A 72,089-nucleotide genomic window follows, 5' to 3' on the forward strand; every position below is an offset into this window, starting at 1 on the left:
ACACAGGGAAGGTGAGAGGGGCCATGGTAGCACAGAAGACCATGCATGGCAAGTGGGAGGGTTAGTGGCAGCACAATGGCTATGATGGGCAAGAAGGAGGTTGCAGGGGCATGCACAAAGGACCATGGAGGATAGATGGGAGGGTAAGGATCTGGGCACAGACAAGAGAGTTCAGGGGAAGGGGCCTCACAACAGATCGCGCGGGGCAGGCTGGAGGAGCAGTTGCAGCACAACAGATCAGGGAGGGCAGAAGGGTGTGGCAGTAAAATGGACCATGGAGGACAGGAGGAAGGGGATAGGGGCTTGGCATGTGGACAGGCAGGGTGGAGGTGGCAGGGACAGGTTACAGTCATCTGACAATGCTAGGCAGGTGGGAGGGGAGTGGCAGCTCAACAGAACACTCAGAGTAGATAGGAGTGGCAGGTCCATGAAACATAGTGGGCAAAAAGGATGGAGCAGGGGCATGCACAAAGACATCGGAGGGCAGGGGGAAGGAGAATAGGGGCAGCAAGCTAAGCACAGAGGCTAAGCAGGAGGTCAATGATGGGCCATAGAATTGGGCAATGGAGGGCAGGAGGAGTGGACTGGTACATCATGCTAAATGGAGGGCAGTGGCAGCACATCAGACCATGCATGGCAGGAGGGAGGAGGCTAGTCCAAGGATTCAGACAACAGAGGATAGGGAGGAGGTGGATGGGGCAGCAAGCTAACTGTTCAGAGAAGGTGGGTATTAGGAACTTTATTGTTTTTAAAATGTGTGTCTGTGCGAACTACTTAAAATATGAACAAGTATGCAGCATAATCTCACTTTTATTCAGGAAGAAGAGGACGTTTGTGACTGTGACTCCGGGCTCACTTGGCAGAAACACCCCCTGACCCTCCACCCCCATCGCAAAATGTAATGCACGTGAAAAGGGTAGGTGGACGCAGTGTTATATAGAACATAGTCCTGAGAGCACGATTGAAAATGAAAACTAGATGTAGTATATGGTATAAACTATGCACCAAAAAGTGTGATATAAGATGAACCGGGGCGTGAAATATAATATGCAATACATTGTGCGCAATTACAGATTCATTGGAGAGCGCGAGATAGCACAGGCACTAGCGCGTGCTATGCGATATGCGCCTTGGAGTGTAATATGCACAGGGCAGTGTTGTGTAACATAACTAGTCTCTAAAGTTGTAATATAAAATAAGTGCTGGGGAGTGTAACGTTGCATATGCACTGTGACAAAGATATAGATCCCAGATTGTAATATGTATGGCATAGCGCTGTGTGTTATAACATACACATTGAGGAAGGCACGTTAGATGGGGCAATATAACCCGTGCGAAGGCAAGTGTGGCATGACATATTCACGGGGTGGTGTTACAGTGCACATGGGCTAGATAGTGTCATAGCATACGCACTAGCTGGTGGAATACAACACAGAGGTGTGAGGCAATCGGCGGGCACTGGTGGGTGTAACACAGCATTGGGCTCAGCCAGGAGCACGCTGTGACTCTCAAGTGAGGTTCGTCTCCTTTCCAGAGAGTAAAATATAAAGTATTACACATCCGGCGGTGGATGTGTTTTTTATTAACCGTGAGGGGGGTTCTTGCATAGTTTGGTCGAATTTTTGTTGAATCCCCTTTGAATGGCTTGGTGTGCGTGTATATTAAATGTGCCCGTCAATAGCTACCCATGTTTGTATAAATAAACAACAAGGGTGTCTACTTGGAGAGTACCCACCGGCGGGGGTGCCGGGATTAGGCACGGTAGGGCGTCAGACACGTCAGAGCTTCACAAGCGGTGTAAATACATTCCATGTGGATTCATTCTATGCATAGTCGCCTTTTAATGAATATCACACAAATCGTCATGGTGATAGGTTTGTCCAGCATGTCCTAGGTGTTGCTATAAATATATATATTTTAAAAAAAATAAAAAACAAAGGCCGGCCCCGGGGGATGGGGTCCCCGGAGCCATAAGTGGCCTGAGGAGGGGGGCAACACAGCCCCGTCCTAAAGAATTTAAATTAAAAAAAAGGCCATGACCCCGGGGTTGGGGTCCCCAGGGCTGATTAAGGCCTTGGGAGGGCCAAATTTAGTTTTTTCAACAAAAACATTTAGGGTGCAGGCCCTGGGGGATTGGGTCCCCAGGGCCAGTAAATTAGAAAAAGAAGGGGGGCCACACAGCCCTCCTTCTTAAAAAAATAAAAAAAATAAAAGACCGGCATCGCGCTGGAGGCCATGCCCCCTCCTTGCAGCACTCTGCAAACGCGCCCCCTGGCCAGTTGTAAGTTGGGGAATTAATTCCCCTTCAATACTGAGGGTCCCTGAGGGCCAACTAGCCCAACAGGTATCTCAAGTGTGCGCCAGGGAGCTGCGTTGCAGACAGGTGTTCTGAGGCCACGCCCCTTTTTACACCTCTATGCAACGCTGCTCTGTGGCGCTTCCTGGAGGTACCTAGTGGGCTAGTTTGACCCTAGGGACCCTTAGGATTCAAGGGGACTTAATCTCTCAACTTAGAACGGCCACAGGGCGCGTTTACACAGTGGTGAAGGGAGGGGACGGGGCCTGAGGTGACGTGTGCAAACACGCCCTGTGGCGCGTTTTAAGTTGGTGAAATAATTCCCTTTCAATCCTGAGGGACCCTGGGGGCCAACTAGCCCACCAGGTGCTTCCAGTAAGTGCCACTGCTCTGCGTTGCAGAGAGATGGTGAAGGCCGTGCCCCTTTTTACACCTCTCTGCAATGGTGCTTACTGCACGTACATAGTGGGCTATTTTGTCCCTAGGGATCCTCAGGATTCAAGGGGACTTAATCTCTCAACTTAAACACCGGCCACAGGGCTTGTTTACACAGTGGGGAAGGAAGGGGACGGGGCCTGAGGTGACGTGTGCAAACACGCCATATGGCGCGTTTTAAGTTGGGGAAATAATTCCCTTCAATCCTGAGGGCCCCTGGGGGCTAACTAGCCCACCAGGTGCTTCCAGTAAGCGCCACTGAGCTGCGTTGCAGAGAGGTGGCTCAGGCCGTGCCACTTTTTACACCTCTCTGCAACGCAGCTCTGTGGCGCATACTGGAGGTACCTAGTGGGCTAGTTGGACCCTAGGGACCCTCAGGATTCAAATTAACTTAATCTCCCTACTAAAAACGGCCACAGGGCGTGTTTACACAGTGGTGAAGGGAGGGGACGGGGCCTGAGTTAACGTGTGCAAACAAGCCCTGTGGCGCGTTTTAAGTTGGGGAAATAATTCCCCTTCAATACTGAGGGCCCCTGGGGGCTAACTAGCCCACCAGGTGCTTCCAGTAAGCACCACTGAGCTGCGTTGCAGAGAGGTGGTCCAGGCCGTGCCACTTTTTACACCTCTCTGCAATGCAGCTCTGTGGCGCATACTGGAGGTACCTAGTGGTCTAGTTGGACCCTAGGGTCCCTCAGGATTCAAGGGGACTTAATCTCCCAACTTAAAACGGCCCCAGGGCGTGTTTACACAGTGGGGAAGTGAGGGGATGGGGCCTGAGGTGACGTGTGCAAACACGCCCTGTGGCGCGTTTTAAGAGGTAGTTTTAATCCCCTGCCCTATTATATAATAGCGGCTTACAGAGGAGGTCATGCTGATCACAGGGGGACCCCAACGCATAGTGTTTCCTAGTGTATGTAGGTGTTTTCACTGTATTCTGAGTGTCTTTTAACATAGCACTGGCTCTAGGACTGGTTAGTCAGACTCAGTTACCACCAGCATGCGTCTGAAAAAGTTGAGGGTACAGGATGATTTTGCAACAAGGCTTCTTTCTGCTCTTCTGTTTGTTCTTTCTGCACGTTATCCTTCTTCCTGCACTTTTCTTCGTCTTTGAGGACTTCTGTTGCTTCTTTCTGCATTTCTTTTTTTACTTTCTGTGCGTTTTTTCTTCTTTCTTCACATGTCCTATCTCTGTAGGCATAGTTAGAAATTAGCATTTAAAAAACCTTTGAAATTCACTGAAAAAACCATAGGTTTCAGGCACGTTATAGATAGGAATTAGCATTTAAAAAACCTTAGAAATTCACTGAAAAAACCATAGGTTTCAGGGGCGTTATAGTTAGCTGGACTTTTCACTCGTACACAACCATTGAAATTCCCCCATTATAGTTAGTTCAGCTAACTATAACTCGCGCGCCCGCAATGCACTGCTGATGACGTCATATATTAAATCACTCATGACATGGTCAGTGACATCACTCATGACATCACTGATGACATCTCAAATGACATCAATAATGACATCACTGATGACATCATCCTTGTGATAGAGTGGCAGACCTCCTCTTCCCCTAATATAACCTTTGATAAACACATTCAAAAATAGAAACTACAATGTTCAAAACAATGGACATACCAATACCAGTTACAACAACCTATTCAGTAATTCTAAGATCCACATACACATCCACTCATTAACCAACAGTCCTATACAGTCACTCATACATGTACTTACTCATCATATGTACTCACACACCTATACATCCTGTTACACAACGCCACTCATCCATAGAGTTACTCACACACATAGTCACTCATGCTAATTAAGAATCAAACATCCATTTACTTGCATATACAGTTATACACACACCATCACACTTACTTCTACAGAAACTTACACATACTTAGTCTTTTAAACAATCACTTATAGAAACACATACTTATTCATACAGGAACTCTTTCAATCTCTCATTCTCACATATACTCACTTATATACACCAATAGTCACATATACTAGTTTAAAACATATGTAGTTACTCATAAAGACACTATTGAGACAGTCTATCACTCACTAACACACCCATGCACACACTCATCCACCCATACAGTCCTGCACACATGCTGTCTTCATCACATACAAACAGTGAGTCACTCATTCATGCACCTATGCACTATGTAATACCCCCACCGAACCATACAGACACTCAGACACTCATAATGATACTCAAAAAACCAACTAATAACCTATATAGACACTCATGTAGCTACTCACCAACCCATGCAGCCACTTATACACAAAGAGAGAGACTGATACAGATATTTACACATTTAAACATTACTCACTAAGCCATGTATTCACTAACATACACTTAATCAGTCAGTTATACAATCAATTTTTCAAAAACAAATCATCCATTTAGACACTTATATATCCATTTATTCTTCCATCAACCTTGAGATATACATATATAAAACATATGTAATTTTCAGATAAACACACATTCACTGGATGATGTCATCAGTGATGTCATTTGAGATGTCATCAGTGATGTCATGAGTGATGTCACTGACCATGTCATGAGTGATGTAATATGTGACGTCATCAGCAGTGCATTGCGGGCGCGTGAGTTATAGTTAGCTGAACTAACTATAACGGGGGAATTTCAATGGTTTTGTACGAGTGAAAAGTCCAGCTAACTATAACGCCCCTGAAACCTATGGTTTTTTCAGTGAATACATATATATATATATATATGTTCATATGTTCATAAGCATGTGCAATAAATGATTTTGAGACATATGATTTCCACTAACACATTGTGTTTTACCTGTGATACAAAGTTTATGATATCTAAAATGAGCCATTTGATGGACACTGTGGAGTGGTGTCAATTCAATGTAAAGATGGTATATTGTTCCAATGTTAATTATTGATATTTGTATTTTATTTTACAACAATTATTATGATCATTTATAGGATGTTTATTTTTGTTTTCTGTCCTTCTTTACATTTTTCAGAGCATGTCTGATGATTATCCACAAAAAACGTATTGGCTGCTATCAATCACTCTGTATGAAGTATCATGGTTGCCATAAATTATTTTATATAAAAAAGCAGGTCAAATTGGACTTCCATCTGTGACAATGCAAGAAAAATATACTCACAGGTCAAGATCCTGATATTGCCTCTCAGATAATCAGTTATGTTATTTTGTTGTTTATATGAAGCTTTGTCAGTAGAATAATAACAGTGATCTAAGAGTTTCTCTCTGGGTGAGATTTGTGTTGACTATTGAATGTAATTGTTTTCGTGAATTAATAGGCACAGCTGCTGTAACTTTGTGAGTCTATAGGAATTACAAATGTATATTTAGATTAAAATATATATCAAATATCTGGATAAAAGAGAGGCTGTAACCAGTAAAACCTTCTCTGGGAAGCCATTATGTGGTCCCAATACAAAGAATTCAAATCAACCTAAAATTTTCAAAGAACTTTTTTATCAAATTATAGTAAATTTAGAAAAAGGAATCTGCCAAATTGTAGGATTCTATACAATTGAGAAAATATTTAGGGGTAAACAGCATACTTAGAAGGCTTTGAATAAATATATTTCTTGTTCTAATGATGAAGATGTGTGATTATTATTCAAAAGTATGGACAAGACTTTATCAATATGAAGTGAGAACTGTATGATCCACATACGGTTGCATGCAACAGAGCGCTGTGGACAATCATTGGACTGTAGTGATCATGACTGTAGAAGGCAAGCTGCACCTGAGGTGCCTTCAGAAAGTGTCAGCTGGGGCTATGCTGGCTGGAAGATGGCCACCACGGAAAGACTTGTTGAAACCCTTGTGAGACCAATGGCCTACAAGCGTTATGTCATTGTGTTAGTCCTGTGCTGTTTTATAATAATTGGACATGAATTTGTAAAATGACGGTCATGATGTAACCAGTCATGTGATATGCATTTCATACTTCTCTAATAAAGATTTTCTTTTTTAAAGTATGCACTAGACTTTTATAATTAGTGGTACACTAGACTTTTATAATTAGTGGTACACTTTTTGATGAAGAGTTCAGGGTGGCTTGGGGTATGAGTATTTAAAACCATCTTAAAAATGAAGGCAAATATTGAAAAAGGGGGACCTCTTTGAGGGTTTTCTGGAGTGGCAGTTGTGCATGCCACGGGAACAACTTTGGGGTATATGAGAGTAACAATAAATTGTTTTGTGGATAAGGTAGGATTGACTGAGGGGTGGGGCACAACTAGATGGCTTAATTCTGATCCTTTAATTACTTCAACATCATACTGAGGAGCTTAAGATTACATTGGGGCATATGTATCAAGCGATTTTTTACTCGCAAGCGCTGCGATTCGCAAAAAACAGCGTTTGCGAATAAAAAATCGCTAATGAGCCATTTTTCAGCGCAAATTTAAGGAATCGCTAATATTGCGATTTCCGAACTTTTCGTAAGCATTTAAGAAATCGCAAATTGCGATTTCTTAAATGAAATGTAACAGGCAACAAAGTTTTGCGAAAAATCCGTAAGAAATCGCAAATTACCACCAACTTCTAGTTGGTGGTAATTTGCGAAATCTTTTAAAAATGCACTATTTTTAATTTTAATAAGTGCCACGTGGCGCACATACATGCCCTTAGGGCATGTATGTGCGCCATATGTCCACACATGCTGATTTCAGGGGTGCATCAGGGTGTCATCTTGACACCCTTGCACCTTTGAAATTATTCTCAAATTGCGATTAGCAAATTGCGAATCGCAATTTGAGAATTACTTCCCATTCATTCCTATGGGTCTCCTGGCCCATAGAAATGAATGGGCAGGTATTCCTTAATTGCGATTTCGCAATTTGCTAATCGCAATTAAGGAATTTTAAGAAATCGCTAAATATTAGCGATATTTTAAATACATCCCATTTTGCGATTCTCAAATAGCGATTCTCAAAAAATCGCTATTTGAGATTCGCAAATTCGGGTTTTGATACATATGCCCCATAGTGCTTTATTCCAATATTGATTTTGCTGTTTTCATGCAGATAGCTGTGTTGCTTCATCTAATTTGTTGTGTGTTTGTTTGTTTTACATTTTATTTATGGGAAGATTCCGTATAGTCACTCATTTTCTAGTTTGTTTCATTTCCCTTTCCTTTCTCTACATATGTCAATTTATGGTATTTATATCCCACACTCGTGCCTATTTTATCTGCATGTTTTCTTTGCTTGCCTATTGTTTCGCAATGATTTTGAGACAGTCCATTTTATAGGAAATTAAACATTGTTGTGCACAAATATTGTTGATGGAAAAATACAACTGACAAGAACATTGTTTTATTAGGTAAATAATAGCATTGTAAATTATATTTATGTTTTTTACATTATTTTCTATCAATATAGTGTTTAAAAATAATGTTTTTAATTATTTTAATGTTTTTCTAAATATACATTTTATGTGTTACTATTGTTTATATAAATATTAGTAATTGTTTTTAAAATATAGCTTGTGACTAAGGGACTGATTATGATGGCGAGCGGTCACACCGCCGACCAACAATGTATCAGGCAGGAGACTGTCTGAGAATGAGTCAGCGGTCCCACCTACCCAATTTAGATAAGACTGCCAGTGCAGGAGTTGGATAGTGTTTTTTACTACTGTGGCATGTGCTGTGGCACAGGAAAAGTATTTTGTGAGAACAGTGGTCCTTGGTAAGAAGCTAATGTAAATAAACAATCAATATAGACTAGAATAAGTGCTATATTACTACTGTCCAGCCGGACAGTCAATTTTAATGAATAGCGAAGTTGCAAATCTAACAACAAACAATAAAGTGGGACACAGTCCTGTGTCCTGCACATTCACAAAACATATACTTTGAACAAAACATTCAGGCAGGCAAGAAAAGCTTGTATGCCTTGCGAACGGTTAAACAAGCAAAATGAAAACGACAATCGTTACAATAAAATATCTTTTGGGTTTGTGTGCACGGTGTTCCAGCAAGTCGATGACGTTTCGATCCTTTAAAACAATACTAGGATCATCATCAGGACAATTTTATACAAGCCTGAAGTATATGGTGTCTTAATTGAGGGCAATGGAGAAAGCAATGATGGTCTGTAAGGACATTTGGCCTAAGTGATGCAAAGACAAGCATGATGCGCTGGTCCGGGGACAAAAGCCGCAATGGGCTGGTGGGATGTCTACAATAGAAGGTCTCAGAGCAGATGGAGAGGATGACCGGTCTTCGGTGGTTTGGCTGAACCAACCTAGGCAGTGGTGAATCTATCTGGAGCTCAATGGCTGCGATACTGGACCGCACAGGAAAAGGGCTGTAGCCCAAGCCAATATGGTAAAAAGCACTTTGAGCACAATCATGCATCATGTGGTGCCTGGTACACAGTGCATGGATGTGTGGTGAGGCATTGCATGTGCCCCAGAGGCCACCTACCACTGGCCACATGGGACGGTGACCCTGCTTGTGGCCCCCAAAGTTTGTTTCTGCATTCCTTTTTTTCATGGCTTTAGACCTCCATGTAAAGACAGTGAGAAAGTGACATCCTACTCTTTACGGCAGTGCCTGTTGAGGCACCGCCTCCATTGTATTGATAGGATTCTGACCGCTGCCCAACTGGATCTTGGATTCTGTCAGAGGTGGCAGTCTTTCCCCCAACCTCTGTGCTCTGAACACCGATATTGTAATCAGGCTGTCAAGTCGATGACCTGGATGTCAGATAGGCAGCCACCAGCCACCATCATAATGAGGCCATAAGTGTTTTTTGTATTAATTTGTAATAGTAATTTATAGTGTTGTAGTGGGTTGTTGAATTTGTAGAGGTATAGGGTAGGAAGTTAGGTAATAATTGATTAATAATTATTTAAAATATTTTATGTAATTATATGATTGAAATTTAAGGGGCCGATTATGATGGCAGGGAGATTGCTACCAACAGGCTGTCGGTGGCGGTCCCCCGTCATCGGAGACATGTTTCCCGCCCACCGTATTACAATGGCGGATGGGGTAGCGCCACGCATCTGGCGTGCTCCTTGAGACCAGCGGTGCGGTTTATGGGCTTGTAGTCCGTACCATGTTGGTGGTGCCTGCCTGGAACCACCGTAGGTATTACAATGTCCCTTTCCACCAGCTTTTTCATGGCAGTTAATCCACCATGAAAAGGCTGGCAGAAAGGGACTTTGGGGGCCTGTAGTGGCCCCTCCATTCCCCCCCTAGCCTCCTATACACGTAGTGCAAGGATTGAATACTGTCCCTTTTTGTATTGCACCAGGTGCTTCGGCCGGCAGCACACGCCACAATGCAATAAATAGGTATTGCGACTGCCGTGGTGGAAAGATAACTACTTAATAATTAATTGATTCTTTATAATTAATTGTTGTCATTCATTATTTAATTTATTTTAAATATGTAAGTTATGGAATAGGTATCTTTAGTTATATTTTAGGTGGGGTCTAGGTTTGTAAGGGTACAGGGAGGGAAGTTAATTAATTCATAATTTGATAACAATTTTTTATTAATTGATCATCAGTTTATTTAAAGAATAGTAATTATGAAAAATGATTAATTGTTTATCTCTCTCTCTCTCTCTCTCTCTCTCTCTCTCTCTCTCTCTCTCTCTCTCTATATATATATATATATATATATATATATATATATTACCTACTGGCAGTCGCCAGTAGGTAGTTATAGTTAGGACCCTGTTTCCATAGGAAAACCGCAACATTCTATTTGGAATAACTTTGGCGCCGGTCGACGAATCCTCGCGAAATTTTCAAAACTAATGGGGCGCTACGCTACGCTCCTACCCTGAAAGTCTCTGGGGGATTCGTCAAGCGGGGGCTGAGAAAAAAGGGGGATCCCAAAACGCGTTTTTCCCATGCATTTTTCCATAGGACCTTTAGACACAGCTACAGCCCGAACGGCTTAACAGAGTTACTTGAAATTTGGCAGAGAGGTAGTCTACAGGTCAAGGAAGTGCCTTTTGTAGGTCTGGTGTAAATCTGTTCAGTAGTTCCTGAGAAAATAGCATTTAAATCAATATGTATATCTGTGGCAGCTTACGGTGCGCTTACCGTGCGCTTACGGTAAGCTTACCGTACGCGTACGGTGCCGTGCGCGAGCGCGATTCTGATTGGCTGTTAGATCTTAGTAAACATTCGAATCGGTCGAAACCAGGAAGCGGCGGCCGCCATTTTCTCTCTCGCACTCTGAGGGGGGGAGGAAAAACAAAGGTTGAAAACATGTAAAGGGGCAGGTTAGACAGCTCTAACCACCTAGCCTTGATTACGGTGTCCCAAAAGAACCCCTAAGGCAAAAAATGCAATTTTATATTTTTTCGAAAAAACGGCGATTACGCTTACCGTACGCATACCGTAAAAATGAATCATAAAAAAAAATTATCCACATTTCCCCCCCCGTGTTCAAAAGGAACATTTAATAGTTTACCTTTCACAACGAAGCGCATATTATGTCCTCCGTGTGCGGACGGTGCGCGAAGCGCATCGTGCGTACATGGCCCATCGAGCGTAACGTGGGCACGCGGTGCGCGTAGCGCACCGCGTGCCCACCGTGCGCGTAGCGCACCGCGTGCCCACCGTGCGTGCACGGCACTAACTGCGTAAAGTGGGTGCGTGCGTGCACGGTGCGCGAAGCGCACCGTGCGCGCACGGAACGAACTGCGTTAAGTGGGCGCGCACGCCACGAACGGCGTAAAGTGACTTAGCATTTAAAAAAACGTACAAATTCACTGAAAAAACCATAGGTTTCACACACGTTATAGTTAGGAATTAGCATTTAAAAAACCTTGCAAATTCACTGAAAAAACCATAGGTTTCACACATGTTATAGTTAGCTGGACATTTTACTCATAAAAAACCAATGAAATTCCCCCGTTATAGTTAGTGCAGGCAACTATAACTCACGCGACCGCAATCCTCTGCTGATGACATATGTGTCTTTATGAAAAAAAAAATATTTGTAATAAATGTATAGCTAAAATTTAATGGAAGAAGACATGGGCAAATAAGTGTCAAAATACAGTATTAGCATCAGCAGAGGATTGCGGTCGCGTGAGTTATAGTTGCCTGCACTAACTATAACGGGGGAATTTCATTGGTTTTTTATGAGTAAAATGTCCAGCTAACTATAACATGTGTGAAACCTATGGTTTTTTCAGTGAATTTGCAAGGTTTTTTAAATGCTAATTCCTAACTATAACGTTTGTGAAACCTATGGTTTTTTCAGTGAATATATATATATATATAGTTTTATGGGGTTACTCATCTATATAATGTGTGTGAAGTGAAGTATTTTGTCTACTCCTGCTTAGCCTGCAGTAGAAATAGTCCACGATTGTCTCCTTACTCGGACCCAAGCATCCCATTGTAGCACTTGACTCTCTCAGGGTAGCGAAGCAGATGAGTCTGTGGCCTACTCAGGTGAGGTGGCATGGGATACTAACCTCTATTCGACACACAACACTCAATACCAAATTGTCCAGTCAGTGTTTTTTCTTTGCAAAAGGAAAGGTACATTTATTACACACAACAAAAAATATCCTTTAACTTACAAATATATTGCTAAGGTAAATGAAAATACCTTTGGTGATTTCCTGATATCACATTTGAGTCCGAGTGGGTCATGCCCCCCAAAATCCCAGTACCCCCCTACCCATACCAGATACAAGATCACAATATAGGAGGTTGTCATTTCAAAAAGCAGATGCCTATTGGCTTTGTCAAGGAATCACCACATCAATATATAAGGCAAGCCTATTGGCTTAGTCAATGGTCACCACATTAAGAACAATAACCTCATATTAAAAGTCATCATCATATCAAAGGAATGATTAACCATGCCTAAACGCAATGAATGTCAAAAATATACTCTAAATAGGTAAACTATTGTAGTTAGAGAGGCAGGTGCAAATCCTGGAGTGCCACTTGCCATGGCACCGGAGGAATCAATGCCTGACTCCTAGACATGGCTCGAATTGAGTACTGAAATACCATACAGGAGGCAGCCTGCCAACAATACCGGATGGTGCAATCCTGGATTTATGAAGTTGGGGATAAGGCTGACCACCTCCTGGCATGGTTAAGCGGCAGAGAGGAGGAGACCAGATGGGTGGAGGCTAACCCAAACAGATGAGTAAGTCCAAGTGTTTGCATAATAGTACCGGGCCTTCTATGCACCCCGGCAGCATCGGGTGGATGTAGAATTAGAGCACTTCCTGGGTGGGTTCACTGTCTATCTTGTTTGTCTGCTTTTGAATGAAAAGCTAATAAATATTTATTTTATTAAACCACCTGCTTTAAATAAACTATCAAAATAAAAATAATGTGTTTGAGTTTCTCTTTTTGCACAGTTCAGGCCACAGTTATTCAAACATAGGTCCAACCATAAATAGTCCCTATACTGTACAGCTGTAGAACAAAAGATCCAACCCAATGAGTAATTTAAAAATGCAGCAAAAGTCTCCCTATATCATATTTTTTTTTTCTATGTCCTCCTTGGGACTCCATAAGGAAGAAATCCATATACAAATTAAGCCCAGCAGGGCCCCTCAGGACGTTATGGGGCATTCCAACAATAGTAACTTAATATTTAATGAGCAGCGGAGGTGGCTAAGTCTGCAGCCTCCTGCCACAGTGTTCACGTTTCCCTTCTTTTTGGTTATGGAGTGAATACTTTCCTCAACTAGATCTTGAAATATGAATTCACCTTTCTTTGTACTCATGCAGTCAGTCCTGCCAAGTATCACGCATCAGGCGTGACTCTAACGCATTTCATTGTGGTGATCCGGATCACCGCACTGAAATGCATTGTCCCGCATTTGCATAGTTTCTGAGCGTCAGCAAAGCGCTGCCTAAAGAGGTAATATTATGAGTGTGGCAGCTAGCAGCTCAGCGCTGCTCCTGCTGGCTTGGTGCTGTAGCTGAGTCTAAGGCTGCTGCTGAATGTATCTTACATGTCCGCCCGGCGCTGCGCGGCTCTCAGCTCTCTTATGGTGGTGCGGCTGCGCAAAGGCTACATTACAGCCAGGGGAGCCCTAGACAGATAAAGCAATTCCTGACGCCGCCGCGTGATGTCACGTCCTGCTGCCAAAGGCAAGGAGTTTGTTTTCGAAGAAACTAAGCCAGCAGCGAGGTGCTGGTTACTAGTCATCAAGGGCTCCGCACTCATGGCGCTCACAGAACTGACTTGCCCTCGTCCCGGGCCATCAAAAATCACCCGCATGGCATTCAATCATTACCGGGCGGCATCAGTCCAGTCACGGAGCCAGTGACCGCATTTGCAGCAGTCACTGAGCTCAGGACAGACTTCTGTCATTGGACAGATAGGCATATGACTCCTGGCAGCCGGAGGCCTCCCACTCTCTGCTTCAAATAAACTTAGGCTAGATTATGTTCCGGGCGCCCACAAGCGATCTCTTGTTTTTCTGCTTCCCCTTCCCAGACGAGAGCGACTCCCGGCCGGGTCAGGAATCCGTGACCCTTGCACGGTTTTATTTCAGTGAGGCTCAGTAGTTGCAGAGACACCCCGCACCTGCTCCTACCTAAGAAAGGCCAAGATGAGATTGGAGATTATGACAGCCACGGGAAGCACTAAACAAAGGTGGCAGGCACCGCGGTGGCTCGTGACCTGAGCCTTCCTCCCAGAGTCCATGGCACTGCAGTTTCATGGTTGCCCCATGCCTCCAATATTCGAATCCCCTGCACCTCAGTGTCATTACCTGTCTGAAGCCTCATGCAGAGGTTTAAACTGCTAGCGCCAGTTTTCTCCACTGACTGCATTTCAAGGGCACCTCTGCAGGCACAGTGCCTTAGGCCACATCATGGTGAAGTTATAAGACTACGGAAAGACACACCAGAAGCAGATGTGGGAGAGCTCAAATGTCCAGCACAGAGGTATGTTTGTATGGCCCAAACCAAGGTGGCATCCTTTTCATTTAACCACTTCGCTGCAGCGCAAATTCCGCCCCGGCGCTGGGGGGGGTGCGGGGTGAGCGCGGCGCCGTCATGCTCGTGACGGAACCATGCCGTCATGAGTCACGGGCGTGCTGTGCTCATGACGGCGTGATTCCGTCACGACTCCGCCCACTCTTTATTTCGCCCGCACAGGCGGGGAATCAGCGACACGTGGGCGGAGCGGCCGCAGCATGACGGAACCACGCCGTCATGAGCACACGCCGCCCGTGGCTTATGACGGCGTGGTTCCATCATGCGCATGCAAGGGTTTAACACACAAAAGGCTTGGAAGTTCTGAGCAGCTGCAGTGCCTGCATGCCCTCTGTTACTAAGGACTGCAGTCACGCAGTCTGTCTCGTTTAATGTATTTCCATTTCTGGAGCTTTGCAGCAGTTTTAAGGAATTAGAGTTTCTTGTTGCTCAAATGAGTGGTATAACTTCTGATATTTATATGTTTCCCATGTCTTCATTGGTTGATTTTGCTTGGGAGAAAGTGTCACACATAGTAGTTGAAATGTCACTCAAAATTACTCTGAAATTACGAAAATAGCAATCTGAAACCTTGGCAGCTATGTGCAGTGCTCTTTGGAAGATAAGGGGATGTTTCATGTGCTATCTTCATTGGTTACAGTGTGATCCAGCATTAAGAGGTGCATTTTTTAATTAAGGTTAACACATTCCAATATGCAATAATATTTGGCAGTGTAAAACCCTGCATACATTGTTTCTGGTGACCTCTTTGGCACCTCTATCAACCTTTTTGCTGTGGGTCTTTGATAAGCAGAACATCGGAGTTAACCAGAGACCATTCATCTGAAGGAAAATAAATATTGAAAATCTTAAGTGAACCTGCCTTGCTTCTTAAAACAATGATTTGTATGTTTTTGTTTATTGCAGTGTAGGTTCAGCATCTGCTGCCAACGATGTTCTTACCCAAATGGTCAAACGCCCTGTGGGTCTGCCCTTTTGTTGCTTATTGGCAAGTGAATGGTAAGTTGAGTATCCATCAAGATCAATTATATCTTTGGTAGCAGGTAATAAAAAGCTTAGTTTGAAGGAACTATTTGTTGTAGAGTTCCTAGGATTGTAGAAGCTTGCTGGTTTCCCGATGTAATGTGTGTGATACAGAATTTCATTTCTGTCAAATTGGCTTGCCATGGAAGGGGTTGATAAGAGCTAGCTGAAACTTTCAATGTTGGATTTGTACTCCATCTAAATTTGTGCTGATTTTCTGGTACGTTTGGACTTGATTGCTTTAGAAAAATAAGTGGATACAATCACATTTTTGGTGACTCTTTCTAGTCTACAGAGTGTAGTGAAGGCAGCGATTTAGATACATACATTGCTATGTTAGCATAAGCGCGTTAGATGTTAGAAACACCATCTTGTCACTTTTTGCTGCTTTTGCACACGACACTACAGCGACATGTTATTATTTGAAAACTGCTTGCTTGCCTTTTCTTCACATGAGAACTGTCTGTTGTTCACATCCCTAGACGTGCACGACGACCTTGATCTGAACATTGTGTGCAGAAACACACTGAGCCGCCAAACAATGTATGTTTTTGAGTTCAGGTTGATCGCCCCACTCTCTAGCCATAATACGCACACAGCTGCAAATACCTGAAAGTCGAGAGCCTTTAATATTGCAGTTTGCATGCATTACACAAACATTCTGGAGAAGAACTTTTCCAGGCGAAGAGCAAAGCTGATCCTGTGATGTGATTCGCCTAAGCTGATCTTTACGGTATGGGGTTCCCCATTCAAACTTAGAGATCTTCTATTAGTCTGATAATACTAGCTTACTAGTGAAGGGAAGGTGGCTGTATTCCAGTCATTTATTCTATGATTTCTCGCTTCATTTTCTATGGTATTGTAACAATGCTGATGGTTTTAATTGTAATCATTTGTCTGCTTATGTTAGCCAAAGTACTGCATCTTAGGACACGTAGTTTATAAAATAAACATTTTAAACTTTACAGTGTCTCTGATTACTCTTGTTGTGGACTGATATGAGAATAATACCGAACAGGTATTTCTGATTCCCACTATTCCTGAGAGTACTCTAAGGGGCAGATTTATGTTCCCTGGCGCATCCCTGCAAATCAGCATGGATGCACCAGGGAAGATGCGTCACGAAAGTTTACCCTTGCGCCACAATAGATGCGCCGCATTTACAATGCAGTGCATCGTGGCGCAAGGATAAACAGATGCGTGACGCATCTGATGGCGGAAGGTTGGCACATTGCTGGAGTTGTGTCGCAAGCGCGACGCATCTCTAGCAAGGCTCGGGGGTGCCCTATTGTTACAATGCTGCGTCAATCCTTACGCCTGCTTCAACCAGCAGGTTTTGACGCAGCATGGCCGGAAAAGTGACTGAGTGAAATCTTGTAGATTTCACTCAGCCACTTTTCGGAGGCGTTCCTACGCCGGAACGCCCCCCCTGTGCAGGTACGCCCACATGTGGTGCAAGCTTTACAACGTGACACATCTCCCTAGATGCGTCACGTTGTAAATGGGGCGCAACATGGCGCAAAAGTGATGCAACGGCGGCGTAAAAGTGGCGCAAGTCCGTTATAAATCTGCCCCTAAGTCGCTTGTTCTGGGTTGTCTATACATTGGGAGCTTCGAGAGAATACGGATAACGAATGGGACACTGATGCTAGTCGGATTGGGGTACTGGGTACTGAGGTGAGTTTTTGGTACACCACAATTCACTGAGGTCCTGGTTTCCTGCGCATAGTTCTGTGCATGAGCAGAATCCCTGCAACAAGAGCTCCCAGAAATCAGGGATTTCATGAAATCTACCATCTTGGCCAAAAGGCGCTAAGGGTATATGCATCTACAGCTGGAACCTCCCCTGGGGTAACTGATCCTTGCCATTATGTGTAGCACTTTAAATTTTATTGCAAATAATCTGGCAGCATACAGCGTGAAGTTAAATAACCAAATTAAAATCCTTTGTGAAATGTCATCAAACATCACAACTACAGGCTCACAAATGTATGCTACTGAGAGTGCAATAAAAGAATCACTTAAAAGTGTCACTTTCTCAAGTAATAATGGGAACTGCTCGGAGATTGCTGTAAGGCACGCTGAGGTTCCTGAAGTTATCAGCACTACACTAGATAATTGCAAAAAGTCAATACGTGTAGGAGAAAGGGCAGCAGAAAACCTTAAGTCAAACCTCTCTAGCATGACTGCTAAATTGATCAATCATCTTTTGACCCTGTTGTTCAAATTCCAACACTGGCTCTCCAAGGCAATATAGATAAATCATCAAGTCGTCCATCTGCTAATTCTAATACATCCAAAACCACGATCTGCACTCCAGAACACTTGAAAAGGAGGAGTTTTCACAGACAACAAGTGTATACAAACTGACAGCCTTACAGAAGGAATCATAGAAAGAACCAACTGAATCTACCTAGCACTTGAAGTGTAGGAGACCAGCAGTTAGTTGAGGATCTGACATGCAAGCCAGGAGAGCTCATCATTGACAAAGTGCCTGATGAATAGGTTCAGAGAGCAATTAATGAAGGTATAGTCAGGGAAAAGCTGCCACTAGGATTCCAAAGCTTGTAGTGTGATATTTCTGGTCGGGAGCAAATGCACCTGTGGAGATTTCCTACCGTTCCAAGGTCATCACCCAAGATGATGGAACAGACTATGTCATTTTCCCAAGCCCACAAGAACTGAATAACAATGCATCTGATGAAAGAGGGTGCAAGCCTTTTTCAGCAACTAGCAGTGAGTCCAAGATATATCACCCTCTGGAGACCACAATGGACTTTACCAATCTAAGCAACCGATAATTCGATATGGCATCCAAAGTCGAAGTTGCCAAAGTCCAGGGTAATGGCCTAGTTTGCCAGAGACCTGGGTGCGACATTCTCAAAGATCTTCAACCATGTCAGGTGCAATGTACCTTTGCTTTCCCAACCAAAGTGCTACCAGCTTCGGAAGCCCTTCACAGTGCCATCAACATTTGTGATACCACAACCAGATCAGCGCATTTTGGACAAACAAACATGCCGCAGTTTATAGGTAGGGGGCCTCCACTTTGATCATAGTGTCATCAACTCTGGAAGCTTACAGAAGTGTCAGTAACATCCACTACATCATGTCTCGATAAGCCTTTTCTGGGTAAATACATGGGCCGCAGCTTACTGGTACAGGACTTGCTAATTTGAATGAATGCTGTCCCAGGCCGACTATTGATTGGCATACAAATCTTTCATTATGCCACAGTGGGACAGTCAAAGTAGCATCCCAGCCAATTAACCGGGACTTACTGAGGTATCCAGCAATATTGTGCAACTTATTATTATTTTATTTATACCTGCTTATCAGTCTAGGGGGCACAAAACATTCTAAACAGATGTAGCATATTGCGAGTTCTATATTTTCTACCAGGGTTGGAAAGCATGACCTCCCACGAGTTATTGTGACTTGAGTTCATCTCATCAAAGCCCAGCAATAATAAAGAGACCACGATGACATGGTGGGCAATTAAATCTACAACAGATTTAATTTTGAGCAAGGACACTACCCTAGCCAATTGGGTAATATTGGCCTGTGTAGACCTACCTGAATCGTACCAGTCACTTTTCTAAATCAGCTCTGCCCTGCTTACAAAACAAAAGCATGAAGTATACCAAAAGTAATCTGTCCTCTTATCAGCCTGTGGGCCCTCCAGTTCCAATTTTAGGAATGACTTGTGTCATTTGAAAATTAATCTGCATCCAGTAGCGATAAGAGTGACTGACCATAGCCTGGGCAATGCTTCTAGAGTTTGCGTTAGACCTGCCATCTTTTGGCTTGTTTCCCCAGTCTTTTTGCTTCCTGACCTCCTGGTTTTGACTATGTTTTTGCTGGTTTAGTGTCTCTGCGCACTTTCTTACTGATGTTCAGTGTTAAAGTGCAAGTGCTCCTATTATAAATTGTATTATGAATTGGTGTTTCCATTATTAGCATATTTGATTTACTCGTAAGTCTTTAGTAAAGTGCACTGAGAGGGCCAGGGCCTGTAAATTAAATGCGGCAAGTGGACCTTCAGCACTGATTGTGCCATCCACACGATGAGCCTTTCAATGGGTTCTCAGACCTGCAACGGCAGTGTCTGTTCGCAAACCTTAACGTTTCCTTTTATTACATGTGAGTCACCCCTAAGGTAGGCCCGTGGTACCCCTATGGGCAGGGTGCAGTGTATGTGAAAGGTAGGACATGTACTGGTGTGTGTGATATGTCCTGATAGTGTAAACAATATATTTAGTTTTTCACTGTTGAAAGGCTATCTGTCCAATAGAATAGAATGTGGAATAGTGTGTAAACCTTTTACAAGCATATCTTCCAACTGGGACAAGATAGAGAAATGGAGTTTAGTATGCCTGAACTCAGAATGTAGAAATGCATATTTTAGTAAAGATGATTTTGATGTTCTGTGTTTGAAAATACCACTTTTAGAAAGTAGGTATTTTTGTGCGTAGCCATTCTGTGTGCCTCTGCTGGATTGTGGATTGACTGACTGGCTTTGGAGTGACAGGAGCTGGCAATGTGCATTCTCTTCAGACAGCCACTGAGGGGGGTCGAGGTGTGTCCTCCCATTCCTGGATAAGTCAGGTCTGGGCTGATTAGACCTGGGCTGCATTTAGAGTAGTGGGAGGAGATTTCCTTTAACCTGAATGGGCCTGGTCTGCCTTGGATAATGCTGTCTCCACCTTCTGCCGGAAAGCTGGGCAAGAGAGGACCAAACTGGTTTAGACTGAGCACAGACACTCTCTCCCTAAGAGAACAAAGAGAAACAGAGTATAAATATTGGGGCCCAGAACTTTAGAACTTGCTTTGACCAAGTAACCTGCCAAGAGGAAGAGCTGGAAGTAGTGCCAGGAGGAGTACTGCCCCTTTGCTGTATTGTTGCTTTGCTGGGTTGGCCTGCAGTTGCTGTTTCAGGCTTGGGCAGTGAAAGGACTGGACTGAACTTTCTTCACTTGTTGCTGAGTATCTCCAAGCGCTTGAAATAGAGCTCTCCTCCAATTCATAAAGTCCCAGGGACAACAAAGACTTCACTTCCCTCTAGGTACCGCCTCTGCAACCATGGGTTTCTGTTGCCGCAAAGGAGGAAAGCAGCCGACACTGTCACTGACACTGCTGTAGACTATGTGTCATGAAGGCACCGCAGAGGGCACAGGCTTCAAGGAACTGAATTTTTAAGTTATTCTTGCAAATTGCATAATTTTGATTACTGTATGTTGGTCTTTTATCATTTTGGTCTTCTTTACACAGATAAATATTGGTTATTTTTCTAAAACTGGTGTGGTGTCCTTTTGTAGGGTTTTCACTGTATTACTGTTGGTTATGTGCAAATGTTTCACACAATGCCCTTGTTGATAAGCCTGACTGCTTGTGCAAAGCTACCAAAGGGGTGAGCAGGGGTTATTTCAGTAATGTATCCCTCTTATCCTGACTAGAAGGAAGGGTCCCTATTTGGACAAATGTGCAAACCATTGCCAACTAAAGACCCCCCATTTCTAACAGTTAGTCATAAAGAATTGCATGCTCCAGGAAAATGTCTCAAATGCCTGGCCAGGCCGTCAAGTTCATTTTTCCCAGGCATGTCAACTGTTGCAATGAACCGTACATAGGAGTCAGTACTCGCCTCAATGCCTGATGCCCAGATTTGGAATATTACACACCTAAAACATAACGCAGAGGATAAGGACAGGACTGCATATGTAAAATCACAAACTCTCTGTTGTTTCCAGGAGACCTGGGCAACCAACATCATCCCTCTGGACGGTTTTGCATACTACAGTGTAAGAGCCACTATGGAAGATAAAGGAAGAGACCAAGAGGTGGACTAACCGTTTGGATATTCACGAGTCTAGGCACAGCTAAATAAGCATATTCTCAAATCAACAATAACATCCAGCTGCTACCATATTCAAATTATCTGTGGCAGTTAGATATATTGAATCTGTACTTTCTACCAGGGTTCTCAATACAATTCTATAAGCTACTTCATAAGCTAGACAAATGTTTTGCTTCACGCCACTTCAGCTGTAGGCTACAGGCATGACACGCCTGCTCTGGAGCAAGCTCCACATCATTTTAGTGTGTGGGAGTTTTTTACACCATTCCGAATGCTACACTTCTCAAGTAGATACACTCTGCAATTTCATGGACTATAGCCCAGTTTATCCGGCCCCAGGCCATCAAAAGATGAACGATGGGAGCCGAACCTTGTCTTTCATGCTCAACAATGGCTTACGTCCTTTAAATGGATGCATGCCTACACACTCACCTGCATCTTGTGAGCCTGATAGATTACATAATAGTCAAGAATGAATTCTGGAAGTTGGTTGATAACTTTAGAGTGGAAAAATGGATTGAGAGTGATCATGACCTGCTGATAGATAATCTTAGACTCCGGATTGTGGCATCAGATATGCATGAAGGTCCCCATGGGGAAATTGCATGCCTTCAGATTTGCCTGAACTGTATACCTTTCACCTTGAAGATTGTGTGAGCCTGATAATCACATAGTAGTCAACAATGAATTGTGGAGGTGGTCGATGAGTCTGACCTTGTAATGGAAGAAATGATTGAGAGCGATCTTGACCTGCTGATACTTCATCATAGACTCCGGATGGGGAACAACCTTTACAACGCAACTTTTACAACGCACTGCCATAACAACGAAACTGTTACAACGCAAGTGGATTTACAACGCATGCCATTACAACGCAAGTCTTTACATCGACTTGCGCTAGATGGCGTGCTAACATTACAAATAGTGTAGTTTACTATCCCAACACCTTCCCTACTGTTAAGTGGACTGAAGTTGGAATAGTAAATTACACTTTTCTACTGTTAGCACGCCATCTAGTGCAAGTCGATGTAAAGAATTGCGTTGTAATGGCATGCGTTGTAAATCCACTTGCGTTGTAACAGTTTCGTTGTAACAGCACGTGTTGTAACAGCACACGTTGTAACGTCATACATCCCTCCGGATCGTTGCATCGGATACGCATGCAGGACGTCAAGGAGAACTTAACCATTGCTTATAAGAACAAATAGGAAATCGATTTAATGGTTACAAAGGAGTCTTGCAAATTCTGGCCACATAGATTTCCAACAATGACAACTTAAATGCATCAGATATCTGGGGACCAGGGGCTATATTATGGGTAGGGCGCATTTTCACAGTTTGCACTGAGCAGGTGGCAACCCGCTTAGATTAGAGATCCTCTTGCAGGCGAGTGCAGTGAGTGAGTGCATCCGCCTGCAAGGAGATTTCTGGGGGGTCCATAGCACCCTCTTTCCCCCTTCCAGAGGGCTGCCATCAGGAGACGCAATGACAGTGTGCCTCCTGACAGCTTCTTTGCTATGACAACGCACCTCCTGACAGCTTTTTTGCCTCTGTGCCCATGTCTATAATACGACGTGGGGAGCAAAAACAAGGGGACCTTACTCACTAAGGAACCAGGGTAGGTAAATTACTATCAGAAACAGTGGTTCCTGTGGAATAATGCTATCTATATTGATACTTTGATTGCTTAATAGCAATGTGAAGGGTTAAGGTAATGTCAGAAGGCGAAGAAACCTCATACACCAATGATTTAGTATATCACAGTTGATTTTATAATACAAGAAAATATATATACAATGTCAGTAAAAATGAAGAACAATTGTGCATTGTGTCCCAAGTGAAAACAGGAACCTCAAATATTGGTGCTAAATATATGACAGTATTTTTACAAGGTTTCCTCAATGCTTTCAAAGTCGACCATTAAATATGTACAGGGTAAACAGCAACTATATACAATGATATGTGCTTGGTAATGGTTCGCTTTTGCTTTGTGTTGACGACGTTTCGACCCTCTGTGCAGTGTGGGGTCTAATCAGGGACATCTGGTGATTTAGACCCGCAGCCGCGTGAGGAGTGTGTGCCACACGTGAGTGAAACAAAGAGAAAAGAGATACTCACAATTGGACCCGGCTGGGTACCCAATTTGTGAGTGGAAAAGAGGGGCTGCCTGTCACAGATAGCACAGCGTTACGATGGCAGATGTGGTACACTATAGCGTGGATGGGCTAATAGTGTGGAGAGGGAACTCTGAGTTGTGATATAATCGTGCCTGGAAGGCTCCAGTTTCATCAGCATAAGAGAAGATGTGCTTCTTCAATTATCAACCCTAATTGTATTTTGCAATCAGGGTAAAGTGGTCACAGCCACCTGTTTTGTAAATGAATATCAGAGTCCTAGTAAATGAATGCAGAAGCTCCTCTTTAACGCATGATGGTCCACCGTTTAGAGTGCAAAGCAGCGTGAGTCAGCTTTGCCAAAAGGTCAGATGACGGCACAGAGGCAAAGGGATTCCCTCATTTGCTTGGGGCCATGCCCCCATGCAAATGAGGATGGCCCCAAGCAAATGAGGGAATGTCCTCTGGTGATAGCGCTGGCTCTATATGTGCACTAGTGCTATCTGAATTACTGAAAGGGCAGCACAAGCGTCTGTGGCCCCTTCTGTAATACCAAAGTGCCCCGGAACACACACAGTGGGCGCTAGCACCCGTTGCGCCCCTGGGGCCCTTACATAATATGGCCCCAGAAATCCCTATGACCCAGAGGCAATTGTGATTGAAATCTTAGTCAAATAATCTCGAAGGATAAGTGCCCACAAACTATGCCTCCCTGTAAGCATATACATAATGACGTTCTCACACATATCAATTGGTATGATACTAAGTGCAGCAAGGTAAAGCAATCTATATCCATTACCCTAAAAATGAGGCACTCTGTTTTAGATGGTGAATTTCGACTGTCTTAAAAATTGATCAGATCAATACGTCAAAACCAAATATATGATACTAAAGAGCAGAACTAAACCGGAATTCCATTCGAGAGTTTGCAACATTCTGACGATCTTGGGATAAGATTTGAGGTAAAGCTGTCCTGATCTGCCCACCTACTATAATGTGAAGTCACACTGAGCCAATATGCCAACGCAGTTCCTAATTTTTGTAACAGTGGTGGCCGCGGACAAATTGACCCTGCCCTGGGAAATATCGAGAGCAAGTCATTGCGGAGGGGACCTATGGGGCAGAGTTGTGGGGACACAGGAAGGCCATGGGCCTGATAAGAGCATCGAATCGGTTTTTACATTGTCTCCTTCACCTTGGCCGGGGCCCCAGTGGATGAGCTATGCCTTGAGCTCGGCATTAATTCTGTTGGGAATCCTAGAGCACCCCAACCCGTCTTATATTGGATAAGGTAAATGGACAAAGCTAAGCTGTGTAATTACCTTAAAATCTTGCCTGAACTATTGTCGTAGCTTACTCAAACAAGCTACCGTATTGGAATCACCTTGCGTCACGCTGAGCTCTAAAGGCTGCTGGAGATTTACGCAATCATGAGAGCCTGACTTCAGCAAGTGGACAGCTGGTAAAACAGAAGTTCCGTGATTACAACATCAACTGACTGAAAGAGAAAATGACCGCTTCATGTGCTTGAATCATATGCAGGCAAGCTCTATCCAGAAATAAAAATAGCTTTATATATTGATTCAGAAGAGGAACTTTGCCAGAAAAACTGTTTACCAGCACTTGGAAACATTGTCATAACAGCCCACCAATCTGTAGGTGTGACGTCGGGGGTGTAGAATCTGTCGCGCATTTTATGTTGCTTTGTTCCTTTACTCTGAAGTTTAGAAGACTCTGTCTCCGCCCCCTCTCTATTGCTCATAACATTAGATGCACTATGGATGACTTGGCACTATGCATGAGCACAGACTCTGAGCAAATCTTTTTAACCAGCTTGCTTCTTATATATATATGAAGTGTGGAAGGTTACTAGACCGTTGGTCTCTGCCATCAGTGGGATTATGGGCATATGACGAGAGCCTTCTTCCTTCCGTACACGGTGTCGCAATGTATGATTTCTACAAACTGACAACCAGTATATTTGATCTATATCCTGTAGTACGGTTTCTGGACAAATTCACAAGTAGTACTTGCATCCCATTACTGCTTTGCTAACATAAGAAGTTACATTACTGCATGTCACTTAATATTGTTTGATCTTGTATAGTAAAAAAAATTGCACTTTATTAGCACTGAATTTTTACATAACGGTTTACAACCAATAAAACACTGATCGTGAGTTCTTTTAATTGTGGCTGGTAGGTCTGGTTTTTTTTTTTTTTTGGTATGCCATTTTTATGTAGATGTGATTGGAATAATCATACCCGCAATGTGGGCACCCTTGAACCACGGTGCAAAGGTGCCTGTGTTGGCGCATAGCAGCCCATTGTGTGCTGGTGCAGGAAAAAAGGACAGGAATGTAATCTAAAAGGTACTGCGCGTTCCTGCTCTTTACTTTCGTCACAGGGTGGCGCAGCAGCAAGGCTGATGGGCAGCTCAACTTCTGCCGACTCTACTTTCTAAATGATTGAAACTTCTTCAAGGTTTGATAGGAGAAGAACAGCGCGACCTATTGATCTTCATTCAACAATGAGTCTGTCCTCCTGCTCCGAAAGGAGAGCTGATGATTCTCCATTCTAATTACTTACAAAATCACTATAGCTCACCAAGAGCATTTTCTCTCCAATGTGTGTGCCTCAACTTTATGTATATGAATAGAATAAAATCTCCACCAAACAAAGAAGCATTTCATTTAATCAAGAGAAAGCACCTTTTTTTGTGGAGATTCAATTCTTTGTCTGTTATCTTGTCTTCTTCATACAAATTTTATTCACCGATTTCTGTTTAAAGAAACTTGAGCACCAAACACATGGCTGAAAATAAATATATGCAGGTTCACTGGAGACATTAGCTTGTGGTCTTTCACTTTTCTATTGTATGGAATATGCACAAGATATTCATTTAATGAGGAAGCACTTAATAGTCAACCAGTAGAAATATCTACAATTGGGTGGACATTTAATTCAAATGTGTGGACTGTTAATGGAAAAATATACAGGCACGTCTTTTTTTATTCTGGCACAGATGCTAAAGTCATAGAAATTAAGCCTTAATGGGGAGCACTTACAAGTATGAACATAGCAGGTGCCCTCATTGAAGCTCCACTTCTGTAAACATAAAAACAGCGGAGGGGAGGGGCAGCACAAGGGAAGTGGCAACACATTAGACTTTGGAGTGAAAATGCATGGGCGTGCACACTGAGAACAGGGGTTCATGTGGGAGGAGAGCAAGGGAAGCAATGGAGGGCAATGGCAGCACAGGGGCAGCAGTAGCAGCACAAAGGATGATGGAGGGAGGGGGCAGGGGCATGCACACAGAGAACGAGGGGGCAGGTGGGAAGAGGAAGGAGCAGCAATGGAGGGTAGTTATAGAACAGGGGGGTGGCAGCACAACTTATCAGGGAGGCACACACACAAAAAATGAGAGGGGAGGGGGCTGGGACATCCACATAGGACAGTGGCAGCACCAGGGCAGCAACAACACAATGGACCAGGAAGGAGATAATCAGGTACATACACATGAAGAATGGGGGACCGGGTCAGCAATGGAGGACAGAGGAAACTTAGGGGCAGTGGCAGCACAATGGACAAAGGGGGGGAGGGGGCAGGGGATTTCCCATAGAGAAGTGGACAGAGGAAGAGGCCTAGAGGGAGTAAGCTGACCACAGAGGGCAGAAGGCTGTGCAGGGCTTGTAGATAGAAAACTAATGACAAGAGGGCAGTGGGCAGGGGCAGCAATCTAACCACAGAGGGCAGACTGTGGAGGGTTGACCATCCATGGGGGTTAACCTGCTGCTCATGGCCATAGGGGCATTAGACTGGTATGATTTTTTTTAACTGAAATATACTGAAAACACAAAAGTTGAAGAGGCAATATATTGAGGTATGGCAATAAGATCGTAGCTTACGTTAAAACACCCTAGACATTATCTGAAAGTAACATTATAGTAAGTGCGTCAAAAAGTGTGCACTGTTTATGACCTTAAATATTATATCACTCATGATTTGTTAAATGACATTTATTGGTGACATGATTGATAACATCTAATATAAGATCCTTGAGGCCATCACTGATGGCATCATCCAAGATACTACTTCTCAAATTACTCTGTAAATGGCTAGGTAATTTTAGAAAACAAAGTAGGGAGTAAAAGGTGCACAACTATATACAGCATAAATTGTATGTAATCTATACATGTATGAAACAGTGCAAATAGTACTTCATTTAAACCAGGTAAAGACTGAAAGCAACTATTGTGAGATGCTGACATATGTTACAAATAAGGTGTGATTCAAATCAAAGTCCTGTTGCCAAAATATGTGAGAAAAACTAAAGCTTATTGTTACAATACAATATTCACCTAAAGAGTTCTGTGAACATTCTGCCATTGAAGAGTTGTCATGCAGTTCTATCTACAATTTCTATATAAAGTGCAGTTTTGTATGGTTCAGGGGTCGGAAACCAATTGTCATTATTGTATGAGTGATTTAGAGTGGAATAACGCAGATTTTAGTGATGTATAGTGGCATAGAGTGGCTTGGCTTGGTGTTGCATACAGTGGAATAGCATAGAGTGGATCAGCATAGAATGGCATTAATTGAGTGGAGTGGCGTAGGGTGGAGTACTGTACAGTGGATTGATATAGAGTGGCGTAGAGTGGAATAACATAGAGTGGAGTGGGGTAGAGTGGAGTAGAATGGAGTGGCTTACAGTAAAGTGTTGTAGAGTGCAGTGGTGTAGAGTGGAGAGGTGTAGAGTGGAGTAGTGTACAGTAGAATAGCATAGAATAGAATACCGTGGAGAGGAGTGGCCTACAGTGGAATAGGGTAGTGTGAAGTGGCATTGAATGATACATATTCGGCTGGTATATAGTGGAATAGAGCAGAATGGAGTGGCGTAGAGTTGAGTGTTGTAGAGTTGAATAAAGCACAGTGAAGTAGCGTAGAGTGAAATGGAGTGATATAGAGTGGAATACCATAGAGTGGAGTGGCATAAAGTGGAGTGGTATAGAGTGGAATGGTATAGAGTGGAGTGGGGTAAATTGGCGAGGGTGGAGTGGCATGGAGTGGAATAGCATAGACTGGAGTGGCGTAGAGTGGAGTGGCACAGAGTGGAATAGCATAGAGTGGAGTGTTATAGAGTGAAGTGATGTAGAGTGGAATAGTGTAGGGTTGAGTGGAATAGAGTAGAATAGCATAGAGTGGAGTTGGGTGGCATACAGTGGAGTTGCATGTTATGGAGTAGAATGGAGTGGTGGGTCATAGAATGGCATGTTGTTCAGTGTGTTAGAGTGGAGTGGTGTAGAGTGGAGTTTTCTAGAGTGGAGTAATAGAGCAGAGATGAGTAGATTGGAGTAGATTGAAGTAGTGTGTCATACAGTAGAGTGGAGTAAAGTGGCGTCTAGCGATGTAGAGGCAGTTGCATATAGTATCATAGAGTGGAGTAAAGGGTCATACAGTGGCATAGAGTGGAGTGCAGTGTTGTAGAGAGAAGGAACGTAGAGTGGAGTAGAGTGGAGTGGCATAGAGTGGGGTGAAGTGGAGTAGAGTACATTACTTTAGAGTGTTGTGTCATATAGTGTTACAGTGGTTTGTGTTGTGACATAGAGTGTCATGGCATACAGTGTCAGGGTGTAGAGTGGAGTGGTATATAGTGTACTTGAGTGGAGTGGCGAGTGGCGTGTCATAGATTGGCATGTTGTTGAGTGTGTTAGTGTGGAGAGGTGTAAACTGGAGTGCAGTGGAGTGAAGTGGAATGTCATAGACTGGAGTGGTGTGTCACACAGTGGAGTTGCATGGCGCCGAGTGCAGTGACTTGGAATGTCGTACAGTGCAGTGGGATATGGTAGAGTGGAATGGCTTGTGATATGGTGGAGTGGGTTGTTGTTAAATGGAGTACAGTGAAGTGGCATACAGTTGAGTGGCACAGAGTGGAGTGTCTAACAGTGTTGTGTCATCAAGTGTTGTGTTTTAGTGAGAGTTGGCAAGATGGCGACCGACGCTTCGGTCGACTGAGCTGGGTTGAACTCTCCCTGCGCCGGTGCTCTCCCACTGATACCGCTACTGAGAGGACTGACCCTTGGCAGCAAGATGTTGATCTCATCGTTTACTTGCGTTTAGGGGGTGATATTGCTCGTAGCTCCATGGCAATGATCTGGCTCGCAGCTGCACCCCTGCTGATTTCGCACAGAAGCAACAGAAGCAACTGGCGTCTCGGAGCAGCCGGCATCTTCCGCCTCTCCGTTCAGCGTTTTTTCACTGCTTCTGCTCCTGTGGTCTTCGGTAATCCTCAGGTGACCTGTGGGAAAATGCCGCCTAAATCGATTGGCAAGACTTCTGCCAGGAGCAATAAGCCCCGTAGTGTTCAGCCTGCAACTGGTATTGATATTTCGGGAAATCCCAGGGGGCCCCCGAAGATGCAGAAATCTCCCCCCGAAAATGGCCTAACAGATTTCATGAAGACATCTGCAGGTAAGACCGCCGCTGCCTCTGCAAACTCTGCTAAGACTACTGCCCCCTTGTTTACAAAACGCCCCGTAAAGAGCTTGGTGCAAAGTGTACCCAAAATTGCCAGTACTGAGCTTCCCCCGGAGGTGTCCTCTAACCCTCCCCTGATTGGCATCCAACCGAATCACTCTCTCAGCCAGGAGTGTGGGGGAGTACAAACCCTCAACGCAGCTTCTGAGATAACGGTGGATAGTCATCCTGCAGGATGCATTATGGGACTTGCAGTCCACACTATCCCTATTACCCCCGCTTCCCTTGCCGGCAGGGCTATTGAGGCGCCAGATGTTATCCTCGAGGTTGACCGCCCAACGGGGGCTAATGGGGGAGGCCCAGTGGTCAAGACCATAGGAAGAACTGAGCCCAATCTATCAGTCAATCATGATAACGATGCGCTGGATAACTTTTTCTCTCTCTCAGACACATCATCAACCTCTGATGACAATGACATTACTAGCAGAGACTGGGCTGAGTATGAGGCTGGGTCTGCTAGCCAGGGTGAGATCGATGATTGTTTGATGGGTGGATATATGAACTCGGCTCTACTTGATGGCACAGTTCGGAAAATCAAGCCTTCAAGCAGACTCTCAATGTCTGTAAGCACCGCACCAGTTAATATCATCCCTGACCCTCGGGTGGAGAATCTGGCCTGGGACTACTCGTTTTCAACCGCACAACCACCAGCAGATGGCAGTGATGGGAGGGAGGGGCTCTCAGCTATTGCTAACTCTTCAGATCCTATCAAACCAATTACTTTGGAAACGATTTATGACACAATGCTTTCACACAGGGCTGAGTCAAAACTTGAGAATGCCAGAACGCAGGGGGCTTGCCGCAAGCTGCAAAACGCAATAAGACGCATAAGCAAGACATGTTCTGAAGTCGGCACGAGTGTAGGGGAGACAGAATCTCGCATATCTATCCTGGAGGACGAAGTAGCAACACAGAGAGGAGTAGTAAACGAGTTAAGGACTCAAAAAGAAGATGTCTCATGGAAATTATCCGAATTGGAAAACCGGATGAGACGGAATAACCTACGGGTTTTGGGTATTCCAGAGAGGGCAGAAGGAGGCGATACGAGACAATTTGTCATCCAGTTGTTTGTAGAGGCTTTCCCCGAACTCTCCCACTGGGATTGAGAGGTTGAGATTCAGAGAGCCCATCGCTTTCCCTTCCATAGCAAACCGCAAGCTGCTCGTTCTGGACTAGAGACTCCCTACCCCCGTGCCATTCTGATTTCCTTAAACAATTTTCTTGCACGAGAGGCTGTCTATGATCTAGCTAGACCTAACCAGAAGAGATCTGCCAAAGGGGTCAATTTTTTTGTTAGGCCTGACTTTTGCCATGAGACAGTTGTCCGGAGGTGGCAACTCCGCCAACTCATGCCTCTCTTTCAAGCCAAGGGGGATCAAGCATTTCTTCTTAATCCTGCAGAGTTAAAAATTGTGTATCAGGGTCAGAATAAGTTTTTTTCTTCTGAAGTTCAGGCCAAAGATTATTTACACTCACTTAAGGCTGGCTCTTGAAGTAGGAATGGCACAAGTTGGGCATATAAATAGTCTCTCTCCGTAGGCTGTCCCTTTTTTTTGTGTTATGTTGATGGTTCTGGGGGAGCACCGCAGGGAGCGTCACCAGCTTCCCATCACAGGGACCTAGGTCCCATTGCCATAGGGACGAGTGGGTGTGGGGGGTGTGGGGGGGTGGGGGCCCGCAGGGAGGCCATGTGGGGTGGGGGTGGGAGGGTCCAGGGGGGGTAAATCATTAAAAAATTTGTTCCACAGTACGCTTTCAGATTTGTATTTTTTTCTCTTCGTCTTTGTTTATCAGTTATTTTTATGAAAAGGTTTAAACTTAGTGGTAACTTATCACACGGTGGATTATGGCTAAAACCAGGATAAGAATAGGCACATATAATGTCTGTGACCTCAATAACTATGACAAGCGTAAGAAGATCCAGGCTGAATTAAAAATTATTAATCCTGATATTATTTGTATGCAGGAGACGCATATCTCCTGGTCTTATAGGCAGAAACTAGCTGATTTATGGTACACTATACTTGCTACCTCTAAACAATCGGATACGACGCGAGGGGTGGCTATCTTAGCTCGACCCTCTCTAGTTCTCTCGGGGCGTTATTTGGTAGATAACCACGGCCGGTGGGCAATCCTTGAATGTTTAGTGGGGGAGACAAGATTTTCCCTTTGTACTATATACGGCTCTAATACAGATGAACCGGACATCTTTAACTACTTAAATGGGGGACTTGCTCTCTGGCCTACTCCGCTAATACTCTGCGGAGATTTGAATATTCATTTATCTGGTGACTGGGCTTGCTCCTCCTCGTATGTTTATAAGGGTCATAAACCCAAAGTTTTTCAAGCTCTTCATAATTTAATTGACGATCATGGGCTGGCAGATGTCTGGAATATGATTCATCCGCAAGATCCTGGGTATACTTTTTTCTCTCCAACTCATAGTAAGCTATTTCAGTTAGACTATTTTTTTGTACCTGCTGCTTTGGCTTCTAGCACTCAAATTCAAATTTTTCCGAGATTAATGTCTGACCATGCCCCCTTAGTCATTTCCCTTCATAATGTTGCTATTTCTAGAGGTGTTAAGGCCTTCTCTTTTGATAGGAAACTGCTATATGATCCTCTTTTTGTCGATCATATGAAAAAATGGATTCAGAGGTATTTTTTGTGTAATCGCGGCTCTGCCTCCCCTGCGGGTGTATGGGATGCTTTTAAGGCCTGTTTTCGGGGTGAGGACCTTAGTTATGGATTATTTGCTCAAAAATCACTTAAACAAAAAATGTTAGAGCTTTTTTCTCATCTTCGGAACGCTGAATTGGACCTCGCCACTCAGCTACGGACAGCAGTGGATCTTAATGAAACCCTAGTAAAGCTTGCCCAGTGCAAGGGTAATATTAACCTTATATGGGCCCAGGAGATCGCACTTAAACACCACCTTTACCGGAGACAACTCTATGAATTCGGTGAATCCTTAGGGAGATTCTTAGCCCAAAGAATACGTGCCAAAAATCAGGCTTCAAAGATTCATGCTATCTATGATGCTCAAGGTTCGCTAGTTCATGATCCTCAGTCTATTCTGAAGGTGTTTCACCTTTTTTACTCTGAGTAATATAGCCAACCGAACATCGGTGACCTTCCTTTGGATCTGGGGCTCCCTGCACTGACTTGGGAACAGCTAGATCCGGCAGATGTAGAGAAAATGGAAATGCCGTTTACTTCTGAGGAAATTGATCAGGCATTATTTAAAATGCCTTCGGGTAAGGCTGCTGGGCCAGATACCCTCCCTATGGAGGTTTATAAGGTATTTTTTCATGAACTGCGAGAGGACATGTTGAATACTTTTGAGGCGGCTAGGCAGGGATCCCCTCCTCAATCTTGGGATGATGCGCACATTGTTATATTTCCTAAAAAGGGGAAGCCTCCTGACCAGCCGGGATCTTAACGTCCCATCTCTCTGGTTAACTGTGACGGTAAATTGTGTGCCAAATTTCTTGCTAATCGAATGGCCCCGCTTGTTGCTGGATTGGTTTCCTTGCAGCAGCATGGGCTTGTTCCTGGCCGGGGTACAGTTGACCATGTTGGCCGGGTTGTTGCTCTTCTCGACGTCGCGCAGGTTGAGTCCAGGTCCCTGGGTCTCATCCTGCTCGACGCCAAGAAGGCTTTTGACCGGGTTGCGTGGAGTTTTCTCTGGGAGATAATGGTGCATATGGGGTTTGGGGGCGGTTTTATCCGCGCTCTTCAGGTTTTCTATCAGGCTCCTACCGCGAAGATATGTGCAATGGGAATCAAATCGGAGGTGGTTCAGATCTGCAGGGGGACCCGTCAGGGTTGTCCCTGCTCTCCTCTTCTTTTTGCATTTTATATTAATCCCTTTGTGAAAATGCTGGAATTAAATACCCAGATCCCCCCTTTTGTTGTTCAGAACTTGCCCTATATTGTTTTTGCTTATGCGGACAATATTACCGTGGTTACCTCTAACCTTGATACTGCCTTGCCGATTATTGAACAGCTTGCCGACTCTTTTGGTAGATATTCTGGCTATAAGTTAAATTCTGCCAAGACCCAATGCCTCTGTACAAATCCAGCTACAGCATCTGATTCTAGGGTAGTGGAGGAAGTGGTGTACCTTGGCATCAAAATTAGATCTAATTTGAATGACATGATCTCAGTTAACTGGAATGATATTTTGGATAAAACTAAGTCCACCTTGGACTCTTGGCAGAGTCTCCTTCTGGGCAGATCTAACCTGCTAAAAATGGTTATTTTACCAAGAGTTCTTTACTTTTTTCGTGCTGTCCCCTTATTAGTCAAAAAGCCTCAGATTCGGCAGCTTCAGACAGAATGTGAAAAATATTTGTGGGCTCCTGGAAAGATTCGAAGAGCCTCTCGTTTGATGATGCTACCATTTGCTCGTGGTGGATGGGCTATCCCTGATTTTGCGTTATATCAAATGTCATGTTTACTTTTGAAGATGCGTATCCTTCTTACAGGGGAAGTAGTTGGTAATCCCGCAGAAGCCCCCTCTATCTACCAGATGGCTCTTGGTTGTTTCGCTAACAATTGTCTGCAAACTGAAATAGATGGCAGTTATTACAAACGTACTCATTTCAAAATTATTGCCTCTGCTTTTTCTGTTTGGACAAGCCTTAAAAAGATGTTTTATATTCCCAAATATCCAGTCTATACTCCTCTCGCTGCACCTCATTTGTTACCTCCAATTTTTTTTGATTCAATAGCACGCCAATGGCACATCAAAGGGATTATGCGGCTAGGGGCTTTCGTTTCTGCAGAGGGTGTCTTTCTTTCTTTTGATGAGCTTAAAAAAAATTTGATTTAGTTAACATTCAATTTTTTAAATTCCTTCAGATTTGGGATTTTCTGCAGAAACACACTTCTCACCTTGTTTCTATCCGAATTATAGATGCTGTAAGCTCTCAATTACGAATAGGCGCTATCTACCATATATTATTGGATTCTAGATTAGATGATCTCGATAAAACAAATGCGAAGTGGAGGACTCGGCTTTCATCTTCTTCTATTCATATTGAAGATTCTATCAGCATTGCTCATAAGATTTTTTATTCTGCTTCGTTAAAAGCCCAGCACTTTAAAACTGTATTTAATTTATACTACACTCCTGTGGTCATTATGAAATGGGGCAATTCCTCACATGCTTCAAAATCTGGGGAATGTTTCCGTTGTCAAGCTGGCAATGTTGATATAGTACACATTTTTTTTCTTGCCCCTCTCTACGTCTTCTTTTTAATCAAATTGAAAGTTTTTTGTTTCACATTTTAGGCAAACCAATAGCTGTTTCCTCAAGTATGATTTTATTAGGGATTGATGGGGTTTCATTTGGGGTACAACCTTTCTGTAAATTCCGATATTTTATGTTCATTATTGCGGCTGTAACGCGACTTTCTATTGCTACTGCCTGGTTACAACCTGAGGCCCCGAATTTTGATCTATGGCGGGCCAAATTATTTAATCTTTATAATCTAGAAATTAGTATGTACTTGCTGAAAAAACCGCGCAAAAAGAAATTTGGTATGACTATTTGGCAACCATTAATTGATTATTTTTCTGATTAGTTTTTTCCTTTTCCTTTAGTCGCTTTTGGAATAGTCAAATGTATTGTATGTGTTCTTTGTTTCTGTATATATGTACATGTGGAACTTCAAATAAAAAAATAAAAAATAAGTGTTGTGGTGTAGACTATCATGGCGTAGAGTGACGTGATGCACAGTGTTGTTGTGTAGAGTAGCATGGTGTAGAGTGCCATAGAGTTGGGTTGTGTACACTGGAGTGCAATAGAGTGGAGTGGTGTGAAGTTGAATGCCTTTTTCATAGAGTGCAGAGGCATGCCATAGAGTGGGGTGGCATGGAGTGTCATAGAGTAGAGTGGCATGGAATGTCATAGAGTGGAGTGGAGCATCGTAGAGTAGAGTTGCATGTCAAAGAGTAAAGTGACATGATGTACAGCGGAGTGGGGAGTCATAGATCATCATACAGTGGAATAGAGTGGCATAAGGTGGAAGAGGATAAAGTAGAGTAGACTGATGTAGAGTGGAGTGGCATGTTGTAAGAGGTTTTAGAGTGGAGAGGCATAGAGTGTTTCACAGTGGAGTGGCATACAGTGATGTAGAGTAGTGAGGTGTATAGTGGAGAAGGGTAGTTCACTGGAGTATAGTGGAGTAGTGTCTCATTGAGGACAGTGGAGAAAAGGTGCAGGAATTTGAGTCGACTATACAAAGGAGTGTAGTGTTGTAGAGTGGCATAGGGTTGAGTAGAGTGTTGTAGAATGGAGTGGTGTACAGTGGAGTAGAGTAGAGTGGCATAGAGTAGAGTAGAATGGTTTAGTATGGAGTGGCATGTTGTACAGTAAAGTGGACTGACATATCATAGATTGGACTGGTGTACAGTGTCTCAGAGTGGGGGGGTGTACAGTGGAGTGGCATACATTGAAGTAGAGTGTCGTACAGTTACATAGATTGGAGTAGAGCGTTGCAGAGTAGCATAGACTGGAGTACAATGTTGTAAAGTGGCATAGAGTAGAGTAGAGTAGAGTAGAGTAGAGTGTCATAAAGTGGCATGGAGTGGCGTGGCATAGAATTTCACAGAGTGGTGAGCTGTGTTATTGAGCAGAGTGGCATGTCATAGAATGGAATGGCATGTTCTCATCTGTAGTGTGGTGGACTACTGTAGAGTGGAGTGGCATGTCCTAGAGTGGAGTGACCTGTTATAGACTGGAGTTTATGTCATAGAGTGGAGTGGCTTATTGTGAGGGTGAGTAAAATGGAGGTTCACAGCGTGGACTGGAATGTCATAGAGTGGAGTGTGGTATCATAGAGTGCAGTGGAGTGGAGAGTAGCATGTTATGTCATAAAGTATTGATTAAAGAGATGTAGTGTGAAAATGCCTGAATGGATTCAGATGGAATATATCAGAATTATAGGATATGTCGTGCATAGGGTCCTTTTTAGTAGTAGAACTAAATCTTGTGTATTTTTAAAATTATAAGGAATGATTCACAATGATAAACTTACACTTTAAGTTTATGAATGTTTGCTATTCACAAAGGTATTTTATAAGTAGTATCTTTAAGTCTGTAAAGTAGCACAGAAACAAGATAGGACAGGGCTTTTGTAAAGATACTAACATTAAAATGCCTTTGTGAATCTCAAAAAATGATAAACGTACAGAAAAGTGTAAATTTACAAATGCGCACGCCAACGTGAAAGCTGTGATTGGCTGGATGCAGCCTGAACATAAAGTTGTATCTGACATTTTAAGACAGACTTAAGACAAACTTAAGACAGACTTAAGACAAAATCCTAACTTTACTACTACTAAATGCCTTCTGTGAATACCAAAAGTAGTAAGTTTAAGATTTTGTCTTAAGTTAGTTCTGTGAATCGGGCCCAGAGACTCAGATACCCACTCACAGACTCACAGACTCACTCGGAGTGTGAATCACCCACTCACTCTCCCACTCAAAGACTCAAACACCCACTCACAGATCACCCAGACCCTCCCCCTCACAGTCACAAACCCACATACCCACTTAGAGACTTATGCTCTCACACACAGACCCATTGAGACACTCATACACCCACTCACAGATCCACATAGACACTCATACATCCACTCACAGACTCACTCAGAGACTTATGCACCCAGTCACTGATACTCTCAGAGACTCACCCACTCACAGTCCCACTCAGAGATCCATGCACCCACTCACAGAACCACTCACACTCATGCTCCTAGTCATTGACCCATTGAGTGACTCATGCACTCACTCACAGACCCACTCAGACAGTCATGCACCCACTCTCTCACCCACTCGGATACCCACTTAGACACTCATGTATCCACTGACAGATCCAGTCAGACATACATATACTTACTTACACTAATGCAGCTACTCACATATTGACTGAGGGACTCATGCAACCAATCACAGACACATTAAGACACTGATGCACCCAGTCATAGATGCACTGAGACAGTAACATAGTTTGTTACAGAACCACTGATAGACTGGTCACCATCCCACAGATATACTGAAATATTTATGCAGTGAATGAGAAACTGACTGATACAGTGATGTATGCAGTCACAGGATCCACTGAAAGAGTTATACACTGTGTTATAGAGATATTAAGGGAGTTATATATGCTATTATAGAGTATTTTAGATAGTTATGTGTTTAGTGTATTGGTTATCTATTTTGCAGTTATAAGTTTTGTATGTGGTGGTGGCTATTTAATGTCAGCTTTGTTTTGTCATTTTGCAACATATAAGCAGTGGTTGCAGTTACTGATATCATTGCGGCGCCTGGTGTCAACGCGACCAGGGACAATGCATTTCAGATTTACTGTTTTGGCAAATGTATGCATAGTGGAAAGTTAAATCAATATCTTACTAAACAGCTAGACTCAAACTTTATGTAAACATGACTATATATGTGTTTGAGGCTTTGTAAAAAAACACAGTATTCATGACTTAACAACGTCATTGCAACTTGCGTTGTCAATGTGGACAAAGAAAATGCATTTCAGATGTACTTTTTTGACAAATGTATACAAAGGGCAAAGTTAAATTAATATCTTACTACACAACTAGACTCAAACTTTAAGTAAAACATATCTTTGTATGTGTTTAACACTCAAAAACACACGGTATTCATGACTATCAACATTATCGTGACTTCTGGTGTTGCCGAGAATAAGGAAAATGCATTTTGGATGTCGTTTTTTCAGAAAATGAATACAAAGGAGAAAGTTAAACCAATATGTTACTAAACAGCTAGACTTAAACCTTGTGTAAAATATGTTTAAATATCTGTTATACACTTTGTCCTTTGTATTCGTTACTACTGATGTCATTGCGACCTCCAATGTTGTTGTGATTAAGGAAAATGCATTTTTGATGTTTTTTCAACAAATGACTACAAAGTGGAAAGTTATCTAGTATCTTACTAGACAGCTACAAAAAAACGTTATCTAAAATATGTCTGTAAGTGTGTTACTTTCTCAAAAAACATGCAATATTCATGGTGTGTCCTTGGCATTCACAAGTAATTGTAAAAATCAAAAATATCTGGAAATAAGATGATTAATGTACTTTTTAAGTAAATAGATGACAAATACAACAATACGTGGTGCACCATGCAGATGTAATGCTCAATATCTTATTACAGCAAAGAATACAGAGATGTTATAATTATGAAATAGAATTTAAAAAAATAGAAATTCATTGAAAAACTAAAGATAACAAGGATATTCTTACTTATATAGTCACTGACACAGGCACACAGTCACCCATACAGCCACTTTCACAATCACTCACTCATGCACTCCAACACTGACCTATACTGCCTTTCACATATTCAGTTACTCATCCATGTACCACTGATATATCCATTCACCTACCGATACAGCATACACACACTCATTTACCCATACAGACTCTCACAGATGCACTTACTAACCTATATAGCCACTGACTCACCCACTCACCCATCCATTCAGGCAGTCACACACACCTTCATCCACCCACCCACACAGACACTCATATACCCATACATGTAGTCAGACAACCAATCAATCACCCATACAGCAACTCACATGCCCACTCACCAACCCATATAGCCACTTAGACACCAACTGACAGACTGATACATACATTACACTGAGACACCTAGTCACTCACGTCTACAGTCAGTCACTCACCCACTTAATCATACATATAGGCACTCATATCACACTGATTCATAAATATGAATGGGTGTGTGTGTATTTATGTATATAAATATATATAGATAGATACATAGATATTACCTACTGGCGGTCGCCAGTAGGTAGTTATAGTTAGGACCTAGTTACCATAGGAAAATCGTAACATTCTTTTCCTAATAACTTTGGCGCCGGATGACGAATCATCACAAAATTTTCAAAACTGGTGGGACGCTCCGGTCAGCTCGTATTCTGAAAGTTTCGGGGTGATTCGTCAAGTGGGAGCCGAGAAAAAAGGGGGTTCCCAAAACACGTTTTCTCCATATTATTTCCCCTAGGAACTTTTGGAACAGGCTACAGCCGGAACTGCTGAACGGAATTACACCACATTTTGCAAAAAGGTAGCCCTTGGCTCAGAAAGAGACCTTTTTTTAAAATGGTGTAAATCTCATTCAGTAATTCCTGAGAAAATCCTTAAAAAAATCAATTTCCCATACTAAAATTTAGACACGGTTATTGCAAAAACTGCTAAATGGAATTACACCAAATTTGGCAAAAAGGTACTGCTTGCCTCAGAAAGCGACCCTTTCAAAAATGGTGTAAATCCGTTAAGTAGTTGTTGAGAAATTAGGAAATAAAGATAGTGATACCTATTGCCGCGGTGGATCCGCGCACCCTCCCGATCATGAGCTTCATGCTAATTGGCTGTCAACACTCCAAACCAGCAAACCAGCAAGTGTTGGCAGCCATCTTGTGCCTCGGTTCCAGAAAAACAAATGCTCAAAACAGGAGAAGGGGGCAGGGTAGAAACCCCCTGACCCCTTAGGCCTGCTCAGGGGGTCCTAGAAGGACCCCCAGGAACAAAAAAAGCATTTTGTTTTTAAAATTGCGGATCTGCGAAGGATCTGCGGATCCGGACAAAATTTTTTAAAAATAAAGCATGGGCTCCCGTGCTTAATAAAGCCCCTGGGTGGGCCAGGTCCTGGGGGCAGTTGAAAAAAGTGTGGGGGGGCCCAATCCCCCCACACTTGCCCCGGGGACCGCCACCTCCCTGGGGCTTGATGAAATAGGCGTGGGGGGCACGCAGCCCCCCGCAGCCCCGGGGACCACTACCCCGGGGCAAATTTTTAAATGTGTGGGGGGCCTCTAAGCCTCCCCAAGCCCCGGGGACCGCCACCTCCTTGGGGCACTAATTATTCAAAATAGAGGGTCCGTTACGGACCCCTGAGCCCCAGGGACCACCACTCCCCGGGACTTTGCATTAAGTGGGAGGGGGTCATGTGGCCCCCCTCCTGTAGCCAATTATGGCCCTGGGGACCGACACCCCACAGGGACGGCTACTGCAGTGTCCCGGGATGCCCACCCCGGGACTCTGCTGTTTGCAATGACAGGGCGGGAGCCTCGCAGCTCCCGCTCTGTCATTGCAAACTCTGCTTTGCTTCATTGAAGTGAGAGCAGGGAAACCTGCTTTCGCTTCAATGAAGCAAAGCAGAATTGATTTTCCATAAGGAGAGCTGCATGTCAGCAGCTCCCCTTGTGGAAAAGCAATGCTGGCTCCCGCAGGACATGGGGAACCGGTGGGACCGTGGGGTGATTGGGGAACCCACCATGGTCCCAAACAGATAGGGCCGGCCCCGGGGGATGGGGTCCCCGGGCCAAAGTGGCTCAGGAGGGGGGCCACACAGCCCCCCTCCCCTAAAAACTCTTTTTTTTAAAAGGCAGTCCGGCCCGGGAGATGGGGCCATAATAGGCCTGAGGAGGGGGGCCACGCGGCCCCCCTCCAAAAAACCAAAAAAAACAATGGCCAGGCCCCGGGGGATGGGGTCCCTGGTGCCAGACGTGGCCCGGGAGGGGGGCCAAGCGGTCCCCCTCCCAAAGAAAAAATAAATAAAGGCCGGCCCCGGGGGATAGGGTCCCTGGGGCCAATAGAGGCCTTAGGAGGGGGGCCATGCATCCCCCCTCCATACTAAAAAAAAAATGTGGCCATGCCCCGGGGGATGGGGTCCCCAGGGCCGGAATTGGCCACTGGAGGGGGGCCCATGCGGCCCACTTCCCGTAACATTTTTTAAATTTTTTTAATGGGGGTCAGGTCCTGGGGGATGGGGTCCCCAGGGCCCATAAAATAGAAAAGGAAGGGGGACCACAAAGCCCCCGTTCTTTAAAAAAAAAAAAGACCGGCATCATGCCGGAGGCCCCGCCCCTCCCTGCAGCACTCTGGAAATTCGCCCCCTGGTGCGTTGTAAGATGGGGAAGTAATTCCCCTTGAATACTGGGGTCCCTGGGGGCCAATTAGCCCACCGGGAACCTCCAGTATATTCCAGGGAGCTGTGTAGCCCCTGTGGCGCTTACTGGAGGTACCTGGTGGACTAGTTGGACCCCAGGGATCCTCAGGATTCAAGGGGACTTAATCTCCCAACTTAAAACGGCCACAGGGCGTGTTTGCACACATATCACCTCAGGACCCCTCCCTTCACCACTGTGCAAACGCACCCCGTGGCGCGTTTCAAGAGGTAGTTTTAATCCCCCTGCCCTATTATGTAGAGGAGGTAATGCTAATCATCAGGGGTACCCCAACGCATAGTGTTCCCTAGTGTATATAGGTGTTTTCGCTGTATTCTAAGTGTCTTTTAGCATAGCACTGGCTCTAGACCTGGTTAGTCAGAGTCAGTTACCACCAGTACCCGTCTGAAAAAGTTGTGGGCACAGGATGATTTTGCAACCAGGCCTCTTTCTGCTCCTCTGTCGGTTCTTTCTAGGGGTGGGCGGAATTTGCGAAATCCACTTTCGCAAATTATCGCGGAAATTTTAAAAATTATCGCGAACACGCGGAAATATCGCGAAGATGCGGAAGTTTTTTTCCCGCATGTTCGTGAGATTTTCAGCATGGTTGCGGCTCGCCAACTTACCCATGTGGTTGCTCGCAGGCGCGTCCATCTTGTATTCAGTTGTCTCGCGGTGCATGATCGCAAGAAGAAAGTTGTGATCGCGCGACGCATGACGTCACTGCGGGCGCGAACTGTCGCGAGACAGCACAAATGGCTAAAAACAATACAACATCTCATGGAGAACGCGACCGGATCAAGAAAACTTGTCGGCGAACGCAGGGATTCAGGTAAGGCGATCGCGCACGCGCGAGAATGTATTATTTTACAGCGCGAGCAAGAAACAAATTATCGCCAAGCTGCGGAATGCGGAAATTTTGACATTTTCGCGCTTTCCGCGGAATGCGAAAATGTCAAATTATCGCAATTTCCGCGAACGGAACGAAATGTTAGCCCAGGCCTAGTTCTTTCTGCACGTCTTCCTTCTTCCTGCACTTTTCTTCGTCTTTGTGGACCTCTGTTGCTTCTTTCGGCATTTCTTTTGCTTCTTTTTGTGCTTTTTTTCTTCTTTCTTCACATGTCCTACCTCTGCAGGCATAGTTAGAAATTAGCATTTAAAAACCCTTTGAAATTTACTGAAAAAACCATAGGTTTCAGACACGTTATAGTTAGGAATTAGAATTTAAAAAACCTTAGAAATTCACTGAAAAAACCATAGGTTTCAGACACGTTATAGTTAGGAATTAGCATTTAAAAAATCTTAGAAATTCAGTGAAGAAACCATAGGTTTTAGTGTAAGATATAGTTAGTTGGACATTTCACTCGTACAAAACCATAGAAATTCCCCCGTTATAGTTAGTTCAGCTAACTATAACTCGCGCCCCCGCAATGCACTGCTGATGACGACACATATTACATTACTCATGACATGGTCAGTGACACTCAGGATTCAAGGGGACTTAATCTCCCAAATTAAAACGGACACAGGGTGCGTTTACACAGTGGTGAAGGGAGGGGATGGTGTAGGAAAGTGGCTCTATATATACTGGACCAAAGTAAGGTACAGTGTATATAGAGTCCCCAGTCATTTGGCAGAGGTTAAAGTTAGATATAACCTTACTCTCTAAAGTGGTAGCTTGGTCGAGCAGTAAGGCAGTATCAGAGGACAGTGTAAAGCATTTGTTGTACACACTTAGTCAGCAAATTGTCTCACACACTCAAGAAGTGAAAACTAGGCCACTTGTTTTGTATCAAAAGATATAGTTGTTTTCTTTTAGAACCAACAAGGTATCAAAATATACTTTCTCAGGATGAGTTACTTTAGTTAAGTACTTTTCAAATAGGCAATAGACTTTTTGAATGCAATAGTTATAGTTTGTTGCAATAGGCAACACAATTTCAAACACACTGCAACATTGAGCTCAATGGGAATTTCTGGTTAAATGCAATTAATTACTTTGTAGATTCCTTTTCTAACCACAGGACTGGATCCTAGATTCAGTCCCGGGACATGAGCTGTAAACAGTTAAGTAAAAGCGTTTTGGTTACAGTAGTGATTTTTAAGGAATATTATTGTGTACACCAGCACACATCCTATTCACTTATGCAGTCATCCTACTCACTTATGCAAACAATGGTTCATACTTACATTTACTCAGCTACACACTTATACAAACACCACTTAATTTATTCATATAGATAGTAACTCATACTTAGTGTGTTATAAAATCACTATTACAAGTATACAGTTATCCATACAGTCACTCATACAATCACTGAGTCTTAAGTATACTTATTTATATACAACAACTGTCACATACACTTTAATTTTTTCTAGTTTGTTGGACATGTACCATTGAGAGATATATTTGCTCATCACCACACCCATAAAGATATTCACTCACCCAAACAACTGTTATAACATGTAGTCTTAACCTCATATATGACTGAATCAACTATTCACACATCTTTGGGCAGTAACATACCCCCCACTGAACCACACACACTCTCCCATACAAATACTCATCATCAACTAATATAGACTTTCACATAGCTAGTAACCAACTGGTGCAGCAGTTTACACAACAACTGACAAAGTGATACAGAATGATATTCACACAATTTAGTCCATCATCATAGTCTTTATTCGAAAGTTCAAATTCATAAAAGACACAAGTATCACAAAATTACAATTCATTAAAAGCACAAAATAGATGCAACAGAATCATAAAATACATCATATAATAAATATTAAAATGGATATTAAAAAAGATTAAACAGTAAAGCAGACGACTAGATGGTAGAATGTCATATAAAATAAGGGGAGTTAAAACAGCAAGAATATTCCATAGCTCTAGTATACAAAGCTCAATTAAGAATAACAGAGTGAGCGTAACAATTTGTTCCTTAGGTACCATGCCCAGCCCAAATATTTGGCAAGACCAATGGAAATAATTGGTAGGGTATTAGTGCGTAAGATCCTTAGGGCCACAATACTACTCCTAGTGCCCAAAGCCCTACACAATGGAGACAACCAAATGCGTCTTGGGACAATATAAGCGGGGCATACAAACAAGAAATGTCCAATCGATTCAGACTGCATGCCACATACAGGGCATGTATCATTACCAGCACTTGACCAGCTACTAGTCAGAGACCTGAGTGGCAAGGAACCTATTCGTAGCTGAAAATATAATTTCCAGTCACTAGGTTTGGTAATCAGGTCCCAATAAGTTTCTAGGGCTGGAGTAATTTTTGTCACTAGGAACCAATTAGTCATCCAGGAGCTATTAACTTGGCTCCAGATCTTGAAATCAATATGTTCCCAATACAACATTTTCAAGGAGCTCTTAGAAGGGAATGTCGTTGTCATTGGATCACTCCACAGCCCCACCAAGCCCAAGTCAACCAGGGCAGCACGTATCTTCCTAAGCCAGCCAATCTTATGAGAAGTATCAGACTAAATAACATCCAAGAGTCCCCTGGCGTAGGAGGAGAGCTCCGGAGTAGACCACAACCTCCGCCAGTATAAGACAGGACGGAGGTTGGCTAGTTCCAGGATAGCTCTCCTACCTAAATCGTATCTTAAGGGGACCAATGGAGTACTCTGCGGTAGGCCTGTAATACTACGTAAAAATTTATTTTCGACTACCGTTAGGGATCTCAATGAGTCGAAACCCCATAGCTCTGCCCCGTACAAGACAGAGCTTAAAGCCTTTGCCTCATAGACTTGAAGGACAGGTTTAATTGGCTTAGTAAAGGAGGTTTTAAACTCCTTGAGTAAAACCCCAGTAGTCTGCTGTAACTTCAAGGAGGTCATCATGACATGCTTGTTCCACTTATTGTCATTAGATATGTGCATACCAAGATATATAAAGCTGTTAACCTCCTCTAATGGCTGGGCATTCATAAAGAACTTCCTTACTCTGTAACTAGGAGGTGGGTTGAAAACCATAAGTTTGGTCTTAGAGACATTTACTTCCAATCCATGGGCTAGACAAAAATCATCAAAAACAGACAAAGCTTTTTGCAAACCACTTGGTGTTTTTGACACAATGAGAGTGTCATCCGCAAACATCAGTATTGGGGTGACTATCCCGCCAACTTAGGAGCATCTGTGGAAACACTGAGCATACGATCTACAATCCCATTAATATACAAGGAAAAGAGCGTCGGGGCCATAGTACAGCCTTGGCGTACACCGCGCTCGACTAAGAACTCAGGAGTGACATCATCATAACCTCCCCATTGGACTTTAGCAAAATTGGACTCGTGTAATCTCATAACCAGAGTCAGAACTTCCAGAGGGAGCCCCAGCTTTGCTAAAACAAGCCACAACCTTGAACGTGGAACTAGGTCAAAGGCAGCTCTTAGATCAACAAAAGCCACAAAGAGACTGCCTTTCCCCAGAGTCACAGTCTTCCAATGTAATTGGATGAAACGAAAAACCTGGTCCACTGTACTAATCGATCTATGGAATCCAGCTTGAAATGTAGATAAAACCCCATTATCCTCTTCCCAATCTAATATTAAATTCAGGACCATCCTCCCGATGATCTTCTGTATTGTATCTATCAGACTAATAGGTCTGTAGTTACTCGGGAGAGCCTTATCACCTTTTTTAAAGATTGGGATAATAATGGCGCCCCCCCAAGATTTTGGTACAGGGGCACCTTCAGCCACCGCGTTGGCCACTAGTGCAATGTACTTGCTCCAGCAAGTTCTATTCTGGAGAAAGACATCAGACGGAACCCCGTCGGATCCAGGTGCACGTCCGGTGGCTACCGAGGCCAGGGCTATAGAAACATCTTTGGGGCTGAAAGGACCTTTGTTATAAAAAACATGTGGGATTGTAACCAAATCGCTATGTAAAACACTACAGGCATATTGAGGCTTAAAATACCTAAACCATTCATCCTGGGCCACATGATTTGAAGGAGTATCGGGCAAGCCACCCCTATTCCATTTAATAATGTTCCAAAACTTTCTTGGGTCATTCCCATAGCTTGCTCCCTTCAAATCTTGCCAAAAGAGCTCGTCCCAATTCTTTTTAGCTTGCACAAGGCATTTTTTGTAAGCCTGCCTTGCCAGCTGGGTGCGAGTCCTATTGCCACTTGAAAGGGCAGCAGCTAGATTCGAATCTGCCTTTCTGCATTCCCTATCAAACCAACGAAGCCGCCCAAAAGGGCGTGTTTTACTTTTAACAACTGGCTTCAAAAAGTAACCTTTTAATCTTTCAATTATAGTTCATGAATACCTGTAACTTGAAACAAACCTTCGTCGGAGGCCAATGCGTCCTCTAGATGCAAGATGGCACCAGCCAAATCAGAATCTATTTTTGCTAGGGACATATCATTAGCCGCCACCTCCCGCCATCTAACCCTGCGCATATTATTAGAGGGAACAACTTCTGGCGGATGGAGTTCAATTGTACCTGCTACAGAGGAAGTACCGCTCCACCACTGGTGGGTGACACAAATGGGATTATGGTCACTCTCGGCTCTAGATTCCACCACCATATCTTTAATGGAATGCCATAAATTATTACAGCAGAGGACATAATCAATTCTACTTTTGGAGCGACCATTATCAAAAGTATTAGCGCCCAACTTATCACCCTGGGTTCTACCATTCAAAGCCCTAAGACCATGCTCATAACAAAGTGAATTTACCTGGACTATGACCTCAGACCAACGTTTAATTGGGGGAAGAGCCAAGGCTGGGATATCCCACAGACGATCCTCCTCGGGATCAAGACCCCATTCTGAATCCGAGGCTAAAAGGGGTTCGAACGTAACATTAAAATCTCCCGCAATAATCGTGCCCTTCGTACTGCCGTAGGTATCCATAAGAGAATCCAGAGTGGCCAAAACTTGCGACCTTTTCCCCTTTGTCCCTCTAAGATAGAGGTTAAAAATAACCAGGTCTTGCATAGAGACCAAGGGCAACCTAACTAATTGAATATCTAGAGACCCGGTCTGGAACTCACTAGCCTTAGGGAATAAAGCCTGGCGAGCCCAGATGGTTAGGCCACCCATAGGGCGGCCCTTAGGGCCCTTAGATGCTGGAATGTGGAAATTTAAATAACCTGGCAGAAATAATGGCTCAACAGACCAAGTCTCCTGAAATAAACAGACATCAAAGTTACCTATGAACTCTAACCATGCAAGGGAATCCATCTTCGCCTTGAGGCCAGCAACATTCCAGGAAATCAAGGATCCAGGCCTAGATCTTGACACCCCGCTCTGGGCATCAAGACAATGTGTGACTACCTGTGGACTCAGAAGCTGGATAGGCAAGTTTAAAACTTTTTCCTTAGGAGGGGAGGAAGTACAAAAGTCAGCCAAGGAAGAAACATCAGAGTAAGCCAGTGGCAAATCAACATTAGAGCAAGCTCCACCAGGGATCGTTGCGCTAGAATGATCAACCACTGGTCAGTCTATATCATTCCAATAGCACGTACCATTATTATCATTGGAATTCAGAGCAGAAGACCCACAGTTAAAACCTATCCCCGGCCAAGCGAGACCCCTTCTGTCCTCGTGGATGGCAACTTGCATATAAAAATAGTGTAGATCATGCACCTGGATCCCCGAATGAAACCAAAAAGGAGCATGGTGACATATAAAATTAACAACACGGCTGTCTTTAAAGTTAATAATAATAGAATCGCCCAAAACATCTTTGGGTCGTGATCCTACCCAGCTAACCCTTCTTACAAGCAAAATTTTTCCATCCAAATTGTTAGGAATGGGCGTGTGCTTATTTAGCCAGTGGATCACTTTATTCTTAAGTTCTTCACAGGTTTCGGGTTTTGGATTTTTTATTTCGGGGACACCAGTTAAAACCACTACATAAGGAAGAGACTGAGGGGGAAGATGGATATGGGCCAAGGCAGGACGAGAAGTGAATTCGATTGGACCAGTATGTGTGACAACCTCGGTATGATCAACCTCTGGGACAGCAATTGGCTGTAAAGCCTTCTTAGGAGGGACACAATTTTTATTCCTTGATTTTAAGGGACCCTGACCAGAGCTATCAAGTGTTGAAACTGGTCGTGTACCAGGAAGAGCTGAAGGAGCTAAAACAACAGGTGGAGGGGTGACTATAGGTGGAGAGCTCCGGTTATCACTTGCTTTTACGGTGAGTTTAACTACATTCTTTAAGGAACAAAAGTTGTCAAGAATTGTCTGCTCTAGGTTGTCAACTTTATCACTAACCAGTTTGATTCTTTCCAAAAGCGGTAGCATTAGAGAGCGAACCAGTTGCTCAATCGTGGAAAGGATATCATTGGCTTGTGGCTGACCTAGTGGGCAAATAGAAGCCTCAACAGGGTCTGAACGTACTTCATGTGGGGGAATGGCAGAAATAGACACATTCTCTGAGATTTTGGGAATTTTACACTGTCTTGCGCCTTGGACGTCAGTACCCCTCTTCCTTTTGGGAGGAACTGATCTAGGTACTTTGGATACTTTGGATACTTTATTATTGGCCCTGGTTAACGGAGCAATGCCTACAGGGCTTACATGACCCTCAGTTGGAGGAGGGAGATTAATAGCTTCAGAGGCGCTTACACTTGTATTTTGCAAAGATAAAATAAGACTAGAGTCAGAAGTTCTATGCTGGAGCAAATTATCACAAGTTTGTTCCACTGGCCTGGTTGGTGACTTAGCCCGGGCCAATGCGCCAATAGATGAACGCCTAATATACATTGGTTCAGCTGAGAGGCGACGTTCGGTGATAGAAATTTCATGCTCCAGGACGGAAACTGCTCTAGTGATGAACTGGTCAAGAGTTCCCGTCACTGAGGCAGTACCCGTAGTCCGCTTCCCTTTCCCAGCCATGGTATCACAATCACAGGTGCTAACAGAGTATTAAATCAATGGCATAGATGGATGCGCAACCTCGGCTAAACAGTCCACCAGTCTTACTTGTGAATCACAAGAGCTCAGAGGGGTAGCCCGGCCCAGCCTCTGTCAACCCCTTGCGGTCACAGGCAACCCGCCCTTTGCCGGCGCGTCCCGCAACACGGGGGGAGCCGCGATCTTAAAGGCGCCTCCGGGCGCGTTGGCGGCATCAGCAAGGGCCGATGGTCTGATATGTGGAAGGCGTCGATAGGTGCAACAGTACTCAGCACATTTAGCGAAAAAAGGAACTCAAAAGGAAATAGAGAGCAGTTCAAAAAGGTTCCAACATGAACTACTAATCTATGACAGACTCATCTACGACCCTTATCAGTCCAGAGTTAGTAATAACATATATCCCAAGGGACAATGCCAGATGGTATAGCCGAATTCGGGTGAATCTGAGAGCACGAAGGCAGGACTGACGCAGGGGTGCCTATGAATTCGTGCACAAACAATGCTGCTTTGATGATCAACAGAAGCACAAGAGTATCTAGTAAAGCCAAGCAATCACTGGCAGCACTTACAATTCTGATGATCTACGGCAGATGTCAGAGGGTATGCCCAGCCCGGCCTCGTACGGTCCTTGACGGGCAAGGACGGGCCCACCCTTGGCCCGGGCTTCGCCCGGGCGCTGCCCGCGCGCGTCCCGCGCTGCGGGGCACTCAGGTGGTTTAAATGCAGCCCGGGCGCTGCCTGATGATGTCAGCGGCAGGCGCCCGGGGCTGGGAGCGCTGGGTAATGTAGTCTGAAAGGCCGTTTCCCTCACGGCGGTAGAATAGGCAGGAGTAGGCAGGAATCCGGGTTTGTGTGCTCACCACGACAGGCCGTTCCCCTCACGGCGGTCTTGCTGCAGGATTCGTCTCACCAGGGCTTAGAAGAGGATCCCGCGCTGCGGGGCACTCAGGTGGTTTAAATGCAGCCCGGGCGCTGCCTGATGATGTCAGCGGCAGGCGCCCGGGGCTGGGAGCGCTGGGTAATGTAGTCTGAAAGGCCGTTTCCCTCACGGCGGTAGAATAGGCAGGAGTAGGCAGGAATCCGGGTTTGTGTGCTCACCACGACAGGCCGTTCCCCTCACGGCGGTCTTGCTGCAGGATTCGTCTCACCAGGGCTTAGAAGATGATATAGACTTTCACATAGCTAGTAACCAACTGGTGCAGCAGTTTACACAACAACTGACAAAGTGATACAGAATGATATTCACACAATTTAGTCACTATCCAATATATTTAGTGAGACACTATAAATTAGTCAAGTAAACAGTCAATCACACTGCTACTAAATCCTCCATCTAGATATTTATATTTATATATCCACTCATTCTTCAATGCAGATTGCTATATGTATAATACATATTCAAATAATGAACCAAACCACATTCACTGGATGATGTCATCAGTGATGTCATTTGAGATGTCATCAGTGATGTCATCAGTGATGTCACTGACCATGTCATGAATGATGTAATATGTGACATCATCAGCAGTGGATTGCAGGCGTGCGAGTTATAGTTAGCAGAACTAACTATAACGGAGGATTTTCAATGGTTTTGTACGAGTGAAATGTCCAGCTAACTATAACAGCCCTGAAACCTATGTTTTTTGTCAGTGAATTTCTAAGGTATTTTAAATGCTAATTCCTAACTATAACATGTCTGAAACCTAGGTTTTTTTCAGTGAATATATATTCCCTAAAAACAACAAAGGTTACAGGGATGTTATAGTTAGCAAATAGAATTTAAACAACTTTAGAGATTCACAAAAAAAAAAAGGTTACAGGAACATTGTAGTTAGACTGACATTTCACTCGTACAATACCAGAGAAATTCAGCCGTTACATTAACCTGAGTTAACTCAAACTTGCACCCCGCAATGCACTGCTCATGACCTCACATACTACATCACATGGTCAGTGATGACATGGTCAGTGTCATCACTGATGACATCTCAAATGATATCACTGATGACATCATTCAGTGACTGTGAGTGTTTTTAAAACATTTATGAGTGTTAAATATATATACATAGGTGTCTTGGTGAATCAGTGGGTGTATGAGTGACTGTTTGGATGACTGAGTGGGTGCGTGACTGACTGAATAAGTGAGTGGTTAGGTGTCTTAGTGAATATATGGATGAGTGACTGGTTGTGTGAGTGTATCTGTCTGTCAGTTGATGTCTAAGTGGGTGTATGAGTGTGTTAGTGGGTGTGTGAATGGCTATATGGGTGTTTGATTGGTTAACTATGTCTATGGTTGTCTGCGTATCAGTGTGTGTGGGTGAGGAGGTGTGTGACTGCCTGGATGGATGAGTGGGCAAGTCAGTGCCAGTATGGGGTAATGAGTGCGTGTATGAGAATCTGCATGGGTGAGTGACTGTCTGTATGGCTGTGTCAGTGATTGAGTGCTTGTGTGAGTATGGGTCAGCAACTGTGCATGTGAAAGGCAGTATAGGTGAATGAATGGGTATATGACTGACTGTATATGTGAGTGAGTAAAAGTGAGAGTGGCTATATGGATGAGTACATGCTTCTGTCAATTACAGTATCAGTGACTGAGTGTGTGATACTAGTTGTATGAACAAGTAAGTGTATGTGTATGTAACTGTTTGGGTTAGTATTTACCTGTATCATTAACTGTATGTGTGAGTGTGTAGGTTTGTGTGAGTAGTTCTATGGGTGACTCACTCAGTGTGTAAGTGCCTGTATGGGTATATGAGCTGACATGTCAATGGCTGTACTGGTGACTGAACGAGTGTATGAGTGGCAGTATGGGTGAGCAAGTGTATATCTATGAATTAGTGAGTGGCTGTGTAAGTAATGGGATGGCTCTGTCAATGGATATGTAAATGGTTGTGTGGGAGTGCCAGTGGATGTTTAATAGATTGTATAGGGATGTGAGTTGTTGCATCAGAGATGATGTGGATGATATCATCACTGATGTCATCTGTGATGTCATTTGAGATATCCTCAGTGAAGTAATCAATGATGTCACTGACCATGTCATGAGTGATGTAATATATGAGATCATAGCAGTGCATTGCGGTGCACAAGTTATAGTTAACTCAGGTAACTATAACAGGTGAATTTCTCTGGTTTTGTACGAGAAATGTCAGTCTAACTATAACATCCCTGTAACCTTTGTTTTTTTAATTAAATTCTACGTTTAAAAAAAAATTCTATTTGCCGACTGTAACGTCCCTGTAACCTTTGTTCTTTTAGTGAATTTCTAAGGTTTTTTTAAAATGTTCATTCCTAACTATAATGTATGTGTAAGCTTTGGTTTTATTTAGTGGATTTCTAAGATTTTTTAATGAGCAGTCACGTTTGCAGAATTCCGCTGCACAGGGCTTTCAGGAGGTACAAGGAGGGCTTCTTGGCCCTCAAGGTCTCTCTGGAGCCAGGGGGACTTTATCCCCCAACTAGTAGTGCACCAGGAGGCACTTTAGCAGAGTGGTGGAGAAAGGGGGCGTGGCCTCTGACAACTTCTCAGCAATCCTGCTGGGTGGAATTACTGGAGGTAACAGGAGGGGAAGTTGGCCCCAAGGGCATCTTTGGGGGCCTACAACCCCTCCTATTTTTTCCAGTAAGTTCCAAACAGCAGGATTGCAGAGTTCTGATAGCAGGACACACTCCCTTTCTCCGCTACACTGCAAACAAGCCTCCTGGCGTGCTCTTGGCTGGGGGATGAAGTCCCCTTCACTTCTAAGGGTCCTTAGGGGCCAACTAGCCTACCTGTTACCTCCAGTAAGTCCCACACTTTGGGATTGCTAGAGAGGTGGTCGCAGGCCCACCTTTCCTTGATCCTTTTTGGCCCCGGGAACCCCATCCCCCAGGGCCTGACTCATTTTTAATTATAAAATAAAAAGGGAGGGCACCCCCTCCAGAGGCTGATTTCGGCCCCGGGAACCCCAGCCCCGGGGCTAGGCTGATCTTTATATTTTTTTGTTAATGGGAGGGGTGGGCAATGATTTCGTCCCAGGGACCCCATCCCCTAAGGCGGGCCAATCTTAGAAAAATAAGGAGGAGGGCCATTTTCGGTTCCGGAAACCCATCCCTACGAATTTGGGCATTTTCTTTTGATTATTTTTTTTGACAGAGGTAGGCCATGAGGTAGGCCATGTAGCCCCCTCCTGAGCCCAATTTCTTTCCCCAGGGACCCCATCCCCCTGGGCCAGGCCTTAACCCTTGTTTTAAAAACAAATGGGCAGGGGGCCTCCGCAGCATGGCCACATCGTTAGGGACCACGGGGAAGCCTCAAGGCCCCGGGGTCCCTGCTGGGTCTCTGCCTCCTGCGGGAGCCGGTATTGCTTCTGGGCAGAGAGAACTCCAAACATGCAGCTCCCTCTGCCCAAAAGCAATTCTGTTACGCTTCATGGAAGTGAGAGCATTTTTCAGGCTCTGGCTTCCTTGAAATGAAGCAGTGTTTGTTATGGCTTGGAGGGAGCAGTGGTCCCACCAAGCCAGAGCACACTGCAATGTCCTGGGGATGGGTACCCCAGGACATTGCTGAAGCCGGCCCTGGGGGTGGAAGTCCCCAGTGCCAGGGTGGGCTCCTCTAATCTGCTTTGTAGCCCCTGGGAGGTGGTTGTCCCCCATCTTTGCTTGATTTAGGCACAGAGAGGTGGAGTTCCCCGGGACTGCAGGGGGACTGTGTGACCCCTTCACATTACAATACATTAGCACTGGGGAGGTTGCGGTCCCTGGGGCTGTATGAGGCAAGAGCCCTCCACACATGTTGTAATGTAGCCCGGGGAGGTGGTGGCCCCCGGGTCAGTGGGTGCTGTGCTTGGACCCCCGGATTTCAATACATTAGCCCCAGGGATGTGGCGGTCCCCAGAGCCCCCGTATTATAACTTCAGATTTCCCACGTGACATGGCCCAACTGCAGACCTAACTAAACGAAGCACGGTAGACCGTGCTTCGATTTTTAAAAAATATCTTGGCAGGGTTTTGCAGCTCCACTGCTATTACCACTGACAGTGTTTTTTAAAAAGATTTTTTTGGCTATGTTTTTTCTTGTGACTCGGTTAAACCAAGTCACAAGATGGCTGTCAACATGTCCCGGTTGGAAGTGTTGATGCCCAATCAGATTTCAGGCACGAGATCAGGAGGGTTAGCAGTTCCCCCATGGGCACAGTTGTATATCTGAGAAATCTTTAAATTTTTCAGGAACTATTTACTGGATTTACACCATTTAACAAGAAGAGTGCTTTCTGAACCAAGAGGTACATTTTTGCCAAATTTGGTGTCATTCCATTCAGCAGTTCGGGCAGTAGCTGCGTCTAAAATTGCCCCCCTCCTCAGGCCACTTATGGTCCCGAGGACCCCATCCACCGGGGTCGGTCTTTGTTTTTTAATATTTTTAAAAAATATATATTTATAGAAACACCTAGGACATGCTGTACAAACCGTATGTACCTATCACCATGACGATTTGCGTGATATTCATTAAAAGGCGACTATGCATACAAGGAATCCACATGGAATGTATTTACACCGCTAATGAAGCTCTGATGTGTCTGACGACCCACCGTGCCTAATCCCGGCGCCCCTGCCGGTGGGTACTCTCCAAGTAGACACCCTTGTTATGTATTTATACAAACATGGGTAGCTATTGACGGGCACATTTAATACACACGCACACCAAGCCATTCAAAGGGGATTTGACAAAAATTCGACCAAACTATGCAAGAAACCCTCCTCACGGTTAATAAAACACACATCCAGCGCCGGATGTGTAATACTTTTTATTTTACTCTCTGGAAAGGAGACAAACCTCACTTGAGAGTCACAGCGTGCTCCTGGCTGAGCCCAATGCTGTGTTACACCCACCAGTGCCCGCCGAGTGCCACACACCTCTGTGTTGTATTCCACCAGCTAGTGCGTATGCTATGACACTCTCTAGCCCATATGCACTATAACACCACCCCGTGAATATGTCATGCCAAACTTGCCTTCGCACGGGTTATATTGCCCCATCTAACGTGCCTTCCTCGATGCCTATGTTATAACGCACAGCGCTATGCCATACATAGTAGGTAGTTATAGTTAGGACCTATTATCCATAGGAAAATCATAACATTCTACTCCCAATAACTTTGGCGCCGGTTGACAAATCTTCGTGAAATTTTCAAAACTAATGGCCCGTTCCGGTCAGCTCCTATCCTAAAAGTTGGGGGGTGATTCGTCAAGCGGGGGCTGAGAAAAGAGGGGGGTCCCAAAACACGTTTTCCCCATGTTATTTCCCATAGGAAATTTTAGACACGGCTACAGCCCGAACTGCTGAACAAAATTACACCAAATTTGGCAAAAAGGTGCTGCAACTCAGCTCCCTGTCTCATACTGGCGGTACCTGGCAGGCTAGTTGGCCCCCAGGGAGAGGACCGGGCCTAAGGTGACGTGTGCAAACATGCCCTGTGGTGCGTTTTAAGTTGGGGAAATAATTTCCCTTCATTCCTGAGGGCCCTTGGGAGCCAACTAGTTCACCTGGTGCTTCCAGTAAGCGCCACTGTGCTGCTTTGCAGAGAGGTGGTCCAGGCCATGCCTCTTTTTACACCTCTCTGCAACGCAGCTCTGTGGAGCTTACTGGAGGTACCTAGTGGACTAGTTGGAACCTAGGGACCCTCAGAATTCAAGGGGACTTAATCTCCCAACTTAAAACGGCCACAGGGCGTCTTTACACAGTGGTGAAGGGAGGGGACGGGGCCTGAGGTGACGTGTGCAAACACACCCTGTGGCGCATTTTAAGTTGGGGTATTAAGTCCCCTTTAATCCTGAGAGTCCCTGGGTCCAACTAGCTCACAATGTACCTCCAGTAAGCACCACAGAGCTGTGTTGCAGAGAGGTGGTCCGAGGCCATGCCCCATTTTACACCTCTCTGCAATGCAACTTTGAGGCACTTACTGGACATACCTGGGTTAGTTGGCCCCCAGGGACCCTCAGGATTCAAGAGGATTTTATCCCCCAACTTAAAACGCCCACAGGGCGTGTTTGCACACATGTCATCTCAGGCCACCCCTCCCTTCACCAGTGTGCAAACGTACCCCGTGGCACGTTTTAAGAGGTAGTTTTAATCCCCCTGCCCTATTATATACTAGGGGCTTACAGAGGAGGTCATGCTAATCACAGGGTACCCCAAAGTATAGTGTTCCCTAGTGTATATAGGTGTTTTCACTGTATTCTAAGTGTCTTTTAGCATACTACTGGCTCTAGGTCTGGTTAGTCAGAGTCAATTAACAGCAGTACCCGTCTGAAAAAGTTGTGGGCACAGGATGATTTTGTAAGAAGGCCTCTTTCTGCTCCTCTGTTGCACTTTTCTTAGTCTTTGAGGACTTCTGTTGCTTCTTTCTGCATTTCTTTTGCTTCTTTCTGTGCGTTTTTTCTTCTTTCTTCACATGTCCTACCTCTGAAGGCATAGTTAGAAACTAGCATATAAAAAACCTTTGAAATTCACTGAAAAAAACCATAGGTTTCAGGCACGTTATAGTTAGAAATTAGCATTTAAAAAACCTTAAAAATTCACTGAAAAAAACATAGGTTTTAGGGTAAGTTAGAGTTAGTTGGACATTTCACTCATACAAAAACCAGTGAAATTCCCCTGTTATAGTTAGTTCAGCTAACTATAACTCGCGCGCGCGCAATGCATTGTTAATGACTTCACACAGATCACTTATGACATGGTCAGTGACATCACTGATGACATCTCAAATTACATCACTGATGACATCACTGATGACATCATCCAGTGAATGTGTGTTTTTCTGAAAATTAAATATGTTTTATATATGTATATCTCAAGGTCGATGGAAAATAAATGGGTATGTAAGTGTCTAAATGGATGATTTTTTTTGCAAAATTGATTGTATAACTGACTGATTAAGTGTATCTTAGTGAATACATGGGCTAGCAAGTAATGTTCACTTATGTACATATCTGTATCAGTCTCTCACTTTGGGCCCGATTCACAGAAATAACTTAAGACAAAAAGTCTAAACTTACTACTTTTGGTATTCACAGAAGTTAGGATTCTGTCTTAAGTTTGTCTTAAGACAATCTTAAGACAGACTTAAGAAAGACAGACTTAAGACAGACTCAAGACATACTTAAGACAAACTTAAGACAGACTTAAGACAGACTTAAGACAGACTTAAGTTAGGATTTTGTCTTAAGTTTGTCTTAAGTCTGTCTTAGGTCTGTGTTAAGTTTGTCTTAAATCTGTCTTAAGTCTGTCTTAAATCTGTCTTAAGTTTGTCTTAAGTTTGTCTTAAGACAAACTTAAGACAAAATCCTAACTTCTGTGAATACCAAAAGTAGTAAGTTTAGGATTTTGTCTTAAGTTAGTTCTGTGAATCGGCCCCTTTGTGTATAAGTGGCTGCATGGGTTGATGAGTAGCTGCATGAGTGTCTATATGGGTTATTAGTTGTTTTTTTGATTATCAGTATCAGTGTCTGAGTGTCTTTATAGTTTGGTGGGGGTATTACTTAGTGCATAGATGCACGAATGAGTGACTCACTGTTTGTATGTGTTGAAGACAGCATATGTGCAGGACAGTATGGGTGGATGAGTGTGTTTATGGGTGTGTTAGTGAGTGAATCACTGTCTCAATAGTGTCTTTATGAGTAATTGCATATGTTTTAAACTAGTATATGTGAGTTTTGGTGTATATAAGTGAGTATATGTGAGAGTGAGAGATTGGAAGAGTTTCTGTATACATAAATATGTGTTTCTATAAGTGATTGTTTAAGAGAGTAAGTATGTGTAAGTTTCTGTAGAAGTAAGTGTGATGGTGTGTGTATAACTGTATATGCAACTAAATGGATGTTTGATTCTTAATTAGCATGAGTGACTATGTGTGTGAGTAACTCTATGGATGAGTGGCGGTGTGTAACAGGATGTATAGTATTATGAGTACATATGATGAGTAAGTACATATATGAGTGACTGTATAGGACTGTTGCTGAATGAGTGGATGTGTGTGTAGATCTTGGAATTACTGACTAGGTGTCTTGTAACTGGTATTGGTGTGTTCATTGTTTTGAAAATGTTAGTTTCTATTTTTTAGTGTGTGTATCAAAGGTTATATTAGGGTGAGAGGAGGTCTGCCACTGTATCACAAGGATGATGTCATCGGTGATGTCATGAGTGATGTCACTGACCATGTCATGAGTGATGTAATATGTGACGTCATCAGTAGGGCATTGCGGGCGCACAATTTATAGTAGCTGAACTAACTATAACGGGGGAATTTCACTGGTTTTGTACAAGTGAAATGTTTAACTAACTATAACGCCCCTGAAACCTATGGTTTTTTCAGTGACTTTCTAAGGTTTTTTAAATGCTAATTTCTAACTATAACGTGCCTGAAACCTATGGTTTTTTCAGTGATATATTATCTACTGGCGGTCGCCAGTAGATAGTTATAGTTAGGACCGTGTTTCCATAGGAAATCCGCAACATTCTATTTGGAATAACTTTGGCGCCGGTTGACAAATCCTCGCAAAATTTTCAAAATAGGTGGGGCGCTCCGCTCCAGCCCTGAAAGTCTCGGGGGGATTCGTCAAGCGGGGACTGAGAAAAAAGGGGGGTCCCAAAACACGTTTTCCCCATGCAATTTTCCATAGGGACCTTTAGTCCAAGGTACAGCCCGAACGGCTGAACAGAATTACTTGAAATTTGGTAGAGAGGTAGTCCTCAGCTCAGGGATGTGCCTTTTGCATATGTGGTGTTAATCTGTTCAGTAGTTCCTGAGAAAATTGCAGTTAAAAGCACATACATATCTATAGCCGCGCACCGTGCGCGCACCGTGCGAGCACCGTGCGCGCACCCTAACGCGCAAGTTATAGTTAGCTGAACTAACTATAACGGGGGAATTTCATTGGCTTTTTATGAGTGAAATATCCACCTAACTATAACATGTGTGAAACCTATGGTTTTTTAAGTGAATATATATATGCATATATCCTACCCTACTGCTGATAGCAGGTAGGTAGGTACAGTTAGGACCAACAAACCACAGGGAAAGCGTTTTTTGTTTTGCCTATAATATTGACGCAGGTTGACAAATCTTCACACAATTTTCATAAAGCTTCTATTTTTAGGTCGAGCATTCAAGATCTCTTGGATATACTTTAGTATATACTTATATGTGTATACACATCGTGGGCCCAGGAGATCAGCCCTAGGACTTGTCTGCTTCCACTTAGGGACTTTTTTTTTCTGTTTAACTGCCTCTATTTAACTGTGTTGATAGAAAACAACCAGTAGAGGTCCGTAAAATACCAGAGTTGCTTTCAGCGTAGGGACTTTTTTTTTGTGGCAATTGCCGCTATTTAACTTTCTGATAGAAAAACACCAGGAGATGTCAGTAAAATACCAGAATCACTTCAGCATTTTCTAGATTCCAGTCCATAGAAATTGTCTTCCACGAGCAACCCGTAGACAATAATATTTTTTTCAAACCTTGTATTTTCAGTGATATGACTACCAAAGGCCCTGATTTTACATTAAAAACAGAGCTTTGAACTATACCGCTGAATGGCAATATTTCTCTCCATGTGTACCCCTACCTGGCATGTCACGCAGTTTGGTGCTTACATGCCCTCCATGTTAAAGAACATTAGATGTTTCATCACCCAGGTTAATGTGCTGCATAGCTAAATACATGTAAGGTCCCAAAGGCGAGACCGATGCATTGCAAATACTTGTTTGGTTCACCTGCTGTGTTGAAAGTTTCAGGGTGATTTGTCCAGTGGGGGCAAAGAAAAAAAACAGTGGGGTCCCAAAAAACATTTTCCACATTCTATATCTGTAGGATTTTTCACTTTTTTAACACAACAACAGCTCAAACTGCTGATCGGAATTACACAAAATTTGGCAGAAAGCTAAATTCTGGTTGAAAAAGCATGTTTTTTTGTGATTTGGTGTAAATCCATTCAGTAGTTTATGAGATATTTAGTTTAAACAATATAGATATGTGGGAGTCCAAAATCCTACTGAAATCCTACTGAAGTATAATTGGCCACCAACACTTCAACCAGGAAGTGCTGACAGCCATCTTGGCACCAATATACATCATAACTCCCTATTGAAATGCATTGTAGGGAATGACATGTTTTGAGGGTCCCAAAAAGGAGAACGTTTAAAGGGCGATAACAGATTTTAGTTACAATATGAATCATTTGTTGATGGTACCATACCAATTTTAGGAATTGCCATGTATTCTAAGAAGATTTTACCCTGTTGAAAAGCCTGCTGCTGGGATTTCAGGGATCATATTTGAGAGAAAACTTTTTTCCCATGATTTCCCCATAGAGGTTATGAAAGGTGCTCTAGAAGCTAAAATGAGAGCATATTTTCTGTAAATTCACACTATGTTTCACAGCCATATGAAGATGAAGCCTGACAGTCTCTTGTGTTCTACTACATCCTCCCACAGTGTTCTAAAGAAGGACTAGAGTGCTAACAGTGTTACGTATGACAAACTTATGGGACACCAGAAGCCAGGTTGATTGAATCAAACTGGTAAAACGTAAAACATTAAATTTAGAAAGGAACAAAGAGTTAGTGCTGTAGTAAGAAAAATTAGGACACAAATATCTCCCTCTTCTATTTCATTAAAACATTCTGACATGCAGACTGGAAACTGCAGACTGAAACATGCACTTTCAACACATACAGACTGAAACATGCACTTTCAACACCAGCAGCTGACTGCCAGTTATCTCCCTGGTGATCATCAGTTTTACTACAGTGTTCTAATGCGCAATTAGAGTGCTAACATTCTTAATTTATGGCACATATGAATGCCATCTTAATGGAATCAAAGTAGAAAGCTGAAAGGATTTTCTACTGAGGACACTGCAGAAAATGATGAAATTAGGGACATTCATAACAAATAAGGGGCTTATTTCGATGTCGGGCAAACTTGCGTCTGCCTGACACCATTGCGGAAACAGTACCGACCGACCTCCGGTTGTCGGTCCTGACCGCCTAATCACCATGCGTCCACACATGGTCTTAATACAAGCTCCCAAAGAGGAATTGGAGTCTGTGTTCATTCCTGCACTCCATGGCAGGCACCTCCAGGTGACTGCCACAAGGTGCAGGGATCAACAAGAGGCACCTGTGGCGCCCCCCGAGCCCCAAACCTGAGCCTGAAAACAAAAGGGGCCCTTCAAGGGGCCCTCAAACGCGCTTTCCGACAGGGTTTACATGTCAGAAAGGCCGACATGGAAACCCTGCAGGAAACCATGCATCGTAATCCAGAAGGTGGAAACGCCTTCCATTTGGATTATGGACAAGTCTCTAACAGGTAGATGGTCCCCATGGAGCCTCTCGGAAGCCAGTCAGAATGACTGGCTGGTTTTAATTCCAACTGGCTGTATTGTAATCAGCCTGTCACAATTGAAACTGACAATCTCGGTCATAAGGCCTGCAAACTTAGGTCGGAGGCTTTACAAGCATGATCCTATTCGGGCCCTTAGTCTTCCAAGATGGCCAACGGAGAAAAAAGAGCCCAAATATAGTCAACATATCACCCAAATGTAGCGCCAGTGTAACCCAATGACAGAAGTGCCCAAAACATGTATTTTTTTCTTGCAGTTTTATATAGTGCAGACTTGACCCAAAGGTTTAGGAGTGCTTGGCAAGAGCATAGGTTGAATTACACAAGCAAATATTCATTTTAGATTCAAGCATTAGATGATTAAGTGATTTGCCTAGATTCACAGGATGTCGATCTGACGCCAAAACACAAACCTTGTTCCCCAGTTGCAAAATTTGCAGCTCTGGCTGTAATGCCACATCCTCTCCCTTAAGTGTAAAATACAATTAATTGAGGAACTGGAGGTAAAAAACATAAAGGTAGCAAATTATTTAAAAGTGCTTTGTTGCTATTTGAGAACTCATAAAATATGTCCTCATTTTAATCGTTTAGAGCACTAACCATAATTTCTAGGGAAATAAGACCCTCCCATGGAGGAGGGTGTAGAGGTAACAAGTTGACAATGCTGTGCAGGCAGGAGGGCAAGGCAGCACGGCAGACCTTGGAGGGTAGGGAAAAGAGGGCAGAGGCAACAAATCAACCATGCAGTACCGGGAAGAGAGGCTGTTTCAATATGAAAGACCATTGAGGGCAGAAGGAAGAGGCAATGGCAGTACAAGCATATATGCCAACAGACCCGATCAGGCTGAGACTCCCGATTTTTTTTATGCCCAAAATGCCTATTTTCTTTGTCTCCCTCCTCAAATCTCCTCTTTTTCAATGTAAGTCCATGGGGAAAATCAATCCCCCAGGTTTTTTGTTCAAAATCTCTCTCTCACCAAGTCCAAATGTGAGCAGGAATGAGATGGGTAGGAGCACCAAACAGACCTTACAGGGCAAGCATTAGGGGTTGCAGAAGCACAATACATCATACAGGGTAAGCGGGAGGACAGTGCAGCAAACAGACCATGGAAAGCAATAGGGAGGCAACAGGGCAGCAAGCTGACCATAGCGGACAGACAGGATGGATAGTTGTAGCATAATAGACCATGAAGGGCAGGATGGAGAGGGCAGAGGATTGACGGTGGACTAAACAAGGCAGGAGGGAGGGGATAGAGGATGCCACATGGAAAACGGAGGGCAGGGCAGGAGCAGCAAGCTGACCACAGAGGTCGGGTGGGATGGTCACTTGAAGCACAACACACCATTGAGGACAAAACTGAGACTATAATGGTATACACACTGACAACAGAAAGAATGTGACAGGGGCTCAAGGGTAACAAGCTGACCACATAGGGCAGGTGGGAGGAGCTGTGGAAGCACAGAAGACAATGCATGGTAAGTGTGAGAATTAGTGGCAGCACAACAGCCATGGTGGGCAAGAGAGGGGGCAGGTGCATGCTCAAAAGAACGTGGAGGACAGAAGGGAGGGATAGAGGCTGGACACAGAAAAAATAGGGAGGGAGAAGGGACTTCACAGCAGACCGTACAGGGCGCACATGAAGAGCAGTTGCAGCACAACAGAACATGGAGGGCAGAAGGGAGTGGCAGCAAAATGGACCATGGAGGACATAGTCCTGCCCTCCTCCTCAGCATGGTCTCCTCCTCACCTTCCACCATCCTCACTGGTAGCAAACCCCTACGTCGTACGTCTTGGGAGGACTGCACATACGCAGTCCTCCCAAGATGTACAGACTAAGGTTTGTGACTGGCGAGGATGGCGAGGAGGAGAAGAGACCACAGCAAAGAGGATGGCAGCCTAGAGACTCTAGAGTGTTTATTTCCTGCTCTTTGGGCATGGATAGGCAGAGGCTAACTCCCCTTCCCCACTAAGTTAGAGTTTTTGACTAAACTCTGCCTTACCAATGGAGCGCAGAGTTGGCAAAACTCCGAAAACTCAGCTGCGGAGCAGATGTTGATGCCCAGGATTAATTCACAGACCCACTCATAGACTCATGTCGGTGCAGACCCACGGCTCTGGGGCCCACCTCTTCCCCAGGGTCAATTACATTTGTGAAAAAGAGGGAGGGGGCTGTGTGGCCCCCCTTCCAGGCCATCAACTGTCACCTCCCAGGGCCGGGTCTTGCTATCTCCTGGGGTGCCAACCCCCAAGACATAGCTGTTGGCTTTTGCTTCGTAGGAGGTGTGAGGAGGTTGCAAGGCTCTCGGGACCATGAGAGCACAACTGAGTCGTCATTACTAGAGCTGGTTAGGCCAGGTGCAGAGCAATCAAGTCAGCAGGGCACCGTGTGTTGAGTGGTCCTCATGTTCAGGAGCAAGCAACCTGGAGATGTGATTTTGGTAGATGTGGGCCACTGATTATATGGGTCTAAGGGTTATTGATGCCACTCAATGGGTGCTTGCTTCTGGAGTAGTTGGAGTCCGCCATGGACCCTTCGTTTCACTGTTCATTGAAGGGAGTCCGGTACACCAGGTTTTGGTAAGGTATGGCTCTAGTCGGTCCTGGTGTCTCCAATTTGATGGAGAGACAGGCCTGGCCCTCCAGAGCTGATGTTCCTTTTTTGGTGTGGGTGCTGTGTTGGAGTCATCAGGGAGCAGCACATTGACAAACCAGATATAGTGGGATTGGTGCCTGCGGTGTGCAGGGGAGTAATACCTTCACTCCAAGGAAGGCTCTTGCCAACTTCTCAAAGGATGGAGGAGTTCCAGGGTTCTTGGAGTCTTCACAGGTTCAGAATGAGACTGCACTACCATGATTGTTAAGTCCTCGAGGCAGCAGTCAGGGATTGGCACCAATTTTCCCTGCAGCAGGGCTTCAGTTCTTAGGTAGCAGCACTTCTTTGTCCATTTCTTCTTATTGTCCATTGAATCTGCTGTTCCAGGTCCAGGGATGCCACCTAAATACTAAATTTAGGGGGTGTTAAAGGGGTAGACAGTCAGTAGCCAATGGGCTACCTACCTTTTGGGTGTCTACACCCTCTAAGTGACCACTTCCTTTGGAAATGGGCACTGCCCTAGCCCTGAAAGGCTCGTTTCCCACCATCCCAGGATGGTGGATTGTCAGGAGAGGTGTTAACATAGCCTGCCACATCCTAGGGGTGGTGTTGGCTGAATGTGGACACTCTCCTCATCTAATTGATTTTCCTGCCTGTCCGCCCACCAAATGTGGAGCAGGATGAAGGCTTGGCATTAACCACTCTCTGTAGAAGCATGTAGTGGAAAAAAATGGCGGCATCACCGTTGAAGCATTCCGCTCTGGAATGCCATTCCAGCCTGTAGGATGTGTGAAGCCCCTCTGCCCAGAGCAGGCTTTGTTTCTGGCCTCTGTGAGGGCAGGCTCTCATCCCATGAGGTCAGAAAAATGTCGGTGGTGGCAGGCTGGCTATGACTAGTTAGAGAGCATACCAGTGCTTGGTAGGTGTTCAGGGGACCCTCTAAAAGGCTCTCATTGATGCATTTTTTAACAAATCCAAACCTGGCATCAGTTTATTAAGATGAGATATTTGATGCAAAACATCTTAGGGTATTGTGAAGCTATCATGGAGTAAGGACTTTTGCAATGACAAGTATTCAGCCCATGTACACTCCACGGCTTCCCTGTCCACTTTCATTATCCAAGAATGGCTCAGATATTGCAGGGTCATATCTGCCACTGCAGATATATCCACACATGGGATATACTTCACCCTGCCTAACGGCTGAAAGGTCTGCAGTAGGGGTGACTTACCTCTATCTAATGTAGTATATGAGGGCATGGCATACAGAGATGTGTGCCATGTCGACTCTTTGGTTTACTCTGCCAATGACACTCAGCCTGCAATGGAGGTTTTCATAGTCTTGTTGAGAGATCTATGGGGTATCATAATGTATGCTGAGGCCAGAGTGGGCTCTCTTCGGTACCTTCCCTAGGTACCAGGGGTACCAATTACTATGGACTTACAAGCTGTGCCAATCATGGTACAGTTTTGGGAAAGGGTTCTGGCACTGGGAACCAGATTAGTTGGGACCCAGTGAACTGAGTGATCGAAATCACATCAGGCATCAAGCCAAAAGTGAGGGGTAACCATGTCAAAAGAGGTTCTTTCTTATACATAACCCTTTACAACCACTTATACACACACTTACAGATCCACACAGTCACTCATGTACCCACTCACAGACCCACAGAGCAACTCACTTACCCATTGACTGACCCATACAGCTACTCACACAGCCACTCACAGGCCCATATAACCACTCACCCACTCACAGACCTATGCACCCACTTACACATCCACTCACAGACACATATGCCATTCACACACCAACTTCCAGACCCATACAGCCACTTATACACCCACTCACCAAACTATACAGCCACTCACATACAAATTCTGAAAGTTTACAGTATACAGTTAGGAAATACAAATTTCAAAAATGTAGAAATTCACTAAAAAAGGCCATGGTAACAGAGATATTATAGTTAGGAAATAGAATTTTGAAAACACAGAAATTCACTAAAAAACAAAGATTACAGGGACATTATAGATTTTGCTTGTACAAAACAATAGAAATTCAGCAGTAATAGTTACCTGAGCTAACTATTCCCTATGCCCCCGCAATGCATTGCTTATGACCTCACATATTACATCACTCATGACATGATCAATGATATTACTCATGACATCTTAAGTGACATCAATAACGACAACACTGATGCTATTATCCATATAACTACTCACACACCCACTCATACCCCATAGAGCATCTCATATACCCACTCCCACTCCCACTCCCACTCCCACTCCCATACAACCACTCAAATACCCATTCTCAGACTCACACAAGCACTCATGCACCCAGTCACTGATTCATAGAGCATTTCACACATCATCTCACTCATACAGCCACTCACACAACAACTAACACAACCATAAAACCACTCATGTACCCACTCACTTACCCATACAGTCACTCACACACTAAGTCAGTCACCCACACAGCTACTCCCACATCTATGTATTCTACCATACAGTCACTCACACAGCCACTCACTTATCCATACAGTTACTCACACCTACACTCACTCACGTACTTATACATATACTAACACATGTACTCGCTCACCTATACAGTCACTAACATAAGCACACACTCACTCATAAAGCCACTCTTACATGTTCCCACTCACACATACAATTTCTCAGTCACCCATACAGAGCAAGACCTCTGACCTCCTGGTCAGAGACCTGCTCTCTCCCCCAGCAGCTCCATTGTTGTGTCACTGCCGCTGACCCCACTCACCTCTGCTTGTAGGTGTTCGAGGCCCTCCTCCACCTGTAGGCTCCTACCTGCACCTCATTCCTGGTGGTCCAGTGGGAGAGTCTTGCTCTTCTGCTGGTCCGCTGCTGTCTGTCTCTATGTTGTTCCCCTTTTTTTTTTGTCTTTGTTATTGTCTTGTTAATGTGTCTCTTTTTCTCTTTCCTCTTTGTGCCTTCTTTCCTGTTATGCTGACTTTCTTGTTGTTCCTGTTTGTTTCCCTGTGCCTGTTTCCTTTCCAGCTGCTGCACCCCTTGCAGCTCCTCCCCCCTGCTGCTTCCCGCTCCCAACTCCCAGCTGCACTTCCATTCCTCTTCCCTATTTATTGGCAGCTGCACCAAAGGCAAGTCCGCCTGTGCCCGACTGTGACCTGTCCACGCCCAGCGCCAGGATCCCTGGCTCTCTGATCTCCCACTGCTATGACTCTGCTGCCCTCCTTGCACTCAACCCCAGAAGGAATAACAACTTCCAGCTGTCTACGCCAAACACCACCCACAGCCAGTTCTCCCACTGACACTGCTGACAATCCTTCACCATCCTTAGCACCCCCCTCGACCGCCTCACCCATGCCAGGCGGCAGTACAACTGAAGCCCTGAAGTGCATCCTCCTCAACGTGTGCTCCCTGCACAGACATGCTGCAGAGATCTGGGGCCTCCTTGACACCCTCTTGCCTGACTTTGCCTTCATCACAGAAACCTGGACCAATGCCTCCTCAGCCCCTAACATCGCCACTGCCATTCCTGACAGAAACAAGGTGCAGAGGAAGGACCGCCCCAACTGCCCAGGAGGAGGACTCACCATCGCTCCCACCTCCAGCACGAGCGGCTAACCCTCCAATACAGAACACCTCCACTTCTAGATCAAGAGCAGCCCTAGAACTGTGCTTTGTGGCACCCTTGCCTACAGACTAACCCTGGGCAATGAACTCCACTCCGCTGCCGGAGTTTGCGGAGATTTGTTAACTACGCAATACATTAAAACCACGGAATTCAGGCAAAAACTCCATTCCTCCACGTAGTGGAGCCAGCTACTAAACTACACCCGCAAATGCTTTGATAAAGCAACTTTACATGCCAAAAAGCATATACCCAATTCACAAAAATGAACTTGAAAAATGAAAAATATCAGGCAATGAGAGAGGTGATGGTTTTGGGATCCCCCCTAACCTAGGGGGGGGGACCAAGCAGATTCCTTGAAAACAAAGAGCATATCATGCTGAATGATTCAGTGGTGGTCCCTTCCGCTTAGGACCAACTCAAGCACAGTTATGGGCAAAAATACAATCCCAACCAAAGGCCCTGAAAAGCATTATGGGACAAGATTAGCAGTGGGCAGTCAATAATATAGTATCCAATATCAAAATAATTCTACAAAGAACTGCAGTTCAACTAGTCGTTACTAGGTGTCCCTCACGAGTCAAATGCGTCGGTTTGCTACACTACCCTAGGGGTGGCATAGCCAGGCGCAATGAGGAGAAATGTTTTCATTTCTCCTCGTTTTTTCTTCTTTCAATGCCTGCTGCATTCTACAGCACCCATTAACAAGGGGAAAATGCCTGTAGTGATTGTTTTTGTGCAGGTAGGTGCCCCTTCCTGCACAAAAACAATCTCCTCATGGCCCAGGCATCCTTGCACCATGGTGCAAGGGTGCCTCTGCGCCAGTGCATGGCAGCTGTTTGTGCACCAGCGCAGGGGAGGGCACAGGAATGCGACATATCATTGTAGATATGTCACATTCCTTTCGCTCTGAAAGTGCTGCAGCGTGGCGCAGCCAAAGGTCTTGCGCTGCTGGGCTGCGGCACTTTATTGTAGATCTGCCCCAAAGTGTTTATTTTTGAAGCAGGCAACACATTGGAATTTGATATTGCCACTCTTGTACATCAACAATCTTCTTTCATGAGGGAATTGTGGAGGATTTCTTCAATGAACACTTGTCCTACTGCAATCTGGCAAGATAAGTGACCAAAAAATGTTGGAGCAGCAAAAAACTGACACATAAATAATAATGTTCAACTTATTTTTTTATTGCAGAGATAGAAGTTCAATGAGAAATAATTTAAAAGTTCTATGGGGGCACTGATACACTTTGTCCAGGAAGTAGACTTGGCCCTCAAATAAATGGCTGCTGTGTGCCCCGTGTATCAAGCAGTGTTGCACAGATATACTCTTTGCACATGAAGATGTCATGTTGGAGACTTGTATTACAATCCAAGTGAAGGATTAAGCTCTCAATCAAGGCATGCACTTCAGTGTTTTCATTCACACCTGATCCTGGAGCAGATGGAACAGTGGGATAGCTTGGCCAATCGTACAGTCCTCCTTGTTAACTTCCCGTGTGAAAACCTCAAAATGGAGCAACATCTTTGTCAGGGGGGGCATTTGGCTAGGCCCCATTTGTCCACATCCATGGTCATAGCTTTCCCAACTGCATCCCCTCCTCTTAGAATGACCTAGTAATTGATCTGTTTGTACTGCTCAAACAGACTTTGTAACATGTAAAAGGTCAAGTTCCAACGTGTTGGCACCTCCTGTATCAGTCCTTTAACTGGTGCTCTGCTATTGCGCTGAATAATCCACAACTGCTTCCGGGATTTAAAAGAATGGCTGAAATGAGTTCAGATTCTTCTGCAGGTGGTCAGTATGTTGCTAACTATGTTTTCTTTTTCGAGGAAGTCTTGTAACACCGGGTTGATGCAATAGGCTAAAAACAGAACCCTGAAATAGCCTCCAACTGACAAGACCTTGGCTATGTCACTGCCATTGTCCTTAGCAAAAAATCCAAATCTGAGAACTCTGGGTCGCAGCAATTCATACACCTTGCTGTTAAATTCCTCCTGGATATTTACAAGCTGTATGTGATTTCTCCATGGTGAAAATGGCCACTGTTGCACACTGCTGAACACTCTTAAAACTTTCTTCAGTGCCAAGACCTGAAGATAGAGTTTGCTTTAACCCCATAAAAAAGAGATCCAGTGTGCAGTGATGCGCATTTAATCAGTTACCTGACACTGGTCCACATGTCTGTTGTCAGGTGAATGGTGTGAACAACACTTTGGTGCAAAGCCATTCCAACCAACTGCAGCACTTAGTGATGCAGCACTGGCACAGCAACTCTGGCAAAATAGGTCCTACTTGGTACCTTCCATTTCGGGAGGGCTGCCACAAATTTTGAGAATCCCACTCCCATCACAAAAGAAAAAGATAGGAGGTCCAGCACTAAACCTTTTGCCGGTTTCCCATTGTACAAACGTGCAGTTGTACAATGCCCCACCTGCCTAAACATGCCTGTAAAAAATAGCCTGGAGTTTTCTTCTTTTCTGGGGCCACTGACACAGGCATCTTTATAGAGGTAGATGGTGGCAGTAGACTCAATGTGAGTCATGGCAGCACAGTCACTGTAAGCCGTGGAGTTTCCAACTCACTCCGAATCTTATGCCATTGTGAAGTCGCAGAGGTGGGTGAATCTGTTAGTGCACAGCTGGGGACAGGGCTGCCTTGCATGAAGATGTCACCCTTTTCTTCCTCATCATCACCTTTCACCATGGCTGGACTAGTAGCTGAAGTTCCTTGGCTCTCCTCATCATCATAACCACATTCAGCAATTTTATTTTTCAAGATGCTCCTCCTCCTACTGGATTGTGTGGTGTTTCCTAATATGTATCATTTGGTCTCCAGTACCATAATTTACACTAGGCTTACTTTAACGAACACTTGTGCTGCAAATGCTGCAAACTGCAATGTGCTCCCCCTCTGTGCTAACCGTAAAAAAGTCCCAAACTGAGGGAGGATTACTTTTTACTGTGCCACTGCTAATGCCTAAAGAAGAACTGGAGGTAGGTGGGTGTGTTGTCGATCGCCTCTCTGCTTCTCCTAAGGTACTAGTTGGTGCATGTCTCAGCTGGGGCTTTGGAAATATGGGAACTGGTGATGCTGCCTGTGCCACATCCCTCAGAGCTGGTTGAATAGTAATGTCAGACTCCTTTCCACAATGACTGCCTCATCATCCTTTTCATCATCCCCTTCATAAGTCCAAGTGTTTCAGGAACTTTTCTTTTCCCTTGCCTCTCCTGGACTCTGCCGGGATCCAATCTGTCAGTATCATCGTCATCAGAAGTGGTGCTTGGAGTAGATCGTG

The sequence above is a fragment of the Triturus cristatus genome, chromosome 2_2, assembly GCF_964204655.1.
Source record: "Triturus cristatus chromosome 2_2, aTriCri1.1, whole genome shotgun sequence".
Classification (NCBI taxonomy): domain Eukaryota; kingdom Metazoa; phylum Chordata; class Amphibia; order Caudata; family Salamandridae; genus Triturus; species Triturus cristatus.